The 66388-nt window shown below is 32.7% G+C and overlaps 2 protein-coding genes across 3 annotated transcripts; one reads left to right on the top strand and one right to left on the bottom strand.

Moving 5' to 3' along the window:
• Positions 1-11131: 11131 nt before the first annotated feature.
• Positions 11132-30669, bottom strand: LOC127729494 (phosphatidylinositol N-acetylglucosaminyltransferase subunit C-like). Its single transcript, XM_052237334.1, has 7 exons — positions 30563-30669; positions 24672-24741; positions 22446-22600; positions 20107-20275; positions 18542-18689; positions 16785-16951; positions 11132-11393 (listed from the first exon to the last, which is right to left on the bottom strand). The coding sequence occupies exons 1-7, from the start codon at positions 30666-30668 to the stop codon at positions 11339-11341; spliced, it is 870 nt and encodes a 289-aa protein (XP_052093294.1). The 5' UTR covers position 30669; the 3' UTR covers positions 11132-11338.
• A 289-nt stretch (positions 30670-30958) lies between these two features.
• LOC127729484 (cilia- and flagella-associated protein 157-like) lies at positions 30959-47745 on the top strand. 2 transcript variants are annotated; one of them, XM_052237318.1, is made up of 11 exons: positions 30959-31233; positions 32974-33095; positions 34270-34419; positions 35129-35282; positions 35978-36245; positions 37710-37840; positions 38376-38526; positions 39642-39850; positions 42446-42466; positions 43808-44015; positions 45943-47745. In XM_052237318.1, the coding sequence occupies exons 1-11, from the start codon at positions 31079-31081 to the stop codon at positions 46096-46098; spliced, it is 1725 nt and encodes a 574-aa protein (XP_052093278.1). In that variant the 5' UTR covers positions 30959-31078; the 3' UTR covers positions 46099-47745. The 2 variants fall into 2 exon arrangements, with proteins under 2 accessions (XP_052093278.1, XP_052093279.1); XM_052237319.1 differs by lacking the exon at positions 42446-42466.
• Positions 47746-66388: the final 18643 nt, after the last annotated feature.

Genomic DNA, 66388 nt, shown 5'->3' with positions numbered 1-66388 from the left:
TACTGTCATATCTAGAAAGTAGCACAAGATGTTTGTGCGTCATGACAGGATATATCAGTATATCTCAGAAATAGAACCACAATTTATTTGGGATTCTTTCATTGCTAAAGTTCATTATTTCTGTCTTTTTATGAAATGCAATCAAAACCCTATGTTACTGACTTGATATCTAAATCTTCCAAGGCTTATCACTACCTTTTTGATACACAACATATAGTGCATTGATCATAACATTCTATAATCTTTTCCATGAACATATCCAGAAATTTATTAATGTAATATATGCTCAGATATTCAAGTGACAAAACGATGTTACACCTGTCAAGAAAATTACATTACTTTTGCAAGGTGCAGGAATCTGATATCTGTTCTAAAAATATAAATGATGTCATGTTAAAGTCATCTTTAAAAAAATTGGAGTTATCTCCCATTGTCCAGAATTTTAGTTGAATCAACTACAACCAATGCTTTATTGACAATGCAATATTTAATTTTACTTCCCACTGATAAATTAACGCAATCTTTACCCTTCAGTGCTTACAAGCACTTTGATAAGTTCTGTGGCAGTCAGTTTTTATTGGTGGAGGAAACCGCTTCAAGTCGGAATGCCCACAGAGAACCACCAACCTTCGATAGGAAAACTGACAATCATTTGTCGTGCAAGTGTTATAATGTTGTAAGTCCCATTTTCCCAAGTGTTGGGAAATTGAACATGAACTTTAAAAATGCTATATCATGAATATTTGACCGAGATATAAACAATTATCATGGTTATGAAGGAATTGAATTTGCAGACATGAAAAGTAACTCTTTATTTAATTGTCTTTTTAATAGACAAGAAGCTTAGATAAATAAAGTACCTCCTTTTCTGGAGATAGAACTCTTTACTACAAACAATGTTGGTTTAGAAATTAATCCTATATTTCTGTTGGAGATAGATCATGGATTTTTCAATTGTTTTGCTTAGAATTACTCATAGATTGCAATTGAGTTCAAACCATTCAAACAATTAAAGCATAGTACTACTAAGATCATTTTGATAACAAATATTTTATAGCAAAAATGCTTGAAAAAATGTGGAGATACAACACTATAAAACTAGTTTTCTCTGAACTTCTGGTGTCCATACAGTATAAGATGATTGATTGATTGTTGGTTGCTTAACGTCCAGTGGCAAATATTTCATGCATGTTCAGGTTGAGTATTCAGGATGAATAAGCTATTATAATTCAATGGAGATAGAACATTATAATTCTGACAAAAACTGGTAGAATTTAGAAGTCGCGTATTATAGATATATAGGGAGATAATCCATTGCACCTGGATAGTTATCTCAATTTTATTAAAAACTGGACATATAATACCATAAGACTCACACAACAAATTACTATCCCAGTCAATTAAGATTGGAGTCATAACATGACATTTTATCATGTGTTTATTGTATAAAGAATTCATGCCATTGTAAGTAGAAAAGATTGATTATGAGGACAATGGAGGAGGAACTGAATTATTCTGGTTATAGACAGCTAATGGAAAAAGACTGCTTACTGAACAAGATGCTCTAAAGAGTCTGTGTCACTCGCCTTGGTCTACACAGTCTATGTGCATCTTCAAAGGATACTCTCCATCATTATAGACTAGTATTGAACTCATGACAAAAATCTCTATTATTTATGCCCCACCTAGGGGCATTATGTTTTTCGGTCTGTGCGTCCGTCTGTCCTGCTTCAGGTTAAAGTTTTGGTCAAGGTAGTTTTTGACGAAGTTGAAGTCCAATCAACTTGAAACTTAGTACACATGTTCCCTATGATATGATCTTTCTAATTTTAATACCAAATTAAGAGTTTTGACCCCAATTTCACGGTCCACTGACTATAGAAAATGATAGTGCGACTGTACTATGGACACATTCTTGTTTATCTTGTATTGCTCATGTGTTGCTGTTCATTTTTTCTGTTAAGGATGTATTCTTCTGACGTTTCAGTCACGTTGAAATCTCCTTCTGGAATTATTTCCAAAACATGTGATACAAGTGGAAAATATCAATGAATTTAAAAAATATTATAATTAAACTTAACTCTGTGAAAAAATTATGTATTTACAATAAGCAGTTTTTATACAACTGCAAAAAAATTTTGCGGTCGGATATTGGTATGACGTTGGCGTCGTCGTTGTCATCGTCGTCTGAAGACACATTGGTTTTCGCACTCTAACTTTAGTTTAATTGAATGGATCTCTATGAAATTTTACCATAAGGTTCAATACCACAAAAGGAAGGTTGGGATTGATTTTGGGGGTTATGGTACCAACAGTTAAGGAATTAGGGGCCAAAAAGGGGCCAAAAATAAGCATTTTTGTAACTTCCAGACATAACTTGTTTGTTAGTGTATGGATCTCTCTGACATTGTACCACAATGTTCCATATCACAAAGGGAATGCTGGGATTGATTTTGGGGGTAATTGCCTCAAAATTTTAAGAATTAGGGGCCAAAAAAGGGCAAAAAACAAGCATTTTTCTAGTTTCATGACAATAACTTGTGTGTAAGTGAATGGATCTTTCTGAAATTGTACTACAAGGTTCCATATCACAAAGGGAAACCTGGAATTGAGTTTGAGGGTAATTGCCTTAATCGTTTAGGAATAAGGGGCCAAAAAGGAGCTAAAAAACAGCATTTTTCTAGTTTCCAGACAATAACTTAATTGTGTTCAAAAGTATGGATCTCTCTGAAATTGTACTGCAAGGTACCATACCTCAGAGGGAAGACTGGGATTTATTTTGGGGGTAATTGCCTCAAAATTTTAGGAATTAGGGGCCAAAAAGGGGCAAAAAACAAGCATTTTTCTAGTTTCAGGACAATAACTTGTGTGTAAGTGTATGGATCTTTATGAAATTGTACTACAAGGTTCCATATCACAAAGGGAAAGCTGGGTTTGAGTTTGGGGGTGGTTGATGAATCATAAGGGGGTTCAAAAAATTCGGGGGGAGGGATTTTTTTTTTCCTTTTTTTTTCTTTAAAGTTTTCCATTTTAAATTGGTTATTTCTGATTTATATATAAAAGTAAATAATAATGATATGGTTTTAATAGGTAAATTAAAATTTTTTAAGTTCTTAGACCACATTCATTCTGTGTCAGAAACCTATGCTGTGTCAAATATTTAATTACAATCCAAATTCAGTGTGTATCAAGCTTGAATGTTGTGTCCCTACTTGCCCCAACTGTTCAGGATTCGACCTCTGCGGTCGTATCAAGCTGCGCCCACCGGAGCATTTTATTGAGTAATAAAATTTTCAAATTTTATAACCAATATTACCCAAAATGTTGAGAAAATGGGTGAGGGGTACATCCCAAATCAATTTTTTCTTTTCAAATTTCTTAGATATGTATTTTTTCCATCATTTGTAACAAAGAAGTTGAAATAATATGCTTTTTGTCCTAAAAAAAGAGAAAAATCCCAAATTTACAAAATTGACAACATGGTAAATTTGACACGAAAATGCAACAAAATTTTATAAAACTTTCTTATATTAACACCTACCCATAGTTTTTTTAAGTTAGATTTATTCAGATTGGTCCACTTCATCTTTAGTGAAAGTATGAAAAAGAGAGTTTAATGGTGAAACTGATTTTTTTCATGATAATAGCCCAAAAATGGGTAAAAAATTGTTGAAAAATGGGAAAATCATCAAAATTGGGTACTTTCAAATGGCTGTAGCAAAAAAAGAAGTGCACCACCATCTGATTTTTTCTTCACCAATTATTTTTTTACAGTCATATAAACCCAATAATCAGGTTAAGAAAAAAAGTTTAATTCTAGAAATTTAGGCTCCTCAGAGGTGTACATCCTTAAGAATGTACTTAGGTGAAATTAAAAAAAAATTTAAGAATTTAAAATTGATATTATAAGTCAAAAGAGTATCAGTTAAGGAACAAAATAAGCTTAAAATATTGATAGGTTATGGAGCTCCTTTTCAAGATATTTTAGTTTTAAAAAATGGTGGGAAAAGGCTGACTCAGCCTTTACCTTATATTTGCAATGGTATTGTTTGGGTCTCAAATAGAAAGAAAAGAAATCTAGAATCGGCTTAAATTTTGGTAAATGACCTTTTATGAGCTATTGAAGTCTTACGGTATATAAAAAGAAAAATGGGTGTTATGGGGCAAAATATTTTACCCTGTATCGTAGAAAGAAAACAAGGAGTCCGAACATCTGACACAAATTCCTAAACCTCACCTAAGTCAGTAACATCCTTAAAGTGTCTCTCTGTCAAGTTTTTGCCCGAAACTTAAAAGAGGGTGAAAAAAAAACTTCATTTATTGGCAATCACTACTAAATAGCGTCTACAAAAAATTGGCAAAATTACTCTTGTTTGTAGACATTTTTTGGTATTTAAAGTGTTTATCTCTCTTTTATAGATAATATAAGATACATCTAATTATCAAAATACAAAAAATTGGTCAAAATAGTCAGTAAAGAGCAAGAACTCCAATAAGGAGTTGACTTATGATTTTGGTCTTGTTGACTAATATGATTGTAAATCTTGTCATGCTGATCATTTTTATCTGGGTTGGAAGACGTCCAAAATTAAGTCACAAATTTTGCAACCTGGCCATTTTAGACTTTGACCTATTTTTGGTATTTAAATTGTATATCTATCTATTGATAAAGGTTTTCAAAATACATTTGTAATAAACAAAACTAGCTTTTTACCCCTATGTACTATTTTTAGCCATGTTGGCATTATGGGTTGGCAGGCAGGGTCATCCAGACACTTTTTTAGCCCAATATATTGTTTCAGAGGAGAAGATTTTTGTAAAAGTTTACAGACGCCAAGTGATGAGAAAAGTTCACTTGGCCCTTAGGGCCAGATTAGCTTCAAAAGGATAAATAATAAGCTGCAAATGGTTACTCTCCCTATTTGAAAAAGAGAGGCGATAGATACCGAGGGACATTCAAACTCATAAATGGAACTGACAACGCTATGGCTTAAAAAGAAAAAAGACAAACAATAGTACAAAAAACACAACATAGAAAACTAAAGACTAAGCATCACGAACCCCAACAAAAACTGGGGGTGATCTCGGGTACTCCGGAAGGGTAAACAGATACTGCTCCACATGTGGCACCCGTCGTGTTGCTCATGTTAGTACAAACCTTGTAATGAGTCTTATTCGGTAGGTCACATTCGTGAAAAGGGGACGGGATTGTAGTTGCTACATTAGGAACATATCTGTTATCATCTGTGAAACGGATATTCCATTATGGTCAACCAATTCGTGATGGCATCCGTAAAATTTACGAAGGGATGATTTCAACTTCATCATTTGGAACTCTTAGTTTAATAGCTTCCTTTAGAGCATCAACCGTCTATCAAGGAAATCATGATAGTAAATACAAGCCCCAGAATATCCTATCAATTGGGAGATATATACTCTGTATGCAGGCGCTGCTGAATGTTGCTACATAGAAATGGAGAGTTCACAATTGGGAAGCTGAAATCTTCTCTTTTCTCATAAAGTTTTGTTTTCAACCAACCGTAATTATCAATTTCTAGATGTAAATCAAGATATGATGCAGACTTAACTGTATCTGTTGTATCTTTTATCTCAAGTTTATGGAACAGATGCGTTCAACATAGTCACAAAATTTTGAATTACCGGTATTTTAGTGAGAGAACATCATCTATATAGGGGAGAGTAAAGTTAAAGGATAGTGCTAACTTCTTTTCTTTTCCTAAGAAGTTCCTGTATGAAGTCAGCCTCATAAAAATAAAGGAACAAGTCGGCAAGAAGAGGGGCACAGTTTGTTCCCATTGAAATGCAGATTGTTTGTTGAAACACATGTCCTCCAAATGTAACAAATATGTTGTCAATCAAAATTAAGCATTTTGATAATGTCAGTATCAGAGAATTATTTGTTTGAATCAAAGTGATTTTTTACAAAGTAGAATTTATCCCTCCCTAAGACAAGATACTTGTATCTATGTTGGCCATTCTTTTTTATTGTCTCGGCTTGACGGAGTCAAAAAGCGAGACATAGGTATGCTGTTTCCGGCGGCGGCGTCAACAATGTATTAGTTTGTGATTAGGTCTAGTTCATGGTGAACCACTAGTGGTAGGTCAATGATATTTGGTATGCAGTTAGCATTGGCACATCTCATTACCATGGAGATTATTTGGCCCCACCCCCTCAGTCAAGGTCTATTGACTTTGAAACTTTGCTTAGTTTACATGTATTAGTTTGTGATTAGGTCAGTTTATGGGGAACCACTAGTAGTAGGTCAATGATATTTGGTATGCAGTTGTATTAGCATTTACACATCTCATTACCATGGAGATTATTTGGCCCCACCCCCTCAGTCAAGGTCTATTGACTTTGAAACTTTGCTTAGTTTACATGTATTAGTTTGTGATTAGGTCAGTTTATGGGGAACCACTAGTGGTAGGTCAATGATATTTAATATGAAGTTGTATAAGCATTGGCATATCTCATTTCCATGGAGATTATTTGGCCCCGCCCCCTCAGTCATGGTCTATTGACTTTAAAACTTTTGCTTAGTTTACATGTATTAGTTTGTGATTAGGTCAGTTTAAGGGGAACCTTTAGTGGTAGGTCAATGATAATTGGTATGCAGTTGTGGAAGCATTAGCATATCTCATTTCCATGGAGAATATTTGGTCCTTACTTCTCAGTCATGGTCTATTGACTTTGAAACTTTTGCTTAGTTACATGTATTAGTTTGTGATTAGGTCAGTTTAAGATGAACCACTAATGTTAAGTCAATGATATTCGGTATGCAAATGTATTGGCATTTGCAAGTTTCATTTCCATGGAGATTATATAACCCCACCCCCTAACTATGGTTCATTGACTTTGAAATTTTTACATAGTTTACAAGTTAATGTTTGTGTTTAGGTTTATTTAAAGGGAACGACTTATGAAAAGCCAGTGGTATTTGGTTTGCAGTTGTATTAGCATTGGCACATCTCATTTCCATGGAGACTGTTTAGCCCTGTACATTCAGTCATGGTTCATTGACTTTGAATATTTGCATAACTTACATGTTAAAGTATTGTAATTTTAATTTCAACATTTGCATTATCAAAATAACAAATAGGCGAGACATATCTCAGTTTATGAAACAAAGGAATACCAACTCTTTAAATTTGTCTTTTAGTTTGGAATGGGGAATTCTTGTGTAAAGTGTAGAAAAGTAAAATGTTTTAATACTATTGCAAGATAAAAGGGTCTTAGGTTGCATGTACTCTAAAAGATCTTTGGAATTTTTTAGTATCCATATCTGATTCATGACACCTCTAGAATAGGTTGTTTCACAATAACTTCCGGCTTTGATTGCTGATAAAATTGATGTTAATAATTTAGAAAGAGGTTTCGTGGAGCACTTGGAAGACCCAGCAATATACCGTTGTTTGTAAGGACACTTATGTAGTTTAGGTATCCAATACAGTGATGAAAGATCCAGTTCTTCATCTTTGGTTGAAATTCCAAAGGAACATAGAACAGACCTATGATTATCCAGGATTTCCTCTTTAGAAAAAAAAGTGGGGGTATATGTTGAATTTATTTTCAATACCTAATTCATTTATCAAACAATTTATGTAATGTGGTTTACACACAAAAACAATGTTGTTTGGGGCTTCATCTGCGGGGACAACAACATATTTGTCATGGTTGTAGGACAAGTGTTTTGCAACATTTGGGTCTTTAATAAAATGCTTCGCTGGGCGCAGCTTGATACGACCGCAGAGGTCGAACCCTGAACAGTTGGGGCAAGTATGGACACAACATTCAAGCTTGATACAGCTCTGAATTTGGATTGTGATTAAATATTTGACACAGCATAGGTTCTGACACAGAAAGAATGTGGTCTAAGAACTTCAATTTTTTTAATTTACCTATTATGGTCCAATGTCCAAAATCAAAATACATGGTTAGATTCAGCATATCAAAGAACCCCATATATTCAATTTTTGTTGAAATCAAACAAAGTTTAATTTTGGACCCCAACTTGAACAAACTTGAAAACTGGTCCCATAATCAAAAATCTAAACACATGTTAAGATTCAGCATATCAAAGTACCCCAAGAATTCAATTTTTGTTAAAATCAAACTAAGTTTAATTTTGGACCCTTTGGACCTTAATGTAGACCAATTTAAAAAACGGGACCCAAAATTAAAAATCTAAAAACACGGTTAGATTTGGCATATCAAAGAACCCCAATAATTCAATTTTTGATGAAATCAAACAAAGTTTAATTTTGGACCCTTTTGACCTCAATATGAACCAATTTGATAGCGGGCCCACAAAATAAAAAATCTAAATACATGGTAAGATTCAGCATATCAAAGAACCCCATATATTCAATTTTTGTTGAAATCAAACAAAGTTTAATTTTGGACCCCAATTTGGACCAACTTGAAAACTGGGCCAAAAATCTAAAATCAAAATACATGGTTAGATTCAGCATATCAAAGAACCCCATATATTCAATTTTTGTTGAAATCAAAAAAAGTTTAATTTTGGACCCCAACTTGGACCAACTTGAAAACTGGGCCCATAATCAAAAATCTAAACACATGTTTAGATTCAGCATATCAAAGAACCCCAAGAATTCAATTTTTGTTAAAATCAAACTAAGGTTAATTTTGGACCCTTTGGACCTTAATGTAGACCAATTTAAAAAACAGGACCCAAAATTAAAAATCTAAATACACGGTTAGATTTGGAATATCAAAGAGCCCCAATAATTCAATTTTAGATGAAATCAAACAAAGTTTAATTTTGGACCCTTTTGACCTCAATATGAACCAATTTGATAACAGGGTCCACAAATAAAAAATCTAAATACATGGTTAGATTCAGCATATCAAAGAACCCCATATATTCAATTTTTGTTGAAATCAAACAAAGTTTAATTTTGGACCCCAATTTGGACCAACTTGAAAACTGGGCCAAAAATCTAAAATCTAAATACATGTTTAGATTCAGCATATCAAAGAACCTCATATATTCAATTTTTGTTGAAATCAAACAAAGTTTAATTTTGGACCCCAACTTGGACCAACTTGAAAACTGGTCCCATAATAAAAAATCTAAACACATGTTTAGATTCAGCATATCAAAGAACCCCAAAAATTCAATTTTTGTTAAAATCAAACTAAGTTTAATTTTGGACCCTTTAGACCTTAATGTAGACCAATTTAAAAAACGGGACCCAAAATTAAAAATCTAAATACACGGTTAGATTTGGCATATCAAAGAACCCCAATAATTAAATTTTTGATGAAATCAAACAAAGTTTAATTTTGGACCCTTTTGACCTCAATATGAACCAATTTGATAGCGGGCCCACAAATAAAAAATCTAAATACATGGTATGATTCAGCATATCAAAGAACCCCATATATTCAATTTTTGTTGAAATCAAACAAAGTTTAATTTTGGACCCCAATTTGGACCAACTTGAAAACTGGGCCAAAAATCTAAAATCTAAATACATGTTTAGATTCAGCATATCAAAGAACCCCATATATTCAATTTTTGTTGAAATCAAACAAAGTTTCATTTTGGACCCTTTGGACCTTAATGTAGACCAATTTGAAAACTGGACCCAAAATTAAAAATCTAAATACACTGTTAGATTTGGCATAACAAATAAATAAATGTGATCAAAGATTTTACAAATCTAATGCGCCATACTGTGCAATTAAAGATTACTTCTTGAAATTTTTCAATATTTGAAATTTGAAAAAAAAATAATATTTGAAGAATAATTCTTTTTAATTTCTGAAATCTGAAATGAGAAAAAATTGACCCCCCCACAATTTCTTTTTATCCCCCCCCCCCTTTTTCCCCCCAAAAAATTCTTTCCCTCAAGATATGGTCATAATCTCAATTCAAATTTCCAATGGAGTTGGCAACCATAATTACCCATTTAAATTTACCATAGTGCTAACTTAATCTATTTTATAACAGAATTAATAAAAATATAGTGTCAAATCTTTCATATGGATTTTTTTGTAAAAAAAAAAGATGAAAACATTTGCAGATATTTTTACTGGTCTTCCTTTATAAATATGCATTTCTTTAAACATAATTTAAAAGCAGTGTAAGGGAAGTAACCAAAACGTTGTATTTGGATTACCTCCCTTACACTGTTTTAGATTATCTTTATTGTTCATTAACCATTACTTTATACATAATTTAAAAGCAGTGTAAGGGAGATAATTTCAATGATGTATTTGATTTATCTCCCTTACACTGCTTTAAATTATGTTTTGTACTAAAGTATTTGTCCATTAACCAGGACAACCTTGTTTTTCCCCCTTTTTTGCCCCTAATTCCTAAACGGTTTGAGCCATAACCCCCCAAAGCAAATCCTAACCATCCCTTTGTGGTATGGAAACTTGTAGTATAATTTCAGAGAGATCCATACACCGTTCCACAGTTATTGTCTGGAAACTAGAAAATGCTCATTTTTGGCCCCTTTTTGGCCCCTAATTCCTTAACTGTTGGTACCATAACCCCCAAAATCAATCCCAACCTTCCTTTTGTGGTATTTAACCTTATGGTCAAATTTCAAAAAGATCCATTCACTTAAACTAAAGTTAGAGTGCGAAAACCAATATGTATTCGGACGACGACGCTGGACGACGACGACGACGACGCCGGACGACGACGACGACGACGACGACGCCAACGTCATACCAATATACGACCACAAAATTTTTTTGCGGTCGTATAAAAATTGATGAAGCATGAGTATTGATAGACCCATTCAGTTTCTTAATTCTATTTGGATCAACATCCTCACAGCCTTAAACCATTCGGCAAGAGTATCTATGTCTTCTTTCTCACTTTTAACCCATTGCCTGGCATAATCCTCAACTGAATCCATTCGACTGAGTTTCACATAAAACATCCCAATTTTCAATTTAAATGGTCATGATTTTCTTTGTCAACAGACAATATTTGTCCATCAGTTATTGTAAAGCATCCTTTAATATCTGGTGAAAATTTAGTTCCCCTCCTACCATTGTCAGATGGTTTTATGAACTGTCTAGTCTAGACAAAGTGATGCTTTAATTAAAAAACATCAACAATCATTTCAAAATACTAATTTTATTTTTCACAATCAAATTGTGAATCAAGCAACTGAGTGTTGTATTTTATTGTCTTTTACTCATAACTGCATGTTGCATTCATGGTCGGTCAAACTTTACAACATGAAAAATTAATTGGATATTGTTCACCACATATTCAGTTAATTTGAACAAAGAGAAAGCTATTTTGTAATTAATTCATGTCCGTCATCAGCTTACTTTCTTTTCTTCTATAACAGCCTCATCCCATGGTCCGTGTATATTACTGAAAAATAAAATAAAAACATTACATAATGTTTCTCATATGGAATTTTATTATTCATATTTGTTCTAAGTCTTGTTACCGGTACCCATATATAGTTGTGAGTGTTCTTGTAATGTATTATAACAGACTTATCATAATTCATATTTGTTATTTATATACGCACTGAAAAATTTTATAAAATTATCATTTAAATTAATCAATGATGTCTTCAAAAAAGAAAACTTAAAAAAACAAGTAACTTTTTTTTACCAAAATACAAACAACAAGAGGCTGTCGAGTGACAGCAAACCACATTTTCCTGCAGAGGTCGAACCCTGAACAGTAGAGCAAGTATGGACACAACATTTAAGCTTAAAACAGCTCTGAATTTGGATTGTGATTGAATATTATCTAATTAATAATGAAAATGATATTTGCAAATCTGAACCCCAAACAGGATCATGTAAAAATTAAACAATAACACACACAACAAAAATAAAGTACCAAATAACACACATGACTTAAAAAAAAGAGTTATAAAGATTATAAAGAAATTTTGATGTTATAATTACTGGTTCATGGAATAAGTTTTGAGTTATATCCCTTTGAACATAAATATGGTTTAACATAGTACTCTAACATTAGATATGATTAATAGTTATCTAAAATTAGATATGATGTAACACAATGTATATCTTTTTTCAGATTATAATCATTCATTCATTTAGTCACAGGAAACAATATATCTAAATTTGAAAAAATTTCTTCAAAGCGTTTTCATGAAAATGAACGGTACTGTTTGGCAGCCGCCCACCAGCCCGACTTACATTCCCGAATCAATAACCGATTTTTACTTCGAAAATCCGGTTAAAAATGTAAAAGTTGATCACTTGGGTTGACCTTGTTCTGCTGCCTATGGTGCTTGTTAAACTTATTGGGAAATGTACGAATTATTCTGTTTAAGGAATGACTGTAATATTTTTCTGTCTATTGGAAATAACATAAAAAATGTGGTGCACACTGAATAACATGTGTAGCGTTTTTTTTAAAAGTGCACCACATTTTTGAGATTATTTTGAATAGACGTTGTCGTCGTTCGGCGGCGGCGGCGTCGTCCGAAGACACATTAGTTTTCGCACTCTAACTTTAGTTTAAGTGAATGGATCTCAATGAAATTTTACCATAAGGTTCAATACCACAAAAGGAAGGTGGGGATTGATTTTGGGGGTTATGGTACCAACAGTTAAGGAATTAGGGGCCAAAAAGGGGCCAAAAATAAGCATTTTTATACGACCGCAAAAATTAAAAAATTTTTGGTCGTATATTGGTATGACGTTGGCGTCGTCGTCGTCGTCTGGCGTCGTCCGGCGTCGTCCGAAGACACATTGGTTTTCGCACTCTTACTTTAGTTTAAGTGAATGGATCTCCATGAAATTTTACCATAAGGTTCAATACCACAAAAGGAAGGTTGGGATTGATTTTGGGGGTTATGGTACCAACAGTTAAGGAATTAGGGGCCAAAAAGGGGCCAAAAATAAGCATTTTTGTAACTTCCAGACAATAACTTGTGTGTAAGTGTATGGATCTCTCTGACATTGTACCACAAGGTTCCATATCACAGAGGGAAGGCTGTAATTGATTTTGGGGGTAATTGCCTCAAAGTTTTAGAAATTAGGGGCCAAAAAAGGGGCAAAAAACAAGCATTTTTCTAGTTTCATGACAATAACTTGTGTGTAAGTGTTTGGATATTTCTGAAATTGTACTACAAGGTTCCATATCACAAAGGGAAAGCTGGACTTGAGTTTGGGGGTAATTGCCCGAAACATTTAGGAATTGGGGGCCAAAAAGGGGCCAAAAATAAGCATTTTTTCTAGTTTCATGACAATAACTTGTGTGTAAGTGTTTGGATATTTCTGAAATTGTACTACAAGGTTCCATATCACAAAGGGAAAGCTGGAATTGAGTTTGGGGGTAATTGCCCGAAACGTTTAGGAATTGGGGGCCAAAAAGGGGCCAAAAATAAGCATTTTTTCTAGTTTCCAGACAATAACTTGTGTTCAAGTGTATGGATCTCTCTGAAATTGTACTGCAAGGTACCATACCACAAAGGGAAGGCTGGGATTGAGTTTGGGGGTGATGAATCATAAGGGGTTCAAAAAATTTGGGGGGGGGGATTTTTTTTTTCTTTTTTTTTTCTTTTTTCCTTTTTTTTTTCTTTTAAAATTTTCCATTTTAAGTTGGTTATTTCTGATTTATATTTAAAAGCAAATAATAATGATATGGTAGGAGATACACACCAAACAGGATGTGTAAATTATTATATAATAAGTATTGTGCAATAGCAAGAAATTTTCAATTGCACAGTATTGCCAAATAGCAAAAAATCTTCAATTGCACAGTATTGCGCAATAGCAAGAAATCTTCAATTGCACAGTATTGGGCAATAGCAAGAAATATCCAATAGCACAATATTGCGCAAGAGCAAGAAATTGTCAATTGTACAGTATTGTGCAATAGCAAGAAATATTCAATTGCACAGTATTGTGCAAAAGAAGATACTTCGTATAAATTGCTTATTTCTTGATCAATTTCAATGGGGTTTTATTCTTGAATTCTTGGAGTTCTTTAATATGCTGAATCTAACCGTGTATTAAGTTTTTGGATTTTGGGCCCCGTTTTTAAATTGGTCCACATTGAGGTCCAAAGGGTCCGAAATTTAACTTTGTTTGATTTCATCAAAAATTGAATTATTGGGGTTCTTTGATATGCCGAATCTAACCGTGTATTTAGATTCTTAATTTTTGGTTCCGTTTTCAAATTGGTTTACATTAAGGTCCAAAGGGTCCAAAATTAAACTTAGTTTGATTTTAACAAAAATTGAATTTTTAGGGTTCTTTGATATGCTGAATCTAAACATGTATTTAGATTTTTGATTATGGGCCCAGTTTTCAAGTTGGTCCAAATCGGGGTCCAAAATTAAACTTTGTTTGATTTCAACAAAAATTGAATATATGGGGTTCTTTGATATGCTGAATCTAACCATGTATTTAGATTTTTGATTTTTGGGCCCCGTTATCAACTTTGTCCACATTGAGGTCAAAAGGGTCCAAAATTAAACTTTGTTTGATTTCATCAAAAATTGAATTCTTGGGGTTCTTTGATATGCTGAATCTAACCATGTATTTAGATTTAAGATATTGGACCATAATAGGTGAATGTCCAATTTAAAATTTTTAAGTTCTTAGACCACATTCATTCTGTGTCAGAAACCTATGCTGTGTCAAATATTTAATCACAATCCAAATTCAGAGCTGTATCAAGCTTGAATGTTGTGTCCATACTTGCCCCAACTGTTCAGGGTTCGACCTCTGCGATCGTATCAAGCTGCGCCCTGCCGGGCATTTTATTGTAACTTCCAGACATAACTTGTGTGTAAGTGTATGGATCTCTCTGACATTGTACCACAAGGTTCCATATCACAAAGGGAATGCTGGGATTGATTTTGGGGGTAATTGCCTCCAAATTTTAGGAATAAGGGGCCAAAAAGGGGCAAAAAACAAGCATTTTTCTAGTTTCATGACAATTACTTGTGTGTAAGTGTATGGATCTTTATGAAATTGTACTACAAGGTTCCATATCACAAAGGGAAAGCTGGAATTGAGTTTGGTGGTAATTGCCCAAAAAGTTTAGGAATAAGGGGCCAAAAATAAGCATTTTTCTAGTTTCCAGACAATAACTTGTGTTCAAGTGTATTGATCTCTCTGAAATTGTACTGCAAGGTACCATACCATAAGGGAAGGCTGGGATTGATTTTGGGGGTAATTCCCTCAAAATTTTAGTAATTAGGGGCCATAAAAGGGCAAAAAAAAAGCATTTTTCTAGTTTCAGGACAATAACTTGTGTGTAAGTGTATGGATCTTTATGAAATTGTACTGCAAGGTTCCATATCACAAATGGAAAGCTGGGTTTGAGTTTGGGGGTAATTGCCCTAAACGTTTAGGAATTTTGGGCCAAAAATGGGCCAAAAAACAAGCATTTTTTCTAGTTTCCAGACAATAACTTGTGTTCAAGTGTATGGATCTCTCTGAAATTGTACTGCAAGGTACCATACCACAAAGGGAAAGCTGGGATTGAGTTTGGGGGTGATGAATCATAAGGGGGTTCAAAAAATTGGGGGAGGTGGATTTTTTTTTCTTTAAAATTGGTTATTTCTGATTTATATATAAAAGCAAATAATAATGATATGGTTTGAATAGGTAAATTAAAAATTTTTAAGTTCTTAGACCACTTTCATTCTGTGTCAGAAACCTATGCTGTGTCAATTATTTAATTACAATCCAAATTCAGTGCTGTATCAAGCTTGAATGTTGTGTCCATACTTGCCCCAACTGTTCAGGGTTCACCCTCTGCGGTCGTATCAAGCTGCGCCCCAGCGGAGCATTTTATTACCTATCTATTAAAGTGTAAAGATAATACCCCAAAAACTTAAAAATCAGTTAAAAATTGTCATTTAAGGGAAATAACTCCTATGAGGTTTCAATGGTTTAACTGTCATATTGGAATTTTTTTAGAACTTGTATTGCTGACCATTTTTGCTGTTTACAGTTTCTATCAATCTATTAAAGCTTCAACTAAAATTCAAAAATGGGGATACATTGTCTTTCAAGGGCAACAACTCTTTAGTGACAGATGTTTGTCAAGCCTGCGATCAAGGTTGTACAAGTGATACATAAAAATCCTACAACTTTTAAACCATTTGCATTTGTTTGCACCTGTCCTAAGTCAGGAACCTGTTGTTCAGTGGTTGTCGTTTGGTAATGTGGTTCATAAGTGTTTCTTGTTTCTGTTTTTTTATATAGATTAGACCATTGGTTTTCCTGTTTGAATGGTTTTACACTAGTTATTTTTGGGGCCCTTTATATGTTGCTGTTCGGTGTGAGCCAAGGCACTCTGTTGAAGGCCGTACTTTGAACTACAATGGTTTACTTTTTACAAGTTGTGACTTGGATTGAGAGTTGTCTCATTGGCACTTATACCACATCTTCTTATATCTATTTGGTTGTCTTTTGGTGTCCTCAACATTTAGAGTCTGTGGTTAAAGTTTTTTTAAAGGTCAGTAATTTTGTCCACTCTTGTTGGAATTTTTAAAAAACTTGGAAAGATGCATATTCATGATCAGAAGTCACTTTCCAGAGCAACTTTTATTTTTCCTTCGTCCCTATTTACTGACAAATTGTTTATTTTTTTAATGCATTTAAAACTTGGGTTCAGTCTATGGAACCCCTCTTTTTTTTTGACAATCAATGCTTTCGAATGGGGACATATGGTTAGAACCCCCCCCCCCCCCCCTCTTTTAAAAAGGGCTGGATCTGCCCCTGTTTTTAGTTATCTTAAATACATATATATACTTACTTTTTCAATGGCTGAAGACTGACTAACCATGCAGGACAAATAAATGTGATGAAAAGAAATAATATAATATAAAATATGGCTGCCACTGTAGAAAATGTCCATAGTAACATGCTGGTGATGATCATGAGCAGGAATGTTAACCATCTTTGTGTCTGTGGTATATGTTTCTGCAAAAAGTAAGAAAATAACAAGGGGCAATTAAAACACAAGGGGAAGAAAGGCAGACAAAAATAGATTGAGCTAAAGAGCTTTACCAAAATCTAAGGATGACTTATGTGCTCTGGAAATCCTGCTCCACTTTAGTAAAAAAAAACCAAACAAAATAAACAAAGGCCATAGCAACTGTCCAGTGAATCAATTCTTGTATAGCCTTCAACAAAACTCTAGAAAGTAAGACATAGCCATCATACATTTTTTTTGTATTTTACTGAGAAAAAAACTTAAATTTTGTTTGCAGTTAAAGTTTAGATGTAGTCCTAGTTTAAAGTTTTTAAGACATCACTAACTTTGTATAACCTTCCTGGAGTACTTTGAAACTTGAAAAGAAGCTTTTTATGGTAAAAAAGCAAATTTTAAAATTATATTTTGCATTTTCCCATTTTATCTGATCACCCTGACACATTCTGCATATATGCAAGAAGTCACAAAATTTATTGCTGTTTGGTATATTTATTTGTGATTGATTGTTTTAGCATAAATTCAATTTCTTGTTTGAATTGTCTTACATATTTGCATGTTGGGGCCTTTGATGGCTTACAATATAGTGTTGGTTTTGCTCATTGTTGAAGCCTGTACTGTACCCTATAGATGCTTTACTTCCTCATCATTTGGTGTCTGGTGGATAGTTGTCTCATTGGCAATCATACATAATCTTTTTTTTCTTGACACTGTAAGTAATCAATCTTATTTTTATACACTGTAAATTAATCTTATTTTTATGTACTGTAAATCCACTTATTTTTTGGTGAGAAATTTATTTTTCCAACTTTTGTGAGCAGAAAAATAACATCAAAATAAATTGTCACAAATATGTAAAACTTGAATCTTTACTTATCCAGAAAATAATAAAATCAAACAAATAAATTGATACCCCAGATCAAATGATCAACATATTTTTAACAATCATCAAAGGTGTTAATACGGCAATAAACATGTCAATTAAAGAAAACTGTTACATAAACACGTTACAAAATGTACTTTGAATTGTAGAATTAATTCTTGTAAAATAAAAAAGCAAGCCCAATATGATTTTTTTTGTATGAGAATCATGAGGAGATAATATGAACACTTCATCATGACATCATCGCATATCATCACTTGAAGTTGGACTTTCATCGATCAAAATCAATTTTTCATGAGAAATAAAGGTTGTATATATAGCTCATAGTGTGTTTGCTGATATTCAATGTATTCTCTAGATTATATGCCCACATCCATATATTCAAACATGCAATACATTGGGATTTATCCATGTCTTGATTTGGATATCTGTAGTTATATTTCATTGGACACTTAAATTCGTGGATAAAGCCATCGACAATAACCATAAAAATTGGTACCCACAAATTAAAGTGCAGCAGATAATTTAATGTTATCAGGCCTAACCAATTATTGATATGCAGTTCATTAGGGATATTGTTATTTTATTCAATAACATTGTGATATCTTATGAAAGTAAGGACATGTGGTATGATTGCAAAATATCCATTTAAGGTCTAGCAAATAATTAATTATACCAAAAACTTAAATATACCTACCCTGAGATTTCTTCTCAACATTGGCCACAAGCCAAAAATTTCTATTGAGAATGTAACAGTAGAAAATGAGTGCCATGTTGTATGTAATCTTGAAGCTAGACATACTGAGGCAAACAATCCTGCATTTAATGATAATGCTTCTGATACTCTGAAAGTAAACAAGTATCTGTATTTAATGATAATGCTTCTGATACTCTGAAAGTAAACAAGTATCTGTATTTAATGATAATGCTTCTGGTACTCTGAAAGTAAACAAGTATCTGTATTTAATGATAATGCTTCTGATACTCTGAAAGTAAACAAGTATCTGTATTTAATGATAATGCTTCTGGTACTCTGAAAGTAAACAAGTATCTGTATTTAATGATAATGCTTCTGATACTCTGAAAGTAAACAAGTATCTGTATTTAATGATAATGCTTCTGATACTCTGAAAGTAAACAAGTATCTGCATGTAACGATAATGCTTCTAATACTCTGAAAGTAAACAAGTATCTTCATTAAATCAAACCTTTCCTTAGAGGTGATGTTCGGTTGCTTCCTTTGTATGGAGTATTATACTATGAGTTCGATTTATGTGAGAGTGTTTGCAGAACAATCACAGACTCCAATGGACTTAAATTTTTCATAACCAAAAAACTTTACAGACAGGATATTAGGTATAATCATGATAATAAACCTGTCAAAACTTTTATTCAATATTATTACAAAAATAGAGATTTATTGTAGAAGTATAATTCAACCAACAAAATTATAATATAGAATATCATACGGCTTTGTCACAATCACATCAGTATCAACTTGAGACACCCATACAATCCCAATAGCTTTGCTGGAGGGACCATAATGCTTGAGGGTTCATACATTTGGTTGACCATTATGGGGTATCTGTGTCACAGATGACAACATATTTGTTCAAATTGAGGTTAAAACATTCCGGTCCTCTTTTTCTTGATTGTGACATCATCAAATGAAACTGATCACTGAACTTGTACTTACCATGAGCAACACCATGGGTGCCACTAGAATAGCAGGAGCTGCATACCTTTCTGGAGCAAATGAGATCATCCCAATTATTTGTTCGGATTATTGTTGCTCAGTTTTCTATGTAGTGTTTTATGAACTTGTTTTTTTTTTAGTCGTCTTTTGTTTTTTGCCATGGCTTGTCATTTAATCTTGAGTTTTGAATGTCCCTTTTTTCTCATACAAGTGAAGCCAGGTATAATCCACCATTTTATACATAAGGAAATGCCTGTACCAAGTCAGGAATATGACAGTTGTTTTCCATTCATTTGATGTGTTTCAGCTTTTGATTTTGCCATTTGATAAGGAACTTTCCGTTTTGAATTTTTCTTGGAGTTCGGTATTTTTGTTATTTTACTTTTTAAATCTTCAATCTTTTTTTAGCTTGAATATTTTAAAGTGTTTGGAAGCTAAGGCAAACATTTTGACCATCACCCTCAGGACCTCACTTTTTGTTTTGGTAAACTGATAACATGTACAGAATCTATGTTTTTTTTTTAAGATTGATGCTCTTTCATTTTAGCAATACTTTAATCACTTACAATGCTGCATTGGCACCATAATGATGAAATACAAGGTTGCCAAGCAACATCATGGTAGTCATGGCATATATTGTATCTGTTGATATTGTCTCTGTCAAGGAAACAAGTACTGGTGACAGTCCATAACTAAAACCAGCAAAAACCAGTGCCGTCTTTATATCATCTAAAACTGGAATAAAATATAAATGTTAATAAACTGTTATCACAGAGATATGTCTCGCCTTTTTGTTATTTTGATAATGCAAAATTAATGTTGAAATTAAAATAGCAATACTTTAACATGTAAGTTATGCAAATATTCAAAGTCAATGAACCATGACTGAAGGTACATGGCTAAACAATCTCCATGGAATGAGATGTGCCAATGCTAATACAACTGCATACCAAATACCATTGACTTATTATAAGTCGTTCCCTTTAAACAAACCTAAACTCAAACATTAACTTGTAAACTATGTAAAAGTTTCAAAGTCAATAAACCATGATCAGGGGTGGGGCTATATGATCTCCATGGAAACGATACTTGCAAATGCCAATAAATTTGCATACCAAATATCATTGACTTAATAACATTAGCAGTTCATCTTAAACTGATCTAATCACAAACTAATACAATGTACATGTAAAGTAAGCAAAAGTTTCAAAGTAAATAGACCATGACTGAGGGGGCGGGGCAAAATATTCTCCATGGAAATGAGATGTGCAAATGCTTATACAACTGAACACCAATTAACATTGGCCTACCATTAATGGTTCCCCTTGAACTGACCTAATCACAAACTAATACATGTTAACTTAGCAAAATTTTCAAAGTCTATAGACCATGACTAAGGGGGCAGAGCCAAATAATCTCCATGGAAATGAGATATGCCAATGCTTATACAACTGCATACCAAATATCATTGACCTACCACTAGTGGTTCACCATGAACTAGACCTAATCACAAACTAATACATTGTTGACGCTGCCGCCGATGCCGGAAACAGCATACCTATGTCTCGCTTTTTTACTCCGTCAAGGCGAGACAAAAACCAGATAAGTTAACATTACACTTAAGTAATCAAAAACAGAAATAACATCTGACTGTAATAGGCTGCTATCTCATTGGTCATTGATGCAGCAACAAGAGAGCTTGCAAACATTCATATCATGGTAAAGTCAGATTTGTGTCATTGGGTTGTTATGAAAATTCTGTGAAATGATGTTATATTCTTTGGCACCTAAACTCAGAGGCTGTAATGTACCTGGGCATTGCCTGTGCCATTAACAGACATCTTCTACCATTATAACAGACCTTGGATGGGCCATTATCAAAACACCCTTTTATAATTAATACTATACTATTTCATCATGAAAGAATTCAGTAACATATATGTAGAGACTTTATGTCCATACCAAGGTTAATAATCAGGCCGTTAGTTTTCTTACCTAAATTGTTTTATGTTTGTCAGGCCTTTTATAGTTGACTATGCGGTAAGGGTTTAACTCATTGTTGAAGGCCGTATGGTGACTAAGAGTTCTTAAAATCTGTGTCATTTGGTCTCTTTTGGAGAGTTGTCTCATTGGCAAGCATACCACATCTTCTGATTTTTATATATAAGGATCATGCAAAGTTGACTGTTTTTACAGCTATTTTGTCCTGAGGGGTTGGGTGTTCATGGTTGGTTTGGTATGCTGTACTGTATATTTGGTAATTCCTGTTATCCTTTTTAATGTATTGTGTTCTATGTCCAACTCACAGACCTTTGTCAGATGATGTCCCTTTCTTTATTTTTTAGTTGCTGTTGTTGTTGTATGTTTCTTTATACAATATATGTAGTTTTTATATTAATTTTCTTTCTTGTGAGTTTAATTGATTCTGTTTACCAATTGTGTCTTCATTACTTATGTCTTGTGTCTTTGTATCTAGGTAAAGGGTGTCTCCATACTTAGTTATATGGTGCCTTCATAATTAATTAAACAATTTTTCATTATTAGTTAAATGGTGTCTTCATTACTACTTGTATAGTGCCTTAATCATACGTTGAAGACTAATGAATTGCTTTAATTTACTGATTGTATGGTATCTTCTTCATTATTAATTATCAGTTAAATGGTGTCTTCATTAGTGTCTTAATCATAAATTAAAAACTGTTGAAATTTTCCCATTTACCAATTGTATAGTGTTGTCATTGTTTACTGAATACCATATGCATGGTGACATTTACATGTTTTTGGAGGGCTGTTACATGTATGTTGTTCACTCATTTATGTTAATAAATGTTTATTGAAAAATTTATAGGCATGTCTTATAATATATTTTAAACCTGAACAAAATAATGAATACCGGTATACGTACATGTTCTGTTAGAGGTAGTATCTTGATAGTAGTGTTCTATGTACATCTTTAATAGGTATCCTATACAGGTCAATGTCGTTGTTATGGTAAATAAAGTGTGTGGTGATAACCAGCCATTCTCCATGTATACATATGCTACAACAAACAGTCCTAGACTTCCAAAAAGAAAGAGAATGTAAAAAGAGGAAAACAATTATTGAAGTTGTTACTATAAGTGTCATTTGCTAGTATCAACATAGGTCAATAGGCTATAACATCTGACGAAAAGTTTAAATAATTAGGATATTTCACTTTTGCAATCAACATGAATAATTCACAAACATGTCTTGTTGACCTATCAACTATCATTCTGAAAACTTCTAAAAACCTTGACCTGTCCTTAATATAGCATGAAAACAAGCATTCTGTGAGTATTTCCAGGCAATGCATAGTACCCTAACGGTTAAAAATTCATTGTGCTGAAACAAAATCCTAACTTGTCATGGTGTAAACTATATAACAAATATCAAGTCAATGTGGAAAATTGATTATTTGAGTGAATTTTCTAAGCCCAAAGACCATAACTCTGCACAAAATCATCAGACCGGAACAAAATTTGAACTTGATCTGTAACTTGTCATGATAAAACTATAAACCAATCATCAAATCAATACATGTATCTTCAAGCATGATAAAATCTAGAGGCTCTAAAGTGCCTGTTTCGCTGACCTTGGTCTTAAATTGCTGATCTTTTAGACTGTTTCTCTCTATCTTATTTAGTTTTTGCTCAAAACACAAAAGAGGGTAAAAAAAATTCCTAATTTAAGGGCAATCACTCCTATAAAGGGTGACAGCTGCAGTCTACTAACTATATCGGCAACATTTGACTTGTTAGTAGATCTTGTCTTGCTTATCATTTTTGATTATTTAAGTTTCTATCTATCTATTATAATTTTTATCATATAGGCAAAACGCAAAAAAATGGTAAAAATCGTCATTAAAGGTTAATAACTCCAATAAGGAGCCGTCAGACGATTTCCACAAATCCACTCTGATAAGGAGTCAATTGACCATTTCAACTATTATACTTATTTGTAGAACTTGTTTTTCTGATCATTTTTGCATTTGAAGTTTCTGTCTATCTATTATACTTTACAAAATAATAGGCAAAAATGAAAAAAAAATGGTGAAATTTGTCATTTAAGGGCAATAACTCTTAGGAAATAGACATTCTGAACATTTATACCCGTGTCAGATTTTCTCAAATTATAACGGTTTTCAGAATAATAGACAAAACTTGCATTTTACCCGTGTGTTCTATTTTTAGCCACGTCAGCCATCTTGGTTGGCGGGCATGGTCAACGGACACATTTTTTAAAACTAGATAGCCCAATGATGATTGTGGCCAAGTATGGTTACACTGTACCCAAATTTATAAAGAAATTTTTTTTGTAGAAATTCTGTAGTGTGTTTCGTAGGAGTTGCAATGACAAACTGTTGCAGTAGTATAGTATATCTAAAATTCACAGTTCAAAATGGGATAATTCCTAGAAAAAATTTGAATTATAATTTTCCGTCACTATGCACACCTACATTGTATGCCTTTATTATCTACAAAGTTTCATGAAATTCTGTCGTGTGAATTTAGAGGAGTTGTGATGACAAACTGTTGCAGCAGTATATTTAAAATTCTAAGTTCAAAGGGGCATAATTCCTAGAAAAAAAATGGAATCATAATTTCCTGTGGATATGTACATATACCTTGTATGTCCTTATTATCTACAAAGTTTCATGAAATTATGTAGTGTGGTTTCAGAGGAGATGCGATGACAAACTGTTGAAGCAATATATTTAAAATTCTAAGTTCAAAGGGTAATAACTCCTAGAAAAAAAATTGAATCATAATTTCCTGTGGATATGCACATCTACATAGTATTGTCTTATTATCTTCAAAGTTTTATGAAATTCTGTTGTGTGGTTTTGTGAGGAGTTGTGATGACAAGAACAGGACTGACAGATGAACTGACAGATGAACTGACAGACGAACTGATGGACGAACAGGTCAACAAAATTATATCTTATGCAACTTTGTTGCGTTGGGTATATTAAGGAAAATGTAATTAAATCCACATTCTCCTAACTTGCTCAATACTAAATGAAATGTTTCAGTTTTTTGATGTTTTAATGACAAAATTTTATTAATAGTGAGTCAACCTGACTTTTATTTATCCAGTTAACATTCAATACCTGCTTATCTGTTGAGTTACTTCCCCTGACTGTTCACAAACTGTCCAATAATCATACTTCCTTGTATGTACTGAAATAGAAATAACATAAATTATACTTTCCTTTCAGTATAAAATTTTCACATGTTGTTTGAATATCAGTTCTTAAAATACACATGGTTCTTTGTTGAGCTAAACTATTTAATTATACAGACCCTGAAAATCAATTCTCAACAACCCAATGACTCGAGAATCTGAAAGAAGTCAGACTAGTCTAGAGGTGATCAGGCAGATTCATAGATAAGACAGGGCTGATGTCTTATACATCTTGTCAACCTTTAAATCACTCTAAGTCTAAAAAGCTTTAATCAAAAAGAAACTCTTTTTTTTTATTTTTCTAAATTTATGATATAACAAGACAATTCTGTGACCTATAGTTCCTAATTTCTATCTCATTTAGTCTCTGGTGGATAATTGTCTCATTGGCAATCATAACACATCTTCTTATTTTTATAATACTATTTTAAATGGCACTAAGTGTTCTGAAAAATGATGGAACTAGTATTGTTCAGTCAGCATGGTCAGATTGTATAAGCTTAAACATGTTAAATGAGTTTTAAAATCATCCCCCTTTGAAATTTTTTAATGTCTTGAAAAAAAGAGGCTGCATCAGAACATACCAAAGAGATAATCAAACTCAAAAGTAAAAAAAAATGACAATGCCATGGCAAAAAACAAATAATTACCTGAAGAAATTACAACAGTCTACAAAACAAAACATAAAAGCAACACAAATCCCACCAAAAACCTATTTATCTCAGATGCTCAGGAAAGTGTCTGTTTCTTACTTTCTATGAACTAAACATTTAAAATCAATATATTGTTATTTTTATTATTACACAGGTTTAACACATTGTCCTCTTGAACTGTATTGTTTGTATATATATATATATTGATATAATAAGTACGTCTGAACCAGTGACAACTCTATGACAGATTTTATCCATCAGATCACCAGTGATGGTGATACAAGGCTGAAAACACATTCTGTACACATAATTCGTCTAAATAACAGCCCAACAATGTTAGATCTGTAAATTTGCGGAAGCAAATTTTTTGTTCTTCCCTGGCCGGGATTCGAACTCATGCTACTGAGATATCGTGTCACCAAATCGCCTTGCACTATGCCCGACTCGCTAGACCACTTGACCACCTAGGCTCGACAAAAATCAAGCTTTCAGTGGCTGCGTGTTACCTTTCCTCGTCAGTTTTTATCTAGCGTCCTAACACAGTACATGATATATAAGGCATGAAGATGGAATATTACAGATCAGCTGAATTATCAATCGTAGAGGATCTTACAAATTAATGTAGGATGCAGTCACAGAAATAATTATATTATAAGTAAGTCTGAACGCATATAAGTATGCACGAGTTCGAATCCCAGACAGGGAAGAACAAAAAATTTGCTTCCGCAAATTTACAGATCTAACATTGTTGGGCTGTTATTTAGACGAACTATATATTGATATTATATATAACTGAATTATAAATGTATCATTGTCATTGTCTCACTGATGAATCTTGATTGGAATAAACATGTGTATTGTCTTTTATTGTATTGTAACTAAGAACTTATAAATTGGCTTCAATTTACCATTTATATTTCATGTCAAACGCAGGGTTCTCACTTTCAGACTTTCAGGAATTTTGAAGACAAGTCCAGGGATCATTTTTGGTCATGGCAAGTCCAACAGTGAGAAGATGAAATTTTATTGCTCTATAATTTATTATTTCAGTCCCTATGACAAAATAATACCAGGACATGATATCAAATTTAGATTATTTTTAAACTTTTGTAATTAAATGATGATATACATGATATATGTGCCCAGTTGATACAACATTGTACAATCTTGATGCATCTTTGCACTCGCCAGTTCTGAAAATGATCATCATTCGTGAGTCCAGGACTCATGGACTCCCCTTAGTGAGAACCCTGAAATGTTTATCATCTGGATAGATTATGACATTGTAAAACATTTAAAGAAACGAATATCATGAACATGTTAAAGTCAGATCTTAAAGAAATATAGTTGTTTTTAAAATTTTATTTCATTTAACTACCAATAAAAGTTCTATATAGCATGTACTTAAATTAAAACTAGAGGCTCTAAAGAGCCTGTGTTGCTCACTTAGGTCTGTGTTAATCTACAACAATGAACACTCTCCAACATAGTGGACAAGAATAGAATTTATGACCAAAATATCTTTTTGACTGATGATTTTGACTGTTTATATTTTCTCTCTAGATCTATCTTCTATTTCGTTTTTGCCCAAAACACAAAAAGAAGGTATAAAATTGTCATTTAAGGGCATAAACCCTGGCAGACAGACATGTACACCTAACAGTAATTCCATTAACCAAATATTGTTGACCTTTTACTTATAGTATCAAAGAAACAAACAAAACAATAAAAACTAAACATCAACCAATGAACCATGAAAATGAGGTCAAGGTCAGATGATACATTACAGACAGACATGTACACCTTACATACTTACAATCATTCCTTCCACCAAATATAGTTAACCTTACAATTTTTCCATACACCAAATGTAGTTGACTTATTGCTTATCATGCTTATATTAATTGAAAAACAGACCAGAACACAAAAACTGAACATAGAGTACATGGAGTAATGAACCATGAAAATAAGGTCAAGGACAAATTATACCTGCTGATATTTTATCCATTGAAATTAAAGAGGATGATACTTAAAAATACCAAAGCAGAGTAGGATATGTCTTTGCTGCAACAATGGAGACATTGAAGATGAGTTCATCCTATAAATATGTGAGAGATAAACTCATTAAGAAATTAAATTATGTTCTATCGAACAACAAATTACTTTCTTTATCATATAACTTACTTATATCAATTCTAAATAGTAATTCCCCAACAGTATTAATAAAATGCTCCGCTGGGCGCAGCTTGATACGACTGCAGAGGTCGAACCCTGAGCAGTTGGGACAAGTATGGACACAACATTTAAGCTTGCTACAGCTCTGAATTTGGATTGTGATTAAATATTTGACACAGCATAGGTTTCTGACACAGAATGAATGTGGTCTAAGAACTTAAAACAATTTAATTTACCTATTCAAACCATATCATTATTATTTGCTTTTATCATTGTTTATATATAAATCAGAAATAACCAATTTAAAATGGAAAATTTTAAAGAAAAAAAAAGGAACAAAAGGAAAAAAAATCCCACCCCCTTATGATTCATCACCCCCAAACTCAATCCCAGCCTTCCCTCTGTGGTATGGTACCTTGCAGTACAATTTCAGAGAGATTCATACACTTGAACACAAGTTATTGTCTGGAAACAGGAAAAATGTTTGTTTTTTGGCCCCTTTTTGGCCCCCAAATTCCTAAACATTAAGGGCAATTACCCCCAAACTCAAACCCAGCTTTCTCTTTGTGATATGGAACCTTGTAGTACAATTTCAGAAAGATCCATACACTTACACACAAGTTATTGTCCTGAAACAAGAAAAATGCTTGTTTTTTGCCCCTTTTTGGCCCCTAATTCCTAAAATTTTGAGGCAATTACCCCCAAAATCAATCCCAGTCTTCCCTTTATGCATGGCATGATACCTTGCAGTACAATTTCAGAGAGATCCATACACTTGAACACAAGTTATTGTCTGGAAACTAGAAAAATGCTTATTTTTGGCCCCTTATTCCTAAACATTTTGGGCAATTACCCCCAAACTCAATTCCAGCTTTCCCTTTGTGATATGGAACCTTGTAGTACAATTTCAGAAAGATCCATTTACTAACACACAAGTTATTGTCATGAAACTAGAAAAATGCTTGTTTTTTGCCCCCTAATTCCTAAAATTTTGAGGCAATTACCCCCAAAATCAATCCCAGCATTCCCCTTGTGATATGGAACCTTGTGGTACAATGTCAGAGAGATCCATACACTAACACACAATTTATGTCTGGAAGTTACAAAAATGCTTATTTTTGGCCCCTAATTCCTTAACTGTTGGTACCATAACCCCCAAAATCAATCCCAACCTTCCTTTTGTCCTGAAACAAGAAAATTGCTTGTTTTTTGCCCCTTTTTGGCCCCAAATTCCTAAAATTTGAGGCAATTACCCCCAAAATCAATCCCAACCTTCCTTTTGTGGTATTGAACCTTATGGTAAAATTTCATAGAGATCCATTCAATTAAACTAAAGTTAGAGTGCGAAAACCAATGTGTTTTCGGACGACGGCGACGATACCAACGTCATACCAATATACGACCGCAAAATTTTTTTGCAGTCATATAAAAATTGTTGTGAACTATTGGAATGAATGCTTGTTGGTGAGAAACTCATTATTAATAGGTACTTGATATCTTTCTTTTTTTTTTTTAATAAATTTTTTAAGTTTTTTTATATTTTTTATATATTTTTCTCAAACTTATCCACTGTCACTCCTTCATTGTACATATGGGTATCGGGTCCGTTCGCGCCCAATACACGTTCGCACCCTTCACGTTCGCACCCCACACGTTCGCCCCCTAGGTCCGTTCGCACCCTACACGTTCGCACCCTTTTTTTTTATTCAAAAACCTGATAAATTTTTAGATGTTTTGTAGATGTTTATATCAAAATATTTTTATTTTCATAAATAAAAATTCGGGTATTTTTAAATGAAATATAGTTTTAAATTGATTTGATGATTAATTATTAAATGTTAATTATGTATGATTACTGCTAATTGGTATTTATTCCACAGCCTAATTTGGTGTTATTGTTGAGTGTTTGAAAATCATGATTGTTGTCATGGTTGTTTTAACTTGCGTTGATGTAAATACTGCATGTATTTAGCTTGGTATGAGTAAAACTTTGAAGATTTTAAATAAAAAACACGAAAGATAATTGTTTTTAACTGCTTGGCTCCTTTGATCTCATGTGTGTCAGAATCTCACTTTATTCATAAACAATGAAAAAAACTATTTATAGCAATACACTATCCAAACATGATTAAAAATTATTCAACACAAAAATAAAATACTGGTCGTCAGAATCTCTTTATTTAAAAACAATGAAAAAAAATGTTTATAGCAATATATTTACCATGACACAAAAAAAACCTTGTCAGAATCTCACTTTATTTAGAAACAATGAAAAAATATATATTTATAGCAATACACTTACCAAAACTCGTTTACAAATTATTAAAAACAAAACCAATAAAAAATGGGCGCGAACGTGCAGGGTGCGAACGGACTTTGGGTGCGAACGTATAGGGTGCGAAAGTGAAAGGGGGGCGAACGTGCATGGGGGCGAACGTGATTGGGCGCGAACGTGCATGGGGGCGAACGTGATTGGGCGCGAACGGACCCGGATTCGTACATATGTTATTGTAGTTTGTCTGTATTTTGTTGTCATAACCATTTATTGTTAATGTGTTAGTGCTAATAACAAATTTATCTTATCTTTATTTATTTTGAAACGTTTAAAATTATGATAAAATAAAAGGAACAGATATTATGGCATTGCTAATAACACAGTTTCCATTGGAACTACTATAATGCATAACAAATATATGTTGACACCTGGGGCTGGAGTGAAAAAAAGGAGTCTTCAATAGTTTAATTGCAAAGCATAATGTTCATTTTAGGTACAGAAATAACTATCTCGTGTGCTGAATTAACCAGGTCCCGGTTTGACTGGGTGCCGAGTTGACTATAACGGATCTCGATTTGACTAGGTGCCGAATTGACTATAACGGGTGCCGATTAAACCAGGTGACGAAATGGCTAGAATTCGGTTGAAAGTAAGAAACCTTAGTATCTGAAAAGGGATAATTTCGCTTTAAATACGTAGTAAAATGCATCATACGGTTCTTTTGGAGTTCATCTAAAAATGATGAATCCACGTAATTGTCTGGAACGCTTTGGTCTTCGTACAAAATTTTCCTCCATCGTTTTTGTTGCTTGTCTGCCATTTTTTTGGTCATGTGATATAATTTTTTTAGGTGCGCTCTAAAATAAATCCTGATAGAGAATTTCTTTGGTATATCTGATAACCGTTAAGAATTATAACGTCGCATACATTTACAAGGTTTTGTTTGATAGTAATATTTAGTTGATGGCATAAATTAGTTGTAATCATGCTACATTTTATTAAATAGTATTAGGCTGGAAATAATATATAACACGAACACAAAGAAAACAAATATTATAAATAGAAAATGGCCGATTCCGTTACAGCTGAAAGTCGAACGCACAGAGGGTTTCCAAGGCATTAGTAGCAACAATATGGCGGCAGACAAGTGATATTATTTTATTTGGCTCTGTGTAAAAGCTGTCGACCTGTCTTTAATTCTTTTGATTTATCTAAATTACATTTTTTAAAATGCCACCAAAAAAGAAGAAGAGTGGGAAGAAGGGAAAGAAAAGTGCTAAGAAATCAGGACGTGGATCTGCTAAGCCACCAGGAGAGCAATTAAATGAACTTTCAAAAGAATATTATCTAATTCAAATAAGAGATTTGGAAAACAGACTTGTCCGGTTAGTTTGCCTGAATTGTGTTTTTTCTTCATTATCATTCTTCAACATTTATTGATCACAAATATTCTGACCTAAATTTGCTTACATTATTTATGTATCAATGAGCTTTAATATTAGTTACATCTTTGACTACTGTCATTTGGGAATCCAGGTTTGTTCAAAATATTTTTTATTGTTCAAATTTCAAATGTACATTTAAACAAAGGGATTGGAATTCAGGAATGTTTGCCTTTTTGAACGTTCCCCCTAGTACCTGGATGCCCTGGTTCTAATTTCATTGTCTTGTATAATGCTATGTTATATATTATTGGAACAGTCGTATGTTAAAGTTTGTGTTGAAAATTTCACTGAATACTTATGTTGTATTGCTGCTACCAGCATTTTTGTACCAGATAACTATTTTCTTTAAAAGACCTTATCATTATTTGGAAATCTGCACCGCTTGATCCGAGAATCTGTGCCTATTGAACTATTGACGTCATACAACAATCACTTTTCCATTGTGGCGTCAATTATTTTCTATTATATATGTCGTTAAAATTTTATGGGAACATTTGTGATATCCAGTTATGGCGGAAAAATAGCGATAATTAGGTGTACATGGTGTAATAGCATTGAAGTAAACATGAGTACAAAGTATTTAAAACAACGCAGACCAAGTTATCTGTTCTTGTATTTTTTCACTCTTTTTTTTTTTTTGCATGTAATGCATGTTTTACAAAGTAATATGCATGTACAGTGAATTATATAATTTTTGGAAGAATAATTGATTCTACAATCTACTTCCATATTTATATATATAACAAATAGACAAGCTGCAAAAATATATTCCCTTACACTTCGTACATGCTTTGTTTTTTACCATTCTAAATGTCATGCATGTTGTTCCATTAGCTGGACCAGCTTGGCATTTGTCAATTAATGTCCCTTCAGGGATGCTTTAGGCCAAATTGCCAAAACCTATTACATGTATATTAAATGTTGAAGATCTACATACAGCTGAAACAATTATTAGATCAACTTTATACATGGCTAAAGCATTTTGTTTCTGGACGTTATAACATGAATGAAAAATCCTAAGATAATCACATGTACTTTTGATATATTGAATATATGGAAGGAGTCTCTGTAGTGTAAGTTTACATCAGTTTTACCTAAAAGTACAAATGTATGTACAATGTATGAATACTGTATATATGTACATGATGTACTGTAGTACTAGTCATGAATCCTTAATAAACTATACATACATTATCATTATTACATTACTACCAACCAAAAGTTGTTTGACCTTTTATGGTCTGATTAACATACATAATGTATGTACATTTTGTACATAATCAATACACAAACTGTACATTCATTATCATTATTACATTAATATGTATACCAACCAAAAGTTGTTTGAACTTTTATGGTCTGATTAATATTCATGTACATAATCAATATACAAACTGTGCATTTATTATCATGTCAGATCATTATTACATCAATATGTCATGTATGTATACCAACCAAAAGTTGTTTCTTTTATCATGTTTATGGTCTGATTAACATACATTTGACATATTCCCCATTTCCATTCTCAATTTTATGTACATTGTCACATATGCATGTAAATCAATATTACAAATATGATTAATTTGACCTAAAATTATATAAACAGAAAAAATACATGACCATATATATACATCATGTACATGTACATTGGATATATAATGAATGTTTTTTCTTTTTAAGGTACCAGAAAAAATGTGATGAGTTAGAAGTTCAGAAAGGAGCTTTTGAGTCACAAAAGGATTATGAGATCAAGAATAAAGAACAGATTATTCTCTGGCTAGAAGGAAAACTGAATAGAAGTGGTACGTAAAGATATCAAGACTCAGATCTAAGTGAATAGAAGTATTAATTTAAAGTCAGACTCAGATTAAATACAATCGAGATAGATTGAAAGTTAAACTGTTAGCCTGAGCTAGCATTACAAATTACCTCTTACCTATCATTACAAGTTGCACTGTTGTCTGAGCTATAAAAATAAGAAGATGTGGTATGATTGCCAATGAGAAAACTCTCTTCAAGAGACCAAATGGCACAGAAATTAACAACTATAGGTCATCGTACGGCCTTCAACAATGAGCAAAGCCCATACCGCATAGTCAGCTATACATTACAAGTTAAATTGTTTGTCTGAGCTATTAAATACAAGTGACAATGTCTGAGCTAACATTACAAGTTAAATTGTTTGTCTGAGCTATAGTAAATACATATGACACTTAATGTCTGAGCTAACATTACAAGTTACACTGTCTGAGCTAGCATTACAAATTACACTATTTGTCTGAGCTAGCAGTTCAAGTTACACTGTCTTCAAGCTAGCATATTTAACAAGTTACACTATTTGTCTGAGCTAGCAGTTCAAGTTACACTGTCTTCAAGCTAGCATATTTAACAAGTTACACTATTTGTCTGAGGTAGCATTACAAGTTACACTGTCTTCAGGCTAGCATATTTAACAAGTTACACTATTTGTCTAAAGTAGCATTTCAAGTTACACCGTGTTTGTCTGAGCTATACTATCAAATAATCTGAAATCTCAACACTCAAGACAAAAGAGCTTCATTCTGATATATGGTATGTCATGATTTCATTACTCACAGTTATTATCTTTCCTGTTTTAAATTTGAGTAAGAGATACATATATATATGTAAATATTTACATATTTTAATTTAAGTGCACAAATTTCAAACTCTTATTAAATTAATTTTAGAAATACGCGAAAAAAAATAAATAGCAAGACAAAGATGTTATTTGCTTTGAAGCTTTTAGTCTGTTTTAATAACTTATTCATATTAATTAAGTTCCCAAAGACAAAACCATATAATTTTTCTATTGACTTCTTAAGAGTTTTCTCCAAGAAGTATATTGTACCTCCTCAGTAAAACAGTTTTAGGATTTAATTTGTTGTGATTTTAAAGTTACAGGTATTTGTATTGATTTATACATATTCACATTATTTATCTATTGTATCATTTTAGAGGATGAATGTAATGATTTGAAGGACCAGCTGATTGGTTTGGAGCAAACATTGGAATCAGAGAAAGAACGTTTGAATGCTCAAATCCATCAGCTTAGAACAGAATATCAGGAGAAAAATGACAAACTTTCAGCAGAATTAACACTGACTAGTAAGTGTATACTTAGTGTTGTATATAATTTATATATAGATTAGATTTAACATGTTCAAAATGATTTAAAAATAGAAATGGTCCGAAGTTTTTAACCACGAACATTTTGAAAAGGAGCGACACAATTTTGATATTTTTGCAATAAAAATGATAGTGAGGACTGGCAGATTATCTTCAAGGACCACCAAGGAAAAGAAGATTTTGAAAACTGTTTAAAACAATTATGTATTATTTATAAATAAAATTACGTTTATCATGTCACACCTATTAACTCTAACCAAAATGATTACATCTGAAGTTGAATAGATTTCTATTAACCAATTATGTTGTAAGAGGTCAATTTAATTGGATTTTGTAAAGAACTGTTAAAAATATCAGGTATTGATATGAAAATTGTCGTGGTAACTGAAAAGTTAAGTCACATGACCTGGGCAATGTTGAGTTCATGCATAAAAAGTGTTCAGTTGCTCTCTTTTAATTTCAAATTGAACCAACCAGTTGAAAGAAAATTCTTCACCACAGACTTACTATCTGAATGATACAATGTACTGAAATTGCTACAATAAACATGTCTGAAATGAGATAGCAAAATTAGCACTACTAAAAAAATTCTTGTGGCCACCATTTAAATCAGTTAAAACTGAAATAGAGGGTTCAGCACAAAACCTAATTTCATGTGATTGCGAAAGATTTGTCTTTATCATTTCAGCTGGGAAATTGAATGCCTTGGAAGAATTCCGAGTACAACAAGATGAACTCAACAAGAAGTTTGCAGAGCTTGAAGCCAAGCTTAATCAAAAAGATCTTGACCATGACAAAGAAATTTATGACTTGGAAAGAAAGGCAGTGATAGAAAAAGATAGGTGTGTAAAGTTTAAGGTCACTGTAGAACATTGGTACAGTTTGATATTTCACTCTCGAATTAAAACACATTATTAGTGAGTAAATAATATTATACAGACATATTTAAAAATACCTCCTTAACTTCGTGTTTAGTCAATCCTATTCTTATACATAAATTGACATAATGGACATAATAGTTTAGATTTTTGTTTCCAGATATTTATATCTATGGCATTCTGTTTACTGTGGATTCATTAATTTTACGTGGGTACCAATTTTTGTGGATTGAGGAAACTTTGTATTTTTGTGGATATTTGATTTCATGGTTTTGCCAAAGTCTGCATAAATTCCTAAACAAAATATTAAATTCGTTGGAAATTTAAATTCGTGGTTCACCTGTAATCATGAAATCAACAAAAATTGGTATCCCATGAGTAATAAAAAATCCACAGTATGTGAATTCTCTAATTGGTTTGTTTGTGTTGTTAAGTTGCTATCTAATTAATGTCTACTCTGATGCACACCAATTTTATCTCATTGATGTCTATAGATGGAAGATAATGAATTATATTTTCTTCTTGTACATGTAAGAGAATATCATTCAGTTTGCCATTAATAATCTCAGGTAAGTCAGAAGCAATAGAATGAAGACAGATAAATTGGATATTTATATTGTATTATTTTGTAAATAAATAATTATGACATTGTATTACAGATTGAAAAAGGAAATGGTGAACCGGGTTAATAATGTGGCAGCAGAATTCAGGAAAGTATCCAATAAACAGATGGCAGAGACAACAAAGAGAACCATCAGAGAAAATGTTTCCATCCAAGCTCAGCTACAGAAAATGTCTGATAAAACCATGGAACTAATCAAAGAGAATGATGAACAGAAAGCTGTAGCCAAAAAATACAAACAACAGATAGAAATGTTGGAAACAAATGAGAAGGAATTAATCAAGAAAAATCACAGTAACCAAAAGGTAGGTGTAACATCAAATACCCCTGGTCTGGTTAAATATAACCATTGATTGAAATGTTTCAAGAATCAAGGAACTAGAGGATAATGAAAAGAGCCATCACAGAGGAAACCACATCATGTAAATAAGAAAATGATGATTCAATAAGAATTGTTCCAAGTATATGCATAAATATCAAAGTTCAACTAACTCTCTGACCTATTAGTATTGGTAAATAATCGTGCCACATTTCAATCATCCAAACTCCAAGGGGGTTTAAAGTTGAAGAGCAAAAATGATTTTTGTACAAATGTATTACCCCAGGCATGACTAAGTTTGACCTTGACTTTCAGCACATTCAGTATAAAAACAAAGGATATGGGGTATCCATCCATGACACAAAATCAATACATGCACAGCAAAAAAAAAAAACACACAAAAAGAAATGGAACAGTGCTTTTATTGGCAATTTCCAGTGTCCATTTTTCTTCTTCAGAGAATGTGAAACACCTTTTGGTAGTGGTGAATAATCACTCGAAAAATCCATCACCAAACTCCAGGGGGTTTTAAAGTAAGAGAGCAGAAACAATTTGTGACAGATGAAAACACAAACAGACAAGCTGATTACTATATAGACAGTCTTTTAATTGACTGGGCCCTTATCAATAAAAAAACAAAATACCTGGAACCTAAAGGAGTTCAGCTTTGATAAACATAGCCCCTCACCCTGGTATGGTAAAAATATAAGCAATAGCACTACTTCTGGTCTAGTATTAAATTATAAACAACTGATGGAAATGTCTTGATTAATATACTAGATGTTAAATCTTTATAAATCCATATCATAGAGGCTACCAATTAGTTATCCAATTTGATTGTGTAATTGAGTAGTTTTTGTTGAAGTTGTAATCCTGGACAAAGACAACATCATATTACAAAGGACAACACATCTTGCTTCTTTAGGGGAATGTTCTGGGCTGGCTGTTGTTCAAAAGATTCTTATTTTGCAATTGTATTAAAGATAGATCATATTACACAGTGATATTATTTTCTCTACCATTATATTTTGCTTCTAGGATGATTTTATTAATCTCACAGATGGAACAATGGTTCTTTAACCTAATGTGAACACAGTTTATTTTACTAAGATGACATTGTTCTTGAATCTGCTTTCCTGCCAAAGGTCATGGTTTTCTCTGGGCACTCTGGCTTCCTCTCCCAATAAAAACTAAACAGAAAGATAAAGCCAACAGTGCTGAAAGTGGCATTAAGCACCAACAATCCATCATTCAATCTTTAATCTATGGTGTAACAGGCTTAATTTTCCTTAGATGACATTGTTGAATTTGTTCTTTAACCTATGTTGTCACATATATGTACGTACAGGATTATTTGCTAAGAAGTCAAAGTAATTGAATAATACCATTATCAATGTTATAATTTTTATTCATAATTTAATCATGGTAATTATGATTTATACATTTATAGTTGATAAGAATGCTGACAGAGAAATGTTTTAACCAAGAGAACCTGATTGGAGAATTAGAATCTGTTCAAACACAAAACCAGCATCTCAGCGCTGAATTAGATCTTACATCACAACAAGTTGAATCTCAAAGGTAAAGTAATATTTATCACCTTATTAAGGAGGGAAGGTGTCTAACTGTTGAACAAACACAATTCCAAAAACGCCAAAAAAATTAAATTAGATCATATATCACAGTATGTTGTATCTCAAAGGTAAAGTAATATTTATCACCTTATTAAGGAGGGAAGGTGTCTAACTGTTGTACAAACACAATACCAAAAACGCCAACAAAATTAAATTACATCATATATCACAGTATGTTGTATCTCAAAGGTTGAGAAGTAATACTTATAATTAATCGCGAGGCCTGACAGGGCCCAGTTATTGCTAGTGACAAAAACTGATTAATGAATAATAAATAGACTACTTTTAACACTTCTGTATTAAATTCTTCTGTAATCAACAGTAAATGTTTTAACTTATAGATTGACAATACAAGTTTTGCTTCATTAAAAAAAGTAGTGTAATTTTGAATAGTACCTTACCTTAACTTGACCATTTTGTTGCACTTTATATTGAAACAGATACAATGTGAGATCTTATAAATAATAATTGCTACATTTTAGGGATGAAATTCAGGAAATGGCAAAAGAAAATGAACTACTGGAAGAAGATGTGAAGAAAGTTAAAGATGATCATCTTTCAGAAAAAAAGAACAAGTTAAAGCTAGAAAAACTCATTAATGATGTGGCAACAGCTTTAAAAATAGCTCTCAGGGTAAAAAACCATTAATAATGTGGCATCAGCTTTAAAAATAGCTCTCAGGGTAAAAACCATTAATAATGTGGCATCAGCTTTAAAAATAGCTCTCAGGGTAAAAACTCATTAGATGTGGCATCAGCTTTAAAAATAGCTTTCAGGGTAAAAAACCATTAATAATGTGGTGTCAGCTTTAAAAATAGCTCTCAGTGTAAAAAACATTGATGATGTGGCATCAGCTTTAAAAATAGCTCTCAGGGTAAAAACCATTAATAATGTGGTGTCAACTTTAAAAATAGCTCTCAGTGTAAAAACTCATTAATAATGTGCTGTCAGCTTTAAAAATAGTTTTCAGGGTAAAAACTCATTAATAATGTGCGTCCGATATAGAAATATCTCTCAGGGTAAAAAAACTCATTGATAATGTGGGATCAACTTTAAAAATAGCTCTCAGGATAAAAACTCATTAAAAATGTGATGTCAGCTTTAAAAATAGTTTTCAGGGTAAAAACTCATTAATAATGTGGCATCAGCTTTAAAAATAGCTCTCAGGGTCAAAACTCATTAATAATGTGGTGTCAGATTTAAAAATAGCTCTCAGGGTAAAAACTCATTAATGATATTTGGTCAGATTTAAGAATAGCTCTCAAGGTAAACAAAATATAAGTCTAAGATTAGCAAAATTTAATGTTGTATGAAGTAAGGTATTGTATTTTTTTTTGGTTCATTTTTTTACCCTGAGTAAAAGGGGAGGCTTTACAATTTTGTCATGATTCACTACCAAAATTGTCAATAAGAACTAAGGTTAGACATTTTGAGGAAAATAAAAATAGGGTCATAAACACAAGGTTTTTTTATATTGGCTTTATTAATATTGACCTTTGGTATGTAGACTATTATTTAGTATTTCATGATATTTTTATTTTATATTCTTTTCCAATGAATCCAAAGAAAAAATATCCTTTGAAATTATGAGCCTAAATTACCCGGTAGATAAAAAAAATAAATAAAAACAAGACTGAAACTTAACATCTACGTCATTAGGGGGAGCGTTTTCTCATTGGCAATTATGCCACATCTTATTTTTGTAAAGCATAAATTACGTAACATTTCATATTTGTTTGTATTTTTAGAAAACATCACCAGATGAGGAACCAGAAGGAGATGGGGAATTAAATGAAATAGAAAGACGAGATAATATGTTAGAAAACTTACTGATATTAATGAATAGTGCTGCTGCTATTGGTGTGGGGCCTCAACTTGGAGAACTGGGTAAACAGTATAAGATACGACAGAGAAGTGCCAGTAAAATGCCAGGAAGTGAAGGTGGCATTAAGAGAGGGTAAGTTCGCAAATGTAAATTATAACACATTTATATTTGATATAAAAAATTAAAAAATTGCATTGTTTCAGTTTAGATCTTTTAATTGATATTTAAATATGAGCTACAACATTTACTTACATCTTCCTTTATAGGTGGAGTAAGCTTTTCTTTTGAGGTCACTTTTGGTCACATAACTCAACAAGTATTCAAAAGTATTTATACATTCCTGGCTTGGATATTTTTCGATTTGATTGTTCGTGATGAAGTAAAATCTAGATATAAAGTGCTTTGACACACCAACATTTTAAAGTTTTATTATCATTATAAGGATGAAGACATATTTTTAAGATATTGATACAATTAAAATGTTTGTTTTCTGTAAGGCTATTGCATGTACTCAAATTTGAATATACGGTATATGAAAACAATTCTTTTTGGGGGAGGTCATTTATGGCAATAGTATTAAACATGTTTAGGATGTCACTGTGATCTCTGTCCAGTTGTAAGTTATAATATTCATTTGTCAATAAAATTAAAAGGTGAAAGGGTTTTAAGAATTTATTCATTTTTGTTGGATAATCAGATGATTGCATGCCCCTTCCATTATGCATTTATGGACATGGTTAAAATAAGGGTGTGTAGTATAAATATATTTCTCTAATTCTTCGTCAATTTATCCCTTTCTGCACCCATTGTATAAAAAAATTTAATCAACGTGTGGTTCATTTGATCTCAGTTCTTCATTGGTTAAAATCCGATTATGACGTCGAATTTACTTGCTTTCCTCTGAATTTCCTATTTTGACGGCATGAAAAAAGGCGACCATGCCTGATGACGTCACATAGAAAGAACACATCTTTTTACAGATCATTCGAAAAGACGGAATAAGTTTGCCTGCATATTGTTTGAAAATCATTCGAAAAACAGATTCTACCACCAAATCTAGTGTAATATGAAATTTATCCACTCTCGACAGTTAAATTTTAAATATTTAAAACGCTCGGCGAGCCTCGTGTTTTAAATTTGAAAATTTAACTGTCTCGAGTGGATAAATATTGTATCACACTCGATGCAGTGGTAGAATCTATATGTATTGTTTGATAACTAAACTTAGACCAAGAGTTATTCAAATTAGAAACCATAGTTGTGTGTTCCTGTTTATTGTCAAATTCTAGAGTATCTTGTTTCTTTCTCTAAAATAATTTATTTTGTATATAAATTGTGCCTGCTATAAACATCGAAAGGATCAAATAATACTGTGTTCACTTTTAAATATTGACCATATATTTATACATATATAGGAGAGTACCATTTGTATTACACATTAAAGGTAAAAAAAGAAATATTTGATTGAAAAATTAATTGCATGACAGCAATGCCACGCTCAAGTTAAAACATGGTGGTAGGATTTAATTGGTTGTAACATTATTTGTCAGACTTAGAATATCTTTTTCAGCAAGTTTTTAATGCTTCTTCATAACCCTGTGTTTTTAACATAGTGAAAGATATTGATTTAGAAATTGTATTATATTAATAATAATTAATTAATATGAATGGTAAACGAACATTATAGTGAGAGATATTGGATGTTGTTTCTTTAATAAAAGTGAGACTATTACGTTACCAGTGTGGCCATTTAAATGTCTCATTCTTTACTATTCCATTAATATTGTGTTCTCCAGTTTTGAGAATAAGTACTTTCAACATATTTTCGCAATAAAAAAAATGAGTATGCAGACTATCAGTGGTGAATCAAAACCATGTGACTATGTGCCAAATATTTGGTTAAATTGGAAGCAGTTTGTCATATAGTGATATACATTCAAAAGGGCTTTATACTTTTAGTCCACGAAGTAATAAGTATTGAACATGATATATATGTTCACAAACAAACATGATCTATTAATCCAGGGGCCTCGGTGGCCGAGTGGTCTAAGTAGTCGAACTACTGTATCACTAGCCAGTCAACACTGAGGTTGTGAGTTCGAATCCCGCACGGGGCAGGTGCGCTCGACTCTAATCTTAATTGACTAGGATTGTCAGTTTTCCTACCGAAGGTTGGTGGTTCTCTCCGGGCACTCCGGCTTCCTCCACCAATAAAAACTGACTGCCACGAAATAGCACAATAGTGTTGAAAGTGGCGTTTATCACCAATTAATCAATCAATCAATCTATTAATCCATAAATATAACAATAATAAGATGTTGAACAATTGCCAAGGAGACAAATATCTACAAGAGTTTAAAGGATGAAGATGTTAAGATCAAAAAGATCTCTTCTTCTATATATTGAGTGAAAAATTCCTTCTTCATGAAAAATGACAATATATTCACCAAAGTAATGACATACCTGAAAAATATCAAAAACACGGTTTGTGTTTAAAGTTAAATAGTCTCCTTTGTTTACTGAGGACTATATGAAGTTTGCTCTCTGGATAAATTGTAAAGTATATCATAGACATTTTTGTTAAAAATGATTTCTAAGATTAAAATTTTTGGTGTTTCTCAGATATTTTTAAATTTGATGAAAATTGAAATAATCAACAAAATGTATTGAATTACTAAGACTTCTGTGTTGACTGCTTTGATACTGAGTGTATTTTTGATGTTTTAGTAGTGGTACTGGAAGTCTGAGGTATATATTTATTTACAAATCACAACATTCACTGAGTACAAATGAGCCCCACCATGTATCACTATGATGTTTGCTATAAATGTTCAATGGATTGTCAATTAAAAAAAGTGTGGTGACTGAATACTCACATGTATTGCATGAGTTTTCTAATAACATTTAATGTGTTATATGTGTTCATTGACAACAGTTAGTGTGTAAAACATGTTGTTGACCACAATTACATGAATTAGTGTATAAAATGTATTTGTTGCATTAAAATAACACTGGAAATTGATTTGTGCAATATGGCAACAGAATTCTGTATAGAATCACTAGATACACATTACCAGTCTTGCGTTTTCAGCACTTCCATTGTACTTTATAGAAAATGTTTTCAATTATTTTACCTACATGTTTATTCTTACAAAGCCAAAAATTGGTTTTCATTTTAATGTAAATTATATACATGTATACTAATGAGTACACACAGTTAAACCTTGAATTTAGATTGTGCTAACCATGTCTACTTTTTGATAATTTCATTTCTTGTCAGTTTAAGATGTTACCTAATTTCAGGGGATATAACGTGTTACTGTAAATTCAGAAATTATTGCATCCAATTATTATTGTGATTTTTGAAAAATTTACAAAATGCAAGATTGATTATTGCAACTTCAGGAAAATCAGTATACAGATTTATAATGCTATAATGGTTTACTTTTATAAATTGTGACTTGGATGGAGAGTTGTCTCATTGGCACTCACCCAGTCGCACTATTCGCACTATTCGCATTAATAAGAACCTCGCAATAATTTCTTAATCTTCATTAGTCAACATTTTTTTTAAAAGTGTATTTTATTGGCACAGACTTGAGTTAACTAACATGTATTGGCCCAATTTTGAAATAAGAGGTAGGGCCTTAAAGTCTGTATTTAGCCCAAAATATAGTTAAAACTTCAGAATAAAAAGGAAATACCAGGTACATTCTCTCAGGTCTTTGAATGTTTGGTAAACTGCTTGATGTTTCTTCAAGGTATATACAATTAAATATCAGAATCTGTATTATCTTTATTCTCATATGTTTCAAATTTTAAGGCAATTAATTAAAAAACCCCTTTTGGTTAGGCCCAAGATAGACATTTTTTCAAGGAATATAATGGGTTTCAAAATTTAATGATTTAACACAGTTTATTAACCCTTTAGAATTTTAGGTCCTTAATACTCTACAACTTTGTTCATACAAATTTAAGATGGCAGCCACCATATGTGCACTGTTTTATGCTTAGTCAGTGTTAATCTACCTCAAACTTGAATTTGTTCCAGAATAAAAAGGATTATAAATGTATTGACATGTGTTTCAGACAATTGCCAATGTCACCTGTGGCACTACATCCAGGTGGCACTTTACCACACTATCAGCTAGGAGATTTAGGACTCATACCACGTCCTAAACAGCATATACCTACCAGTTTTGAACAAATGAGAGTATTATCTGCTACAACTAGACTTGGGAATCTGAAGAAAGTTCTCACAAGATCTGTAGCCATACAAACAGTTAGTGCTCCTAAGGTAAGTAATATCTAAAGAAAGTTATTACAAGATCTGTAGCCATACAAACAAACAGTGCTTCTACAGTAAGTCATTATGGAAGAAAGTTCTCACGAGATCTGTATATAGCCAAACAAACAATCAGTGCCAGAAGAAAGTACTCACCAGATCTGTATATAGCCACACAAACAATCAGTGCCAGAAGAAAGTTCTTATCAAATCTGTATATAGCCACACAAACAATCAGTGCCAGAAGAAAGTTCTCATCAGATCTGTATATAGCCACACAAACAATTAGTGCCAGAAAAAGTTCTCATCAGATCTGTATATAGCCACACAAACAATCAGTGCCAGAAGAAAGTTCTCATCAGATCTGTATATAGCCACACACACAATCAGTGCCAGAAGAAAGTTCTCATCAGATCTGTATATAGCCACACACACAATCAGTGCCAGAAGAAAGTTCTCACCAGATCTGTATATAGCCACACAAACAATCAGTGCCAGAAGAAAGTTCTCATCAGATCTGTATATAGCCACACAAACAATCAGTGCCAGAAGAAAGTTCTCCCCAGATCTGTATAAAGCCACACAAACAATCAGTGCCAGAAGAAAGTTCTCCCCAGATCTGTAGCCATACAAACCATAGTGCTCCAAAAGCAAATCATTATTGAAGACAATGTTATTTAGAATCAAACAAAGAAATGTGAATTACTGTGAGACATATCTTATCAGATCATAGCTATATATCTTTTGCTGGTAATGAAGGAGCATCTCTTGATGGGTTTATTTAAAAGTAGGATTTGTAAAAATCTAACTTGTTTAATTAAGTTAATGATTTGGATGTACTGATGCAAATTTACACTTAAACATGACTCCCAACAAACAAAATTTCAATCATTTAAGACTGTGATGTTTTGTAACCATTTCATTAATGTCATCTAGATCTAAAAAAAGAACACACATATATCTTTATTTCTATATTCAATTAACTCACGTTGTCTCGAACTTGGTCGACTCAAAATTTAGGAGTCAGATTTTCATGTGGTCTCGTACTTTGTTCCATACAAATATATGTATTTGACTCCTGAAGAGTCGAAAGTGGATGAGTCGAAATGTCAGTTGTTTCGAACCAACGTTACGGTCCCAAGGCTAACAAAAGCATAAAAATTGAATTCGTTGTGTCGAAGTAATACATGTAAGCCAAAACATTACCTCAGGGATTTAAATGGACTGACCAGCTTATCTGACAACACATCTGCAATTAAATTTTTGGACATTGACAACTAATTTAATTTATGAAATTCTTTTTCTGAGAGTGTTACGTAAGATTTTCTTTGATCATCATAATAAATAATTAGCAATACATTGTTATAGATTATGAAAAAATATTTAAAAAGTTTTATTATTAACTAAGGGTAATTAGCACGGTTGTGCATAAAGTGAGAGTCAGTGAAAAAGTCAAAACTACTCAATCAACGTCTTTAATCTTTTGTATTCTCTTGCTGGAAAAGATCAAAATAAAAGAAAATGAAAAGAAATCTAAATGTTCTAAAGTCTTAGAAATTATTAATGATTCTCTCTGCAGAAAATTACTGGAAAATTCTTACTGTACAAAGAGACCAAAAAACACATAATTTTATTAAATTAATAAAAGACAATAACATACAGATACATTGATCTCAGACCAGAATATAGATCACAACCATATATATGGATTTATTTTAGCCTTACCAAGCTAAGCAAGAGTTGTGTCCCTTTGTCTGTCAAACTTCCAGTATTTATTTGAGTTGAACTACGAGTTTCTCAAAATATTTCTCTGGTCAGACTGAATTAGAGATATGAGAGTCGACTATTATAAAATCATCTTATAGTGCTTAAAATCGAAGCCCTTGCATCTTACCAATAATCATAACAATGCTATAGTTGAATATTTTTATTGTTTCAGGCACTGTTCTATGCAGATCAGCTGCTTGCTAGAGTGCCAGCTGCTACCCAGAATGCAATGTTACATGAAGGTTCAATAGAGAGGATTACACCACCGGTGGTCGCACCATTAGGACCAATCAGGACTTCTAGTAAAATGACAAGTAAAGTGTTCTAAGTTGACGAGCACTTTCACCATATCACTCCGTCCATTATGTGTACAATCACTGCATGGTTGTTATATCTTTTGTTTTGAATGGTTTCAAGAGATACGAGTAGAAAAAAGACAAACTCATAGAGACAGAAACATACATGTGTATCTCCTAAGTTGTTATTAAAGAAGAATGTTCCTCTCCTAAAGATAGTCAAACATGTTGAAAGTCTCATGAAGATAAGACTGATTGTTTGCTGAGTTTTGACATTTTATGGAGCTATGGTACCATATCAAAATATTAAACATAGTTTTCATGGCACTGTAGTTTCTGCTAAGAATTACCCTCTTGAAAAGTACTTTTATGTCTAACACCATGAGAAACAAAAATAGTTTTTACCTTTGTTTTATAACCTCAAAAATGTGCCCCAAAAGATGCAGTGCTAAGGAAACTAAACAGTTGTATATATATAGCAAGAGGTTGTCCTTATATGTACAGTATAAATGATAAAGGGGAGGTAATTCCTCAACAGTTGAAATTCTATTTATTTGTTATATTTGAAAGTTCTGTGATACTATATACTTGTTATGTCTGTTAATGTGTATAATAAGAGTGCATTTATCTTCTTTCTATATAGTGTTTTTTATAAAACTTGAAACATCATTTGACTGTGCTAGTCCTCAATGTTTAAGTGTTAACACCTAATTGAGAATCTACTTGGAGTACGTTTGGAAGTGTGTATACTACAAATTTATTACAAATGTATGGTTTTAATGGTTTATTTTATTTTAAAAGAGAAAACCATTATTTTTTACCTGTTGACATGCACACTGAAAAACATTCTTGCCAAGGAAAACGATTTGAATGTATATTTCTTACTCCATCAACCCTGAATAAATTAGAAAAAGGTGGTATTATTTGCCAGGCTTGACTCTTTCAATAGGTTTTCTCAATTTATCCAAATTATTCATTTTTTCTTCATATTTTAGTTTTTAACCTTTTTTTGTTTGGTTTTTTTTTTGTGGATGATTAAGAAAAATTCAGTAGTAGATGATTGATCTATCTTATTTTTCTCCACATTGTACAGTAAAGTTAAGATTTATTTTGATAATTTATTGTCAATCACAGTAACAAAATAGAAGGTAGGAGTATATCAGTATGTATTGTCAACCAGGGATATTCATGAGTAAGGGTCATCTTTCCTTCTTTAGATCTAAAATTTGCCCCCTAATTACTTTATTCTATCTTTTTAACTATTTATTGATGAAGAAGTATGTCAGCATTCATTGACAAAATGTAGGGGAGAAGAGTGTCAGTACTTATTTGAAATGGTTAGTTGGGGTTGTTTAATATCCTACACACAGGACCTCCTACCAATCATGTCAAGTAATTTGACACATTGATACTGAAAATTTATATAGGGGTTCTTTTTCGTTCATTTAAGATGTTAATATGAAGAAATAACGAAGAATTATGAGAACTTACTAGGGAGTGATTACCGGGAGATAGAAATCTACTCTCATTTTAATCAAGGATAAAGGTGGTGTTATTATGTCTTTCTCTTTCAATCATGAGTATGATGTGTAATACTTATTTGCATGATGGAAAAACAAAAATATGTTTTCTTTTGTATATTTTAATTTGCTATGTAAATAAATTTCTTATTCACATTGCCATTGGTTTAATTTCTTTCATATCTGCACACACTTGAATTGAATAGGAGTTTAAGCTGATGGACAGAATAAGCACCTTTAAGTCTCTTCTTGTATATACTGTAAGGAGATGCCCATTTAATTCTGAGGGACAGGGTCCCTGGAAAATATAACGGGGTCAGAATACTTATTGCTAACTTAAAGGCCCCACTTTTGTATTTTCACTCAGACCAGGACTATAACAATTATTTTCGGCTCATTAAAAAGTGACACAAAAACTGCAAACCCACCCCCTCCTTCCCCACCTTCCCAACTCCGAATCAAATAGTCACCCACTAAGAAATTTCACCTTTTTTTGGTAGGATACACATGCAAGTTCATACAAAGAGGGTAGTCAAAATCAAGTCTAGAATGTAGCCTCTGTGTCTATCTGTTTACCCTTTAAATCGGTTAGTGAAGGTTAGATCACCACAGCTATGCATTATTCATTAAAAGGATAAATCGCCTCAGTGAAGCATTATTCATTGTTATTCATTATAAAAGTTAGATCACCTCAGCTAAGCATTATTCATTATAAAAGTTAAATCACCTCAGCTAAGCATTATTCATTATAAAAGTTAGATCAGCTAAGCATCATTCATTATTAAGGTTAGATCACCTTAGCTAAGCTTCATTCATTATAAAGGTTAGATCACCTCAGCTTAGCATCATTCATTATTAAGTTTAGATCACCTTAGCTAAGCATCAGTCATAAAAGTAATAACACCTCAGCTAAGCATTAATCATTATAAAGGTTAGATCACCACAGCTAAGCATCAATCATTATAAAGGTTAGATCGCCTTAGCTAAGCATTATTCATTATAAAGTTTAGATCACCTTAGCTAAGCATTATTCATTATAAAGTTTAGATCACCTTAGCTAAGCATTACTCATTATAAAGTTTAGTTCACCACAGCTAAGCATTACTCATTATAAAGTCTGGATCACCACAGCTAAGCATTAATCATTATAAAGGTTATATCCTCACATCTAAGCATTAATCATTATAAAGGTTAGATCACCACAGCTAAGCATCAATCATTATAAAGATTGGATCACCTTAGCTTCATTCATTAATTATAAAGATTAGATCACCTCAGCTAAGCATTATTCATTGTAAAGTTTAAATAACCGTAGCTAAGCATTACTCATTATAAAGTTTAGATCACCACAGCTAAACATTACTCATTATCATTATAAAGTCTGGATCACCACAGCTAAGCATTATTCATAATAAAGGTTAGATCACCACAGCTAAGCATTATTCATTATAAAGATAAGATCACCACAGCTAAGCATTATTCATTATAAAGTCTGCATAACAAAGAGGGTAGTCAAAATCAAGTCTAGAATGTAGCCTCTGTGACTATCTGTTTACCCTTTAAATTGGTTAGTGTAGGTTAGATCACCACAGCTATGCATTATTCATTAAAAGGATAAATCACCTCAGCGAAGCATTATTCATTGTTATTCATTATAAAAGTTAGATCACCTCAGCTAAGCATTATTCATTAAAAGGATAAATCACCTCAGCGAAGCATTATTCATTGTTATTCATTATAAAAGTTAGATCACCTCAGCTAAGCATTATTCATTATAAAGTCTGGATCACCACAGCTGAGCATTACTCATTATAAAGTCTGGATCACCACAGCTTAACATTATGCATAATGAACATAAGATAACTACAGCTAACACTACAAACCAGTAAAAGTATGAAATGGCCTTTAACTGTAATCGACTGTACTGATTTTTGCTCGACCAGTCTGAATTGGTCTGAAATTTACTTGATATGACTCGACTGAAGTCTTAACCATACTTAACAGTCTGAACTTATACTCGATATTTACTCGACCAGTATTTAACCATTTATACATGTCTGAACAATGCTTGACATAGTCTTAACCATTCTCGACCAAGTCTGAACCATGCTTGACCTAGTCTGAACCATACTTGACCTAGTCTGAACCATACTCTACCAAGTCTTAGCCAACCTAGACCTATTTTTTGTACCTATCTATTGTATTTCATCAATTTAGGAACTGTTTTTAACAACTTTAAACTTATTGCTTTAAATTATATAGAATTTAATATAACATAATCACCACCAGCTTTTTCCCTGGCTAGAAATTTGAACAACAATTTGAAATCCAAAATGTATTTAATATAGCATTGAAACAAAAAATATCCTGTAATAAATTAAGTTTTTAGTTAAAAGATTTTTATATACATGATATCATGTTCACATTGCATTATGTACATAAAAAATACCAGATATTATGACCATTATTCAAGTATCTTAAATGTTATTTAAAAAATTTTGAATGTTTCAGATATATTTTATGGTTAATGGAAAATTTTCAACACTGAGCCTGGTATAGATTTATGGTGTCGAGTTCATAAGGCAGTGAACTTTTTTTATATATATAATATATATATATCCCAAATTATGATAAGAATAGATATATTTCTGATATAAGGTTAAACAATTTCAGTGATTTTGTTGGCTGTTGTTACCTCGGTTAAAAAGATAGTTATATAACTAATGTATGTAACCATGAAACCTATGTAGTTTTTATTTCATAACTTAGGAAAATTTAATTTTGTTTAAAATAACATGCCAAACAAAAAGCACCTTAATAAGGTTTTATTGTCGAGCCTGAGACTTCTGTCGCAGAAAGCTCGACATAGGGAAAGTGATCCGGCGGCGGCGGCGGCGTTAACTAACTACTTAAAAGCTTTATATCTAGAAGGTGGAAAACATGGATGCTCCATACTTTGTATATAGATGACTTATGTCATGAAGTTTCCATCTGTCATATGTCCATTGTCCTTGATCTCATTTTTATGGTTCAGTGACCACTTGAAAAAAGTTAAGATTTTGTAATGTTAATTTCTCTCATTTTATAAGTTATAGGATACCTATATTTAGTATGTGCGTACCTTGCAAGGTCCTCATGCCTGTCAGACAGTTTTCATCTGACCTCGATCTCATTTCATGGATCAGTGAACAAGATTAAGTTTTCGTGGTCAAGTAAATATGTCAGATACTATAAGCAATAGGTCTACTATATTTTGTATGGAATGATTGTAAGGTGTACATGTCCAACTGACAGGTGTCATCTGACCTTGACCTCATTTTCATGGTTCAGTAGTTAAAGTTACATTTTTTGCGTTTTGGTCTTTTTTCGCATGCAATACGCAATAGGGCAACTATATTTGGTGTATAGAAATATTTTATGATGTTCATGTCAGTGTGGCAGGTTTAATTTGACCTTTACCTCATTTTCGCGGTTCATTGCTCAGTGTTAAATTTTTATGTTTTGGGCTGTCTTTCTTAAACTATAAGCATGCAATAGGTCAACTATATTTGGTGTATGGAATTATTGTAAGGTGTATATGTCGGTCTGGCAGGTATCATCTGACCTTGACCTCATTTTATGGTTCATTGGTCAATGTGAAGTTTTCATGGTTAAGTTTGTTTCTTTGATACTATAAGCAATATGTCAACTATATTTAATGCATAGATTGATTGCAAGGTGTGCATGTCTGTATGGTATGGTTCATCTAACCTTGACCTCATTTTCATGGTTCATGGTTCATCGGTCAAAAAGTTTTCCTGGTTAAGTTTGTTTCCAAGAAACTATAAGCAATAGGTCAAATATATTTGGTTATGGGATGCTTGCAAGGTGTACATGTATTTACGGGTTGGCTTATCTGACCTTGACCTCATTTTCTTGGATCATGTTAAGTCTATGTGATACTTGTATTAAAGCTTTATATTTAGGACTGTCAACATAAAATCAATTGTCAGTAAAGCAGGCGAGACATTTCAGCGTCTGCACTCTTGTTACCCTCAGTACAGGTGTGGTTTCAGGTAAAAAAAAATCTTTTTTTTTATCAAGACTTAGACTTTAAAATTGAATAATTTAACTATCTCGATTTGATAAATCTGAAAATCATCTAAGGATGTAAAAATCTGTTTTTATATATCTTTACTTTGTAGTTGTTGTTATCATGTCAGTTTAAAGAAAGTTATTTAAACAATTATAAAAAAGTAAGAGGTTATTTGGTCAAGTATGGTTCAGACTGGTCGAGAATTCGAGAGAATGGTTCAGACTGCAAAAAAATAGGTCGAGAACTGGTCAAGTATTGGTCGAGTACTGGTCTAGAATGGGCTAAGACTGTTTTAGACTGGTAGTTATAGTTCAGACTGGCAATGATAAGGGTCAAGTACAAATCAGTACAGTCGAGTATGGTTAAGATTGGAGTCCAGTAATTTCGAGTAAAATTCAAACAAATTCAGACTGGTCGAGTAAAAATCAGTACAGTCGAGTACAGATATTGGCCATTTCTGACTTTTACTGGTTTTTAGTGTAAGCATTGACACAAAGGTTATCAAATAATACACCTGACAAGAGAAATATTACTCAATCGGAACTTAAAACTTGATAAAATGATAGATCAACAGCCAAGCAGTATATATGATAAAGAAAAAGGGGGAAACAAAAAAACATAAAAAAACAACACTATGACCATTAGAACATCTACCAACACTATACTGGTACAAATGTCTTTAAACAGATAACAAAATACTGAGACACATAAACCCCTGTAAAAATCAGACTGGTGAGCTCCCTTGCCCTGAATAAAGGTTAGATCATGGGACACCACAGAATACGTTAGAATATGATTACACAGGAAAAAGGTACGATCACTACAGACTAGCATCATACTTGATGAAAGTAAGACAACTGCATGATGCTTACAAAAGGTTAGATATTAATAGTCAAGCATTATTCGTGAAAAGGTTAGATAACCACAGGGAAGCGTTATTCGTGATAAAGATTAGATAATTATAGACAAGTATTAATAATGATAAATGTTAGACAACCAAAGACAAGCATTATTCGTGATAAGCTTAGATAACCATAGACAAGTATAAATCATGATAAAGGTTAGACAACCATAGACAAGCATTAATCGTTATAAAGGTTAAACAACCATAGACAAGTATACATCATGATAAAGGTTAGACAACCATAGACAAGTATTAAACATGATAAAGGTAAGACAACCATATAAAAGCATTAATCATGATAAAGGCTAGAAAACCATGGACAAGCATTTATTATGATAAAGGTTGGACAACCATAGACAAGCATTAACTGTGATAAAAGTTAGACAACTATATACAAGTATTAATCATGATAAAGGATAGATAATCACAGACAAGTATTATTCATGATAAAGGGTAGACAACCATAGACAAGCGTTACTGGCGATAAAGGTTAGACAACCATAGACAAGTATTAATCATGATAAAGGTTAGACAACCATAGGCAAGCATAAATCGTGATAAAGGTTAGATAATCATAGACAAGTATTAATCAAGATAAATGTTAGATAATCATAGACAAGTATTATTCGTGATAAGGTTAGATAACCACAGACAAGCGTTATTCACGATAAAGGTTAGATAACCATAGACAAGTATTAATTATGAAAAAGGTTAGACAACCACAGCCGAGAATAATTGTGATAAAGGTTATATTAATAACAGACGAGCGTTTTGAATGATAATTATAGATTTCATAACGAGTGAGAAATGGATATTGCATGATATCAGCCCTCGTTATCTTATTTAAACAGTAATAATAAACTCGCCATTCTTACGAGTTGTCAAACCTATTTCTCTTATGGTTAAAACTCTCATTGTGCCTAATAGAAAAGTTCCGCGAATCGTTGATCCAGCCTTTTGCACACAACAGCATGACGTATTATGTCCTATTCAGACACAAACGTTAGCATCAGACATTTTAAAACTTTTTGTATGCCTCAGAATTATAATGTAACTAAATTTGTAAAAAAAGACCATTTCCAGGTGAAAATACTGAGTGTGTTGTCAAATATTCCGTTTCTATGTATGTTGGCGTTTGTTTTTGTAGCAGTTCAGTGTTTCTGTTGTTCCGTTGTTTTCCTCTTATAGTTGATATAGTGTTTCTGGGTTTTGGTTTGTGACCCGGATTTGTTTCAGTTAAATCGATTTATGACTATTGAACAGCGGTATACTACTATTGCCTTAATTTTTTTGTATATTATTGAAGAAATCACATATGTCTTTTGCCATGGACGAAATGTACATCGTCGTAACATATGAAACTTTTCATTAACCTAACGAATAGCCAATGGAAATGTCGCAATGTCGTCTAATGATGCTGTATAAGCCAATCAATTAATGCAGTTTTCATATCACTTTTTCGTATAACATTCAGTGCAGTGTGATACGAGAAATATCTTGTCATGCAAGAAATAGATAACAGGCTATAACCATAAGAGAAATGTTAAATAACCATAAACGACCGTTACTCATTATAAAGGTAATATAACCACAGACAATCTTTTTGGACAAGCGTTATTCGTGATAAAGGTTTACTTAGAAAACATTAGACGATCGTTAACCATGACCAAGAACCACAGAAAAGCGATAGTCATGATAAAGATAGATTCTTCACTCATTACGAGTAATAAGATAACTATATTTGCATGGTATATGGATTCCTTGCAAGGTCTACATGCCCGCCAGATAGGTTTCGCCTGACCTCGACCTCATTGCATGGTTTACTGATCAAAGTTAACAATAATTGATTAGGTCAGTTTCACAGATAGTGTAAGCAATATGTCAACTATATTTGGTCATAAGATGATTGTAAGGTGAACATGTCAGTCTAGCAGGTTTCATCTGACATTGAACTCATATTCACGGTTCAATGGTCAATATTCAGCTGCCGTGCTTTGTCGTTTTTCTCATACTATATGCAATAGGACAACTACATTTGGTGTGTGAGATGATTATAAGATGTACATGTCTGTCTGTCAGGGTTCATCTGACCTTGACCTTTATACACGGTTAATAGGTCAATGTAGGGTTTTCCGTGTTGGTTTGTTTTTCTTATACTATAAGCTATATGTTGACCTTGACCTCGTTTTCATTGTTCATAGGCCAATATAACGTTTTGGTGTGTTTCTTGTATACTATTATGGCAATAGGTCAATTGGTGCATGGAATGATTGTGAGGTGTGCATGTATTTTTGGCAGGGTTTATCTGATCTTCACCTCATTTTCATTGTGCATTGGCCAATATAAAGTTTTGGTCTGTTTCTTGTATACTATTATGGCAATATGTCAGTTGGTGAATAGAATGATTGTAAGATGTACATGTTTTTTTGGTTTGGTTTATCTGACCTTGACATTATTTTTTTGGTTCATGTTGATTTTATGTGATACTTGCAATAACACTTTATATTTAGGACTATCAACATAAAATCAATGGATAGTAAAGCAGACGAGACATTTTAGCATGTGCACTCTTGTGAACGATAAAGATTAGATATTATAACCACAGACGATCGTTAATCATTTTGAAGGTTCGATAACCATAGACAAACGTTATTCATGATAAAGATTAAATAACCATAGACGACCGTTAATCGGTATAAAGGTTTGGTACCTACAACCGAGCCTTTAGAAAAGGAAACACAACCGAACTTTTTTTTATTCATGATAACAGTTTGGTAACCACAGACGAGAATTATTCATGGTAAAGAATAAGTAACCACAGACGAGCGTTATTCGTGGTAAAAATTTATTAACCACAGACGAGCATTGTTCGTGATAAAGGTTTAGTAACTACACACGAGCGTTGTTCTTGATAGGGTTTCGTAACCACAGACTAGCGTTGTTCATGATAAAAGTTTAATAACCAAAACTGAACATTATTCATGATAAAGGCTTAGTAACCACAGACGAGCGTTATTCATGATGAAGTTTTAGTAACCACAAACGACCTTTATTCTTGATTAAGGTTTAGTAACCACTGAGCGTTATTCGTGGTAAAGAATAAGCAGCCACATACAAGCGTTGTTTATGATAAAGCTTTGGTAACCACAGACGAGCGTTGGTCATGATAGAAGATTTAGTAACCATTACCGAACTTTATTCATGATAAAGGTTTAGTAACCACAGACGAGCGTTGCTCATGATAAAGGTTTTATTTAGTAACCACAACTGAGCATTATTTATGATAAAGGTTTAGTAATTTTAAATCCCAATTTAATATTCTTGTACGTGTCTACAATAAAACAAATCTATTCTATTTTTAGAAATTTACCTGTGATAATATAAACGTCACAAAAATACGTCAATTTTTGTGGCGCTGATACATTCATGTGACGCGCAGTTTATACTTCGTTAGTGTTGTATAGGTGTGATGTCGTAAATTGTTGTCATTTATTGGAGGTGTCCGTTGTTATTCTGTGGTTTACATGTTGTAATGTTCTATTATATTATCTATTTATGTATTTCTCTGTCCTGAGTGTTCTTACGTTATTTGTACTGTATTCCTGTCACGTAATGTTGTCATTTTAGCGGTATTTATAACATTGCCAAATAAGCGGGTGGTTTGGCGAGCCACAAAACTAGGTTCAACCCATATTTTTTTTCTAAAAATGTCCTATTCTAAGTCAGGAATATGGCAGTTGTTATCAAATAGTCCGATTCTATGTATGTTGGCGTTTGTTTTTGTTGCAGTTTAATGTTTCTGTTGTTCCGTTGTTTTCCTCTTATAGTTGATGTTGCCCTCGGTTTTAGTTTGTAACCCGGATTTGTTTTCGCTTAATCGATTTATGTCTATTGAACAGCGATATACTACTGTTGCCTTTATTTAGTTGTTATCCATTCGTTTGATGTGTTTGAGCTTTTGATTTTGCTATTTGATTAGGGACTTTCTGTTTTGAATTTTCCTCGGAGTTCGGTATTTCTGTGATTTTACTTTTTAGTAATCGCAGACGAGCGTAATTCATGATAGTGGTTTAGTAACCACAGACAAGCGTTATTCATGATAAAGGTTTAGTAACCACAGACGAGCGTTATTCATGATGAAAGTTTAGTAACCACAGACGATCGTAATTTGTGAAAAAGGTTAGATCATTACAGCCGCGCGACCTTCGAAGATCACTTCCACCGATTATGATACTAGTACACGATCGACGTCTTTTACATAAATAGAATTTGCATTAAAACAGTCAAGCGTTTTACATAATATATCTAAAGATCACTATTTCCAAATTTTTTTCCAATTTGAAATAAAGGTTAGATAAATACATTCAACTATTTTACACAATAAAGCTGAGATAATTGCAACCAAGAATTATATTTATTTAAGTTTTATCTAAAGTCAAGCATTTCCTTGATAAAGAGCAAACCTCTTCAGTCAAGTTGTCTACTCGTTTCTTCATTCAAGTTTTATAATTTATAAATGTCAGATCTCTACAGTCAAGCGTTTTCCTTGATATAGGTCAAGTTATTATATTTGAAAAAAGATCAGATTCCTTCAGCCAAGTTATACATGTTATATACTTGATAAAGGTAAAATCTACACAAAAAGCATTGTATTTGATATGATCAATCTATATAGCTGAATATTAATCTTAGATGAGTTCAAATGAAGACAGTCACCATTACATTATGCATGGTAAAATGCTTTATAACTGCACCAAAGTGTTGTATTATATGCTTGTGGTAAATTGTTTGCCGTCCACTGCTTTGTTGTTTGTTCTGTTTTGTCTTTTGGACATGCAACATCTTCAGCGATGTACATAGAGCATTGGAACATATAAACATATTTTATGGTAGACATGGTTAGAGGACGTCCTTTTGATTTGTTCATATTGTTTTCCATTCGTTTCGTTGGTTGATAAAGTTAATCGTTTGATATTGTCAGTTTTTATGGACTTTCTACTTTTTGAATTTACCTTAGGGTTCATTCTTTTTTCTGTTTGTTATACTTTTTTAGTAACTAAACGCAAGAAATAACTATACTGACGAGGCTGATGACTTTGGACAGAAAATGAGCATGTTGGTTTACAATTATATATATTGTTTTTTATAATCTCCACGTACCTTGTGATCTTGATCAGTCGATTAACAAAAGGTTCATAAAAGAAAGTATCATAAAACAGAACACAAAAGAGATGATAGTAATAACGGTATAATTACATATTATTATGCTCTTAACAAAGATATGTATCGATTGTGTATAGTTACATATTAATATGCTCTTGACAAATATATGTATCGGTTGTGTGTAATTTCGATAGTATAATGCGGCTATAAAAATTAAATGATAACATTTAAATATTTTTGCTCAAATGTGATCAATTCAGCGGAGATAAACTAGAAATTACTGATTTTATTATATTATAACATACTTTACAATCAGATAAATGATAACATAATTTACAATCATATAAATGATTACTAATATTGTAACATACTTTACAATCGAAGATCTGGCTTGTCAACATTTAAATTTATTTTGATTCAGACTGATATTGTCATTTTAACTATTTCAGGGTTGAAGATGCAAGCAATGACTAAGGCAAAACTAGATTTGCTAAAGTTAGCCGAGAGATTCTGACAGGTCAGACGGGAGGGAAACTATATTATCCTCCACATATTATACTTATTCATATCTGATGACACTCTATGCATAACTACACAGATACGAATAACATACAAAATAACTCAAATGTCTGCAATAAAGTATGAAAATATTTGTTAGATATAATATATTTGTAAACCTGTATGTTTTAGTTTTCGATCTGGTTTCTTTCTTGCCTTAGAAGTATATGTGTACGTGAAATGCAAACACAGAATGACAAGTGTTCTTAATCGAATGCATTTCAATTCATTCGTTTGGTTACTGAATTTAGTCTTTTAAATATTGTTTTTTTCACCTTGCTTGGTTGGTTAATTTGTCTTTGATGACAAGAGGGTTATGTCAGTTTTAAATACCATTTACATTTTATCATAAATACGTCACACAGGCACTTGTCTGTGAAAAAAACCCTATATACTTTAATAAATACATAACACAGGCACTTGTCTGTGAAAAAATATACCTATATACTTTAATAAATACGTAAATCAGGCATTTGTCTGTGAAAAAAACATACCTATATACTAGTACTTTAATATAACATTAATGTATATACATGTAAGTATATTTTTTTCATAGACAAGTGCATGTGTAACGTATTTATAATAACATTGGTATATGCATTGGCATATCTCTCTTGTCATTAAAAATACGTAACAGACAAATCATTATAAAGGCAAATCCTTATACAGGCAAACCATCATCCAGGAAAACCATTATACAGGCAAATCCTTATACAGGCAAACCATCATCCAGGAAAACCATTATGCAGGCAAATCCTTATACAGGCAAACCATCATCCAGGAAAACCATTATACAGGCAAATCCTTATACAGGCAAACTATCATCCAGGAAAACCATTATACAGGCAAATCCTTATACAGGCACATTCTTATACAGGCAAATCCTTATACACATGTACAGTCAAACCATCAGCTTACAGGCTCGTCATATATTCTTTGCACTTTTCATATACATCTCAGGCTTACTACATGGATTACAATAAAAATTCTATACGTCACATGTAAATCATTTACGTTACATGTAAATCAATGACAGTTGTTATCCATTCGTTTGATGTGTTTGAGCTTTTAATTTTGCCATTTGATTAGGGACTTTCCGTTTTGAATTTTCCTCGGTATTTTTGTTATTTTACTTTTTACGTTAAATGCAAACAATAGAATTTACAAGTAAATTTTTCAAATATTACAGACAAATGATATAATAATAGACAAATAATATACATTGCAGGCAAATATTAATTTACAATAGCTACAAGCGTTTTATATTTTATGTTACAGTAATATGCAATTGCAGAAAATTCCAACGTAAAATAATTTCTATTCTACAACAAAACTACATGTAGTTCATATTAGCCTTTAAAACTTACTCTAAATGCAACTAACATCTACATACAATACATTTAAGGCATTGGCCGCTATTCTTCCGGCTAGCCGGAATAATGACAAATAAAATATCTATTCTCCCGGCCATTCGGAAGAATAGCTTTTCACTGCTATTGGTCTATAGTCTGTCCTATAGAAATTTGTTTAAAGCAATCTCATTCTCTGTAATTCAATTAGGACAAATTCAAACATAAAACACGATCTCCAATTTTCAAAATGTCCATTGCATACGCGTTTGCAATCCAACACCTCATCCGCAATACTTCCCTCATCACATGACATTGCTGCTAATATTGAACATTTGCGCATGTACAAACGGATGTCAGCATAAATAGAGATTTTCATCTATCCCTATGGTTAGCCAGAACAATAGACAATCCGTAAATTTAAATCCTTCCAACCTGCAATCCGTTTATACGATACAGACGATCGAACTTAAGCCCATGAATGCACTCCTTGTCTGCATTTCATACAGTCAAACCTACCCAACAGGGAATTCATATCTACTTTACTGACAGTCAAACCTACACCACAGGTTATTCATATCTATTTTACTGACAGTCAAACCTACACCACAGGTAAACCATATCTACCTTACTGACAGTCAAACCTTCCCAACAGGGAATGTATATCCACCTACTGACATTCAAACCTACCCAACAGGCAATTCATATCCACTTACTGACAGTCAAACCTACCCAACAGGCAATTCATGTCTTCGTTACAGACAGTCAAACCTAAATCACAGGTAAGCATGTCTTCGGTATGTACTATCAACGACAAAAACTTGTTTGATGACGTCATTGTCAAATCATATACTATTTACTACACCTTATATGTAAGCGTCTTTGTTAGATTGCTTTGTATATTTCTTTAGTCAGTTCTGTTGTATGTCTGTGATGAATGTTAACACAGTTTTGGCTGCTGGATCCCAATTATTGTCACATTAACCTATTATGTCTGTTTGGGTTGCTCACCGATTTTGTCAATTTAACGGAACTATAAACATCTGTCATAAAAGTGGAAGGTTTAGCTAGCTATAAAACAAGGTTTAACTCACCATTTTCTTCGAAAAATGTCTATACCAAGTAACGAATATGGCAGTTGTTTTTCACTTTTACTGTTGATTGACAGCGTTTGTTTTTTGTCATTTTGTATGGACTTTTCCTTTTTGAAGTGGCCTTGCAGTTCGGTATTTTGTTTAACTTATCTTACCCAATAGACAAATCGTGTTCCTACGTTACAAACTCCGCGGCAGTTCCAGCTCCGATCCTCATACTACTCTACACTAATGTATGGAGTAAAGGAAAATAGTTCCGGAACGGAAACGATCACTGTACGAAATTTGCCTACGTTACAGACGGTCAAACATACCAACAGGCAATTCATGTCTACGTCACAGACAGTCAAACATACCCAACAGACAATTCATGTCTACGTTATATACAGACAGTCGAACATACCCAACAAGTAAATCATGTCTACGTTACAGACAGTCAAACATACCCAACGGGCAATTCATGTCTACGTTACAGACAGTCAAACATATCCAAGAGGCAATACATATCTACTTTACTGACAGTCAAACCTACACCACAGGTAATTCATATCTACTTTACTGACAGTCAAACCTACACCACAGGTAAACCATATCTACCTTACTGACAGTCAAACCTTCCCAACAGGGAATGTATATCCACCTACTGACATTCAAACCTACCCAAAAGGAATTCATATCCACTTACTGACAGTCAAACCTACCCAACAGGCAATTCATGTCTTTGTTACAGACAGTCAAACCTAAATCACAGGTAAGCATGTCTACGGTATGTACTATCAACGACAAAAACTTGTTTGATGACGTCATTGTCAAATCATATACTATTTACTATACCTTATATGTAAGCGTCTTTGTTAGATTGCTTTGTATATTTCTTTAGTCAGTTCTGTTGTATGTCTGTGATGAATGTTAACACAGTTTTGGCTGCTGGATCCCAATTATTGTCACATTAACCTATTATGTCTGTTTGGGTTGCTCACCGATTTTGTCAATTTAATGGAACTATAAACAACTGTCATAAAAGTGGAAGGTTTAGCTAGCTATAAAACAAGGTTTAACTCACCATTTTCTTCGAAAAATGTCTATACCAAGTAACGAATATGGCAGTTGTTTTTCACTTCTACTGTTGATTGGCAGCGTTTGTTTTTTTGTCATTTTGTATGGACTTTTCCTTTTTGAAGTGGCCTTGCAGTTCGGTATTTTTGTTTTACTTTTTTTACCCAATAGACAAATCGTGTTCCTACGTTACAAACTCCGCGGCAGTTCCAGCTCCGATCCTCATACTACTCTACACTAATGTATGGAGTAAAGGAAAATAGTTCCGGAACGGAAACGATCACTGTACGAAATTTGCCTACGTTACAGACGGTCAAACATACCAACAGGCAATTCATGTCTACGTCACAGACAGTCAAACATACCCAACAGACAATTCATGTCTACGTTATGTACAGACAGTCGAACATACCCAACAAGCAATTCATGTCTACGTTACAGACAATAAAACATACCAAACGGGCAAGTCATGTCTACGTTACAGACAGTCAAACATACCCAACAGGCAATGCATGTCTACGTTAAAGACAGTCAAACATACCAACAGGCAATTCATGTCTACGTTACAGACAGTCAAACATACCAACAAGGCAATGCATGTCTACGTTACAGACAGTCAAACATACCAACAGGCAATTCATGTCTACGTTACAGACAGTTAAAAAATATCCAATAGGCAATTCTTATCTACGTTACAGACAGTAAAACATATCCAACAAGCAATTCATGTCTATGTCACAGAAAAGTCCAACCTACAACACAGGAAAATCATATCTACCTTACTGACAAATCTGAACTATACTTCTATCATACACTTCCATTTGAAGAAATTGATTTAACATTATACAAACCCAATGCAAACTGTGCCTGTTTCATCACATCTAACAGTAGAATTCATGCATTGATTACAGCCATTGCAGCAGTTATTTATATAAAAAAGGGTAAAGGGACCAAAAATGTGGTTAGGATTGACAAAACAGATAGTAACAATAAAATAGTACAAGCAGAGTTTGTTATTTCTGACAGTAATACCCCAGAATCAAAAGGAGTAGACCCAGATGATTTCTTGTACAAGATTATCATATACTTAACAACCGGAAAAATTCTAACCCAAGGAAAATTATGGGAATCATTTTGTAATCATCAATTTGAGAAATGCAAAGTACTTGTGAACTCACTTCTTAGCTCAGTTACATGTGTTTCTCACAAGACTGAAGAATTTACTCTGGAATCTTCAACATCAATTGTTGTACATAGTGTTACTTCAGAAGCACAATCTGGAGACTTATTTCAAGAGTTATATCAGAAGAAACTACACAAAAATGTATTGAATAAAGGCAACAGTAGTACACCGCTGTTCTAAACTCATAAATTGATACAGATAAAAACAAATCCGGTTTACAAACTAAAACTGAGGGAAACGCATCAAATATAAGAGGAGATAAACGACACAACAAAAACACAACATTAAAATGTAACACACACAGAAACGAACTATAATATAACAATGTAATAGATAATTCAAAAATACAAACACAAGATGAAGTTTCCACAAACACAAACACAACTAAGACCATAACCAGTGCTAATGTACAAAAAACAATTTGATACCCCCAATGAGTCTGTGAAAGTTAATTCACAATGTTTAAAAAAAGAACCAGAAAAGGTTCATGAATCTGAGAAAATTACTCTAACCTTATTTCTTATTTCAAGAGTTATATCAGAAGAAACTACACAAAAATGTATTGAATAAAGGGAACAGTAGTATACCGCTGTTCTAAACTCATAAATTGATACAGATAAAAACAAATCCGGTTTACAAACTAAAACTGAGGGAAACGCATCAAATATAAGAGGAGATAAACGACACAACAAAAACACAACATTAAAATGTAACACACACAGAAACGAACTATAATATAACAATGTAATAGATAATTCAAAAATACAAACACAAGATGAAGTTTCCACAAACACAAACACAACTAAGACCATAACCAGTGCTAATGTACAAAAAACAATTTGATACCCCCAATGAGTCTGTGAAAGTTAATTCACAATGTTTGAAAAAAGAACCAGAAAAGGTTCATGAATCTGAGAAAATTACTTAGCAAACCCTTACTGTCATTCAAAATAGAATTGATGTCATCGAGGAATCACTGGTCAAAATTTCAAAATCCGTTACTAACTTGTTGACATTACAAAGTGACTCGAAAACTAACATAATCAGTGAAATAAAGTGTACCCACAATCCACCTGATACCAAAATGTATGAGTCACAATTAAAAAAAAAATTCAACCACTGAGAAACTTAAAAAAGATAACGAACTCCTCCGATCAAATAAAGAAAAAGATTTAAATACCGTAAAAAAAGGATTTGGAGAAAAGAAACTTAGAACTTCAAAACCAACTTGCATAAATTAGAAAGTCAAAAACAGAATCTGATTTGGACAATGAAAAGTTAGTTTTTCTTATAGATAAAGCCAATGAAGATGGGGAAGAAATAAGGTATAATGTCAAAGCAAGAATTAAGGAAAAAGATGTAGTTATCAAGGACTTACAAGATAGGATACAGTCCTTTTATATGACTGTCAGGGTTACCCCATTGAGCCATTGAAAAAAACTCAATGACCAAAATCAACAAAGTCAAACAACTAGAAATGCAGGAAATCAACTAAACAATAAATATGTTCCAAATATTTCGACGCGAGAGAGTACATCAAATCATTTAAGTCCTACAGTAAAAGTTGACTCAATCTCTAACAAGACAAATAAGAAAACAAATGACAACATTGAACCAGACAACACCTATGTCATCTTCATGCATAATTTATTTGTCGTTTTGTGGATATTGAAAGCCTGCTTTTAAGATCAGGTAAAGAGGGTATGAAATATACCACCTACACAATTGGAGATGCTTTAGGGCAAGAAGACAGAGTCTCCTGTGTAGAGACAATCACTATTCATGTAGGAATCAATAACCTGAAAAACGAATCAGCAGAAGAAGCCTTTAGTAAATATACTGATTTAATACAAAAGGCCTTAGGAAAAGCAAAATTGGTGGTTATTTCACTGGTATTGCCCACACAACTTGTAGGGCTCAACGTAAAAATCCAAGATTTTAATGACAGATTTTTGTCCAAATATGACACAGCTACTAATATAAAAATCTGTAGAAACAGCAACTTCATTTCAAATGGTAATGTGGTGAAAAAATCTATTGGGATTCATTTAGACTGATGAAAAATGAAGGAGTTCGTGTATTAGCTGGGAACCTAAGAAACACTTTATTCCAACGTACTTGGAACCAGGTTTCACAACACAATCTATCTGTGAATGCATACAGTGATTCTCAGAAAGACACAATCAGAAATGGGAATGATTTCAAGCACCAACACAATACACCTAATAGAAAGAGCGGTGATCGTAGTGATAGAGGACGAAACTATGAGGCTCCAGCTGGTAACCCCTATCAAGGGTCACCCAACATGTACTATGACAAAAAGCCAGAACATACTTATCATTTTGGTTTTGATCATCAGACTTTAGCCGCTAGTATCGCATCAGCAGTAGCAAGTGTTTTTCACCATTATGGATCTTAGGAAAATAAGCTTAATGTGGACTACAACATAACTTTTTTTCCTAATTAAAATATGTATTTTGACATATTAAGAATTCATCATATGTTTTGATTATTATTATTTTCATAAACTTCTTGCAAAAGTTATATTTTGTTGGTATTTACTATTGGCATGTAGAATGAGATTAAGGATTAGCCAAGGATGGCAAAAGAAAGTTTTGTAATACTTATATTTAATTATAGTTTTGGAAATATTAAGTAGCTTTCCAGCTTGTATGCTAGTAGAAGGCAAGCACTTTTATTTTATTTCTTTTATATATAGTCAAAGCTGAAAAAGGCAAATACTTAGAGCAAGTAAAGTTTCAGTCTTGAAATTTATACAAATACTAATAGTAACTCTTTATTCTATTTTTTATTTTAATTTCTCTTTCTATCTGTTTTGCAATTCACCAACCCCTGTGCATTTTGAAAAGTTAATTCAAAATTTAGATTTTGATTATGTGTATAAAAGTATCAAAGCAATTATATATCAGCTCTTGGAATATTAATGGAATGTTTAAAAGAATAAGTGGTAACAGAGTTTGTAAACTAGATGATAATATTATTTGTCAAATTATGACTGCAGATATTGTTTGTTTTTTAGAAACACATATCTCCTCCAAAGAGATTTTTAACTATGATGGTTATAAATGTTTTGTAAACTGTAGATCTTCTGATTCAAATAAGGTCAGAGGTGGTTTAGCTACTTATTATCAGGCGTTAAGTTGATGGAAGTTATCCTTATGGGAGATATTAATGCACATATTAACTGTAAAGAATTAGATTTCATAACAAATGAAGTAGATGATAGTTTGGACAACTTTTTTCCCACTAATTATGTTGCAGATAGTGTATGCAAATTTAGAAATACTCAAGTACACCAAAAAAACTACTACTTATGGAAAAACTTATACTTGACTTATGCACAGAATCTCAATTAAGAATCCTTAATGGAAGAACACTTGGTGATTCGAAAGGTAAAAG

Source organism: Mytilus californianus, unplaced genomic scaffold (assembly GCF_021869535.1).
Source record: "Mytilus californianus isolate M0D057914Y unplaced genomic scaffold, xbMytCali1.0.p SCAF_2, whole genome shotgun sequence".
NCBI lineage: Eukaryota > Metazoa > Mollusca > Bivalvia > Mytilida > Mytilidae > Mytilus > Mytilus californianus.
Note: the sequence above shows the minus strand (reverse complement) of the source record. Positions and strands in the feature narration are given on the sequence as shown.

Bases quoted from the DNA above. Each gene is read 5' to 3' on its own strand.
- LOC127729494 (XM_052237334.1), bottom strand. From the start codon at position 30,668: ATGGCAGACAAGCAACAAAAACGATGGAGGAAAATTTTGTACGAAGAC. The intron at 24,742-30,562 runs GTATGATGCATT...TTTCTATTTCAG, and splicing joins AGATGAACTCCAAAAGAACC to TACATACAAGGAAGTATGAT. The intron at 22,601-24,671 runs GTATTGAATGTT...TCTTTTTGGAAG, and splicing joins GTAACTCAACAGATAAGCAG to TCTAGGACTGTTTGTTGTAG.
- LOC127729484 (XM_052237318.1), top strand. From the start codon at position 31,079: ATGCCACCAAAAAAGAAGAAGAGTGGGAAGAAGGGAAAGAAAAGTGCT. The intron at 34,420-35,128 runs GTAAGTGTATAC...TTATCATTTCAG, and splicing joins AGCAGAATTAACACTGACTA to CTGGGAAATTGAATGCCTTG. The intron at 44,016-45,942 runs GTAAGTAATATC...TTATTGTTTCAG, and splicing joins AAACAGTTAGTGCTCCTAAG to GCACTGTTCTATGCAGATCA.